Source organism: Pinus tabuliformis, chromosome 9 (genome assembly GCF_031772625.1).
Source record: "Pinus tabuliformis cultivar Carrire ecotype Pingquan chromosome 9, CPIR1, whole genome shotgun sequence".
Lineage (NCBI taxonomy): Eukaryota > Viridiplantae > Streptophyta > Pinopsida > Pinales > Pinaceae > Pinus > Pinus tabuliformis.
The window spans coordinates 434,407,492-434,479,580 of record NC_142307.1 but is presented as its reverse complement, the minus strand read 5'-3'; the positions used below and the strand labels follow the sequence as shown (position 1 = coordinate 434,479,580).

Sequence of the window (72,089 nt, the reverse complement as noted above, 5' to 3'; positions counted from 1 at the left end):
TGTATTTTATGATGCTCATAAATGCATCACCATATATTAGTTTATTCAAGGCTTCTTAGGGGGATTCAATAGTTATGCCCTTTATTTCCTTTTCTATTTTTCATTATGGTGGACTCCCTATGTAGGTTAATGCATGATGTCAAGTATCAAGTGAGGTTAAGTTGCATGAATGTATTAGAACAAGAGTCCATATCTCATCCTCTTTTTGTGGATGATGTGCTATATTTCATACAAGGGACCTCTAGAGGTTTACTTTTGAAAGGAATTGTTGAACCTTTATTCTGTAGGTAAGACATGGATATCAATTTTCAGAAATATTTTCTCATGCCATATCAATTGTTATAGCTTTCTCTTAGATGTATTAAGGGTTCCCTTCTTTTATCTCAATACGATTTGGATTTGGGATTTAAATATTTAGGATTCTTTCATAATCAAATAGGTATATGTCCATTGAGTGAGTGAAGAAATTGAATTACACATTTCTCTTTAGGTATATCATCTAAATTCTTAAGGGGGATGTGGCTCTCCTTAAATTGGTTTTAATGATCATTCCTATATGTTGAACATCTATTGCAGTGGTGCCAAAATGAATTCTTTCAAAAATAAAAATAAAATTAGCTTCCATCTCCTATGGTTGTGCTTGAAACTCTCTGGAGGCATCCCTCTTATCAAATGGCCTTTCCAAAATAGTTTGGGGGATGGGGAGTTTTAAAAATATACCTTTTTGTGGTCTCCTTGGAAGCCATATTCCTTTGGAGGCTCACTCATAATTTAGCCATCTGGGGTCAATTTTTGAAATCTAAGTACTTCTAAAATATCTCTATCAAATATTATTAAAGACTTCTTAATAAATACGTAGAAGGATCTATGGTATGGAATGTGTTGGTGGTTATTTCCTCAATGGTGGGTTTATGTATTGTTTGGAAAAATTAAAAACAAATGCAAGCATTAGAGAATTTTTGAGGTCTAAAACAGGCCTCAAAACAAAAATGTACAACCAAAATCAACTTTATAAGAACCAATAGTGTTCAAGGTGATGATGCCAACCATAGGGGATGATTTACCATTTTTGGAGTAAAAAGGTAGAAAGATTAAAAAATAAAAATAAAAAATACTTTTTCAACTTATCTCCATACAATTTTACTCAAATTTCAATCAGGAACACTCGTTGGATTCATAATTTAATTCCTCATCCAAGGAGGGCCCACGATGCATGCTTTCGATGGACCCTACTACATGAAAAAAGAAAAATACATGAAAAATGTGATTGCAATCACATTTTTTCATGTATTTCTCATTTTTTGCATGGCAGGGTCCATCAAAAGTATGCAACATGGGTACTTCTTAGACGGGGAATTAAATTATGCATCCAATGAATTTTCTCGGTCAGAATTTGAGTAAAACCATAGGGAGATAAGTTGAAAATATGAGTTGAGAAAGATATATTTTTTTCCCTCTAAAATTTGATGATGCAATCTAATATTGTTTTTTTATTTCCACTATTATTTTATAATATTCCTTAGGAGGCCCATTTTAGACCTCAAAATTTCTCTAATGCTAAAAATTCATACAAAGCATGGAATATCATCTTTTTCATTCCCTCTTGCAATCCCTTAACAAAGATAGTATTCTTCTTTTGGGATATGCAAAAGCTCATTATCCATAGGTAAGAGGGTGTCTAAGCTAGGATTATGGAGAAGATTTGGGGGTTACAAGTGATCCAGGTGGATATTGGTGGCCACCCATCTATTCCACTTACACCCTCACCATTGTTTCTTTCAGTTTTTCAATTTACTTAATTGTAGCACAACTTACTATTTTTGGTAGTTTTTTGGGTATTGAACGTCTTAAGCTATTTTGAGGCCCTACACGACATTTTTTTAGAAATATTCCTTTGCGATTTCTAAGGCAATCATGTTGATTGTTGTAGTCCTCAGATATATATTTCCAACGAGGTATCATACACGTCAAACAAAGTTAATATGACCAAGTTATGACCTAGGAAGTTGGTTGCCCAACTAACCCCAACACGGCCCATAAACTCTTGGTGTTACATGTCCTCAGGTTAGGGTTTTCTCATATTATTAAATAATAAAAAGGCCCTTGAGCCTCATTGTAACTCATTTCAAAGGCATATAGTTACCACATCTCTTCTTAGAGATAAGCTACCATCACCCAAGCTAGTCTTATTTCCATTATGTTTGTAAGCATATTTCAATATTTGATATTAATGAAATGAAGTGTTATTTTAGCCACATCTTTGTATTTATGGTTATATCTGTAATTTGCTGCGTTATTGTTCAAGTTTGGATCACCAAGGGACGAAGCATCTAATTCATGGTTTGTAGCCAACATAACTTTTAGTTACATTACTTTTAAGGGAGATGACAATGATAATATATGTTGGATTAAAAATGAAAATTCAGGTGAATATATTATTAAATTGAGACATAATGCTATTATTGAACCTGATTTTTTTGGATAAATGCAATGGCAGTGGAACATCATGAGGAAATTCCATGTTCCATTTGTTGAGAAATCTAGGGCAGCTATATTAAGTGATTTCTCTTACTTTGATAGCTACTTGTGATGTATTTTTACATAAATTTATTAGCTTCTTCTTTCACTTGATTTCTTATTGATGTTATTATCATTAAAAAACTACCAACAATAAAGAACAATGAGACAAGAGGACACAATATATAGGCTATCATCCAGTGCCAGAACCTCTCCTCTTAAGAAGAAAACCCACAAGAACTCTTCTTATACAACTTCAAATGACAAATTCCAAGACCTATGACCCTTAACCAAGACCCCTCCAAGACCAAGTCAAAATTATCCTTTGAAAAGCTTTTTTCTAGCAAAGTCAACCCAAGTCAACCTAGCTTCACAGCTATTGCAATTCTCTTCTTTGACTTCAACTTTGGACTTGCAACTATGACTACAATTTTGGCTATTGTAGAAACTCTAGTTTTTTCATGTGTGGGATAATATGGTGTTATTACCCTTTCTCTCTCCATCTCTTGAGATGGCTTCTCTTAACTAATTTGGCATGCAAGGGAGACTTCTTTTAGAGACAAATCTCATCTTCTTTGTGTGATTGTAATTCAATTATTGATGTAGCAAGATTGATGCCCTAACTTCACATGTGTGAGTAAAGAAAGCCAAAAATTAATCCTTGAAAGACTTTATTTTATCTTTCTTTTTTATCCTCCTTCTTTGCTTGACATGAGACTTATTCTCATCTGTTTATCAAACTTATGAGATGTGAATTGATGTCCTTCGAATGAGGTTGAGTACTCCTATTTATAGGCTTATTTAAATTCCCTAATAGGTAGATTTGTTCCTCTTAGCGGGCTAACCTATGATGGACCTTTGATGATTGATTTTTTGTAGTATTATGACAAGGTCTTGGAGGGTCTTTGACTCTAATTTTCACTTAAATAATTTTTTCTTTACAATATGCAACATGCCCAAAAGGGTCTTCCATATATGAAAATGACTCAATTGACTTGTAGAATCAATGAAAATACCTAGAAGCACTCAATTTGTGCTTGAACTATTAAAATAAATTTTCCTTGAACATGAAACCCATGCCTCAAGAATGAAAATAATAATAAAAAAATATCTTTAAATCAAACACATAAAATCATGATTACATTTTTCATTATGGAGACTAAACCTAGTTACATATTTCAACACTCCCTCTTAACTAGGGAGGTATTCATAATCCATACGTGGTACTTGGACATTCTCAAATTGAATATTTCTCATAAGAAGAGTCGGATTTGTAAGCCATATCATAAGCTACCCTATCATCTTATACGAATTCATCTCATTATACCAACCAACATTGTGACATAGAAAACCTTGAATAGCAACTCTATCTCTCCACAAGATGAGAGCACAATGTTGCCAAGACCAATGACTAATAGAAACAATCATCATTATCGCTCGAGATACATACCCCACCCAGGTGTTCAAAGGTTATGTCCTTTTAGGACAATTCCTATCTTCAAATAACACATCCTCAAGAAATTTCCTCTTCAACTACTCTTGCATATTGAATGCCCTACCACATCCTCAAAGAGTATTGAAATAAATTTCAAATTTTTACCCAATCCTCCATTCTTTCTTCGTAGCATGAAGGCAAGAATGATGTGTCTATCTCTTCCTCTCAACTAGGGAAGATATACTCATTCCTAAAAAAGGAATATAACCAAACTCCCTCTTACCTAGGGACTTGCCCAAGCTCCCTCTTAACTACCAAAATTTTATCAAAAACAACTCTTTGCTCTTTGGTGGAGATCATGGTACTATCATCTTCTTGTAGTGCTCCTCCTTTTGATGTCATGAACTTCATCTTCTTCATTATGGAGCCTTCATCTTCTAGATCTTCTTCATAGGGCATCGACCATCCATCAGTTTCCTTCAATGAACCATATGGTTGAACCAATAGTCATGTAATGCTTCTCTTCATTGGAAAGTGATATTCTAGTACACATTTGGATTTTCTTCATACAACTATCTCTTTCAAGTCATTTTTCTTTTGGGATCTTCCATCCAATCTGATGAGTACTAGTTGTAGGTGACATCTAAAACGCTTTTTTGGTAGCCTTGTTTTAAACCAACCAGATTATTTCAAAAATCAAAATGAGCATCAAATCAAAGTTACCTTTTTATGGTGGCCTTTTTTCATGACATCAGCTTCATGCAACATCAACATCCTGCATATGTATGACTCCATATCCAAGACATTCGATGTCAAGGGTCTCCTTCCTTTACAAACTTTATCATTGCCTTCATACTTTTTCTATTGAGATGTCATAGATAATTCTTCTAGACATCAGATGTTGATCACTTATCTTATCTTGCATGACTATAGTTGCATCCTTTCACAAATTCTTCGTCCTTTCTTCACATATTTCTTTCTCAGGAACTTATATACATAGTTCCTTCATCATAGGAACCATCATGATCAACCATCTCATCTATTATATGAAGTCATATTATGTTGATTTCATCTTATCAATATGTAGAAGAGTTCAAGGCACATTATTAGTATTACTTCATGATTTATTCTAATGTAATATATCATTCTTCTTCAATCATGCTTATGAGATTGAACATTCAACCATGTAATCTAAAAATACATGATGCCATGACTTTATCTATCAAATATATACATAAATTTTCCTTCCTTTGATCACATAGAATTCCTTATAGCCACTTCCTTTCCTTTCTAGAAGATGAAAGTACTTTAAACAACTCAACAGTTGCACATCTTCTTCATCGTACCTTACTAGTGGATCCCACACAAGGTGGACCATATATTATCAACGAGACACTTGCTTTTTCCAAGTAGAGGTGAACCTTCTAATGAAGATTCCAATGGAGCATCTTGATTAACCCCATCTTGAAAATGCTCCTTCCTAATAATGATAATGTATGATGATTTATTTATTTTCCATCACTCTATATGAATTTCTTCCAACCATATATATAAATATTATGGTTGTCTATATATGCTTCTAATGGAGATGCCATGAATTGATTTCTTTTTATGATAATGACTATTATAACCATGTAGACTTCTAATTCAACTATCCTTTCATGCTTCTATGACAATGCCATCTTTATTTCAATGCTTAATGCATCTAAATGTTAGAGATGCTTCCTATCATGATTTCTCTCTTCTACAAAATTTAAAATAACTAAGTGAAGGAGATTATCTCAGTGATAGTAAAGATCTTTCACTTCTTCCTTCTTTGATTTCTTCTTTTATGATTATTCCACCTCTTTGGTAACATAGGCTTCATTTATTTCCTTTCTCTTCTTTTTTTCCTTCTTAAGCTTAGGAAAATTCCTTTTAAAGTGCCCATATTCATTACACTCAGAGAATTGTGTCTTTGACATATTGGTATTCTTCCTTTTTAGGGGACCAAACTTTCCAAACTTTCATTTTCTCTTGCCCATGGCAGCGTATGCTTGAACTTGTTTGTTTGATCCAACATTGCTCTTTTCCTTCAACCTAGTTTCTTCAATCTTACATAATGACCAAATTTCGTTGAATGGAAATACTTGATAAAAGGTTACCCCACTCATCAAGTAGTGTATTGAGCACAATGGTGGTCATCTCTTTGTAAGAAATTATTCCCCTACCTCTTGTAGTTGGTCTCTTATTTGATACACCCTCATAAGATATGAGGCTATCCCTTATTCCTTTGACACCTTCATCTTGGATAGCTTGGTTCTAAAAGATATAACTTCTCCAATTGTTCTTATGGAGAACAATTCTATTAGCTTATCATAGATTTATTTTGAATTTTCCAACTTTTCTACATAAGGGATGAGGGGATCATTGATTGATTTTATAAAGGATTCTTTGAGCCCTTATTTTTCCTTTCATATACTTCTTTAGTGCTTTAGCTTGTTCTTGATATGGTTTGGAGACATTAACCTTGACATATTCAATGACTTCATTTTCTATGAGGATCAAAGCTATCCTCTTCTTCCACGCAAGGAAGATCGATGACCCAACCAATTTTTTACTTTCCTTGCAAAATGAAGTCATTTTGATAGTAGATTCAGACATAGATATAATGATACTTGTAGATTGAAGATGTTCCTTTGATGATGATATCTTCAACATGATTCCTTCTTGATGATGTTGATAATAGAAGATGCCTTCCTTCAAGTATTCTTTGAAAAGTAATCCTTTCTTTTTCAATGAAAGGGAGATAAATTTTATTTCCTTGATGATTATGGCAATGGTCCTTCTTGCTTTCTTTGTATGTAGAAATGTATAATATGGAAACTTCAAGATGCCTCAAAGGTGTAGTTCTTCTTTCTTTGAGAGGATGTAGGGTCCTTGAGGTCGTCTTCTCCTTGAGATGAATATTTCTTCATAGTGCTTCTTAGATCCCTTCTCAATGCTCCTTTTGGATGATCCTTATTCAATTTGCCTTTCCTTATCTTATAAACTTGGCTCTAATACCATGTTGAGAAATCTAGGGAAATTAGATTAAGTGATTTCTCTTACTTTTATAATTCCTTGTGATGTATTTTTACTTAACTTTATTAGCTTCTTCTTTCACTTGATTTATTATTAGTGTTCTTATCATCAAACAAATACCAAAAAGTAAAGAACAGTGAGATAATAGGACATAAGATATAGGTTATCAACTGGGGACAAAACCTCTCCTCTTGAGAGGAAAACCCACAAGAACTATTCTTATAGAAATTCAAATGACAAATTCTAAAACCCATGACCCTTAACCAAGACCCCTACAAGAGGATGTCAAACTTCTCCTTTGAAGAACTTTCTTCGAGCAAAGACAACCCAAGTCAACCCAACTTCACAATTGTTTCAATTCTCTTCTTCGACTTCAACTTTTGACCTACAACTATGACTCCAATTTTGGCTACTGCAGAAACCCTAGTTTCTAGACTTGTGGGAGAATATGGTGTCATTTCCCTTCCTATCTCCTTTGCTTGAGATGGCTTCTTCTCCTAGGTAATTTAACTTGTAAGGGAGACTTCTTTATAGATGCAAATCTTGGCTTCTTTGTGTGATTTTAGTTCAATTATTTATGTAGCAATATTGATGCACTAAATTTGCACGTGTGAGTAAAGAAATCCCAAAAATAAACCTTGAAACACTTTGTTTTCACTTTCTTCTTGTCTCCCCCTTCTTTGCTTGATATGAGACTTCTTGTCTTTTGATCGAAATTCTTAGATGCGAATTGATCTCTAGAACGAACATGACGTCCTTGAGCCTGGGGGGGAGCCTGACTCCCTCTAAAAGGTGATTATACCAATCTCGATCGCACTATATTTTCTGTTGTCTCCAAACTCAATATTCATTTGGAGATATTTCTCATCCTAGTCACTGAAAAACTCTCTACACCCATTCATGTGGAATGAAGCACCCAAATCCAAGTTCCACACAGTCCCCATCAATGTGTTGGCGATGGAGACAATAAGGTTAATATATAACTCAAACTATGAAGCCAAAGCTTCACCCGTTGCTGCTACTGCAAACTCCTTCTTGCTAGAGATTTTGTGTGGACACTTAGTAGCATAGTGCTCGGATTGATGACAAATGAAGAATTTAATTTTTGACAAGTCTTTCTTCTTTCGCTCTTGGTTGGATTCAAACTTACCTTGGGAATCCTTGTAGGTTTTAACACTATATAGAAATTCCCTGCAAATTAATTCTTCAAATAGAAAAATAAACAATGGTGAGAACAAAAAACAAATATAGACAGATATTTTCCCTTGGATCCCAACACCAAGACTACCAGAGTGATTTTTCATTATATCCCTTTCAATGTTATAATACATATATATACACGTCGAAGCATTCATAAACCCCAGCCCATTAACCCTGGATTAGAACATAACCATAGTTCCCTTGACTGGATATACAAAATACCATGGAAATAAAACCATCATGCCAAAAACCATGGGCAAAACCCGTGCACAAAACCATGCGTAGGTCCTCCCACCATATTGGGTCCGCCCCCCATCCTTGGGTCCACATAAAAAAAACTTGGGGCACTGCACTGGACCTCGTGCAGGGGGGTGGTAGCACCCACACAAACTCCATGAGTGGGGTGGCTATTGGCCCCCTATGGCCCCCCCGTTGTGCTCGACATAACTTACATTGCGTGGAGCCAGTCATGGAAATTATATAATACACACCCAACACTTCTTTCCCTTGGGCTTCATTCCTTTTATGACTAGAACAAAGTCCTCTTCCTCTTCTTTGGATGAGGTTCCATCTGCGGTATTCGACCTTATTTCCTCATGTAAAAAATTGTACCATAAGTGTTCTCAATTTGGTAGTTTCTCCCTCCCATTCACCAAATCGTGATAGGTATGCCAGCTCTTGGGAAGGCCCAGAAGGCTTAGGCTTGCCAGGTATTCTTCAGAAACATTTATACCAAACCCCACCAAGTTCATCACGACATTGTGTCAACTTTCTCAGATATTGTGGAATAGTGTCATTCTTCTACATCTTGATACTTCAGAGTTTATCATTGAGCACTAGCTTCCTGTGGTCACTATTATTCTCAAACAATTCTGTCATTGCTTTCCACATTACGAATGGAGTTTATTTTCCATGGAAATTTGAGATAATTTGATCTTGTACTCCCTCCAATATTATTCTCCTCACCTTAGCTACATATTTCTTCCACTAAACAAGGTTTTGGGCATCATAATATTGTGGTTTTGTAACATATGTCTTGATGTATTCTAGAAATACATTATCATCCAATACCACCTCCATGCGATCCTTCAATGCAACAAAATTAGAGGTGCCTTCCAAGGCATACTCTAGCCTTAGTTCATTAAATTCCATCTTCTTAGCTCTGAAGAGATCGTGTTTCACAGAACTCCAAATTCAAACTTGCTGAGAAACAACTTCAAAATTCCTACTCTAATGTGAATCCTGCTTTGATACCATGTAAACATTACGGTGTATGTTTGCAATTTATCATGAAATTTTAATCTAACTCACAAGACACACACCTAATTTACTTCTTTATGGAATTTAATTCATAATTTAGAACAAAAATATCATACTTGCAATTAGAAATCACATACATGAAAATAGTATTTTTTCCGGGGTAAAGAAATCTACTAAAAACCCTAATGCCTGCTTGCATTAATTTGATGAATATATATGTATTACAGCTATTTTTGTCAACTGAGTGCAACCTACAAGTGCATAACCTATCCTTTTGTTCACTAAGAAGATCTAACCAAGAATTAGTCAATTTATGCCTCTGTTTGAGCCCTTATTTTCTTGTACAATTTGTGAGGAAATATGCCCCTGTTAATTAGGAACTTCCTCCAAAATTCTTGCCCAATTCCTGAGAGTTGATCACCTCATCTCATGCAACACCTATACAATCAACTAGTTTACAACTACCTGATAATTTCCTTGGAAACTCCACCACAACTGGGAAAATTGTACTATTTTCATGCATGAGCTAATTATTAGTTGAGTTTAGCTGATTTCAACTAAAATTAACTCAACCTCGGCTCCTCAAATTTAGAAATCACTACATACAACTAAACTTCATGCCCCTAACTTGAATTAACTGAGCTAACTAAGTGACAAGAGCCATGTCACCTCAATTAACTCCTCCAAGTTCTCTGCTGACATGGAATTTCGAATTTTCTTAATTTAATCAAGGAAAAATCAAATTGAGAATTTATTGCTTCATTTTTCAATAGTTCATTTGATCCAACATTGTTATTTTCCTTCAAACTAGTTTCTTCAATCTTACATAATGACCAAATTTCATTGAATGGAATACCTTCCTTCTTTCCATAAATACCTGATACAAAGTTACCCCATTCATTAGGTAGTGCATTGAGATCAACGAGGTCATCTCTTTTTAAGACATATTTCCACCAACTCTTGTATTTGGTCTCTTATTTGATATGCCCTCATAAGATATGAGGCTATCCCTTATTCGTTTGATACCTTCATCTTGTATAGCTTGGTTCTCAAAGATATAACTTCTCCAATTATGCTTATGGAGAACAATTCTACTAGCTTATCATAGACTTCTTTCGATTTCTCCAACTTTGCTACATAAGGGATGAGGGGATCCTTGATCGATTATATAAGGATTCTTTGAGCCCTTATTTCCCCTTTCATATACTTCATTGGTGCTTGAGCTTGTTGTTGAGATGTGGTTTGGAGATATTACCCTTGACATATTCAATGACTTTATTTTCTATGAGGATAAAATCTATGCTCTTATTCCATGGAAGGAAGTTCAATGACCAAACCAATTTGTTGCTTTACTTGAAAAATAAATTCATTTTGATAGTAGATTCAAACATAGATATAAATATACTCATCAAGTGAAGATGCTCCTTTGCTGATGATGTCTTGAACTTGATTCCTTCCTGATGGCATTGATAATAGAAGATGTCTTTCTTTCAAGTATGCCTTGAAAAGTGATCCTTTCTTTTTCAATGAGAAGGAGATAAATTTGATTTCCTTGATGGTCATGGAAATGCTTCTTCTTTCTTTCATTGGATGTAGAAATTAAGAATATGGGAACTTCCAGATGCTTCAAATGTGTAGTTCTTCTTTCTTTGAGAGGAGGTGGGTCTTTGAGGTCTTCTTCACCTTGAGATGAATATTTCTCCTTAGTTCTTCTTATATCCTTTCTTAATGCTCCTTTTAATGATCCTTACTCAAGTTGCCTTTCCTTGTCTTGTCATCTTTGCTTTGATACCATGTTGAGAAATCTAGGGCAACTAGATTAAGTGATTTCTAGTACTTTGATAACTCCTTGTGATGTATTTTTACTTAACCTATTATCTTCTTCTTTCACTTGATTTATTATTAGTGTTCTTATCATAAAAAAACTACCAAACAATAAGGAACAATGAGACAATATGACACAAGATATAGGTGATCACCCAAGGCCAAAACCTCTCCTCTTGAGAGGAAAACCCACAAGAACTATTCTTATAGAACTTCAAATGACAAATTCAAAGACCTATGACCCTTGACCAAGACCCCTCCAAGGCCAAGTCAAAATTCTCCTTTGAAGAACTTTCTTATATCAAAGTCAACCCAGCTTCACAATAGTTGTAATTCTCTTCTTTGACCTCAACTTCGGACCTGCAACTATGACTGCAATTTTAGCTATTGTAGAAACCTTGGTTTCTACATCTGTGGGAGAATATGGTGTCATTACCCTTTCTCTCTCCTTCGCTTGATATGACTTCTTCTCTTAGGTAATTCTGATCGCAAGGGAGACTTCATGCAGAGACAAATATTTGCTTCTTTGTGTGAATGTAACTTAGTTCTTGATGTACCAATATTGATGCCCTAACTTTTCACATGTGAGCAAAGAAATCCCAAAAAAATCCTTGAAATACTTTGTTTTATCTTTATTCTTGTCTCCTCCTTTGCTTGATATCAGACTTCTTCTTGTATTTTGATCGAACTTCTTAGATGTGAATCGATGTCCTTTGAATGAGGTCGAGTACTCCTATTGATAGGCTTCTTCGAGTTACCTAATAGTCCAACTTGTTCCTCTTGGCAGACCAACTTGTGTTCCTTTGAAGGTCGACTTATTGTAGCATTATGACAAGGTCTCGAAGGGTCTTTAACTCTAATTTCCACTTAAATAATTTTTTCTTTACAATATCCAACATGCCCAAAAGGGTCTTCCATATATGACATTGACTCAATTGACTTTTAGATTCAATGACAAGCCCTAGAAGGACTCAATGGGTGCTTGACCTATAAAAATAAATTTTCCTTTTGTGCAAGTGCTTCACAAGGAAAGCAAATGGGGATTCTTTGATGGTGCTTGCCAAAGACATCCTCCCTCTTATAGGGTTGGGGTTGTGTTGTCCCTTAGGAAAAATTCACAACATCGATATTTGATATACCTTGAGTAGAGGAAAAAATTATAGATCTAAATTCATCACTCAAAAGTTTCTTTTTTAGCTATAGTGTAAGAAAAAGGGATAAGAAAAATGTAGGTATTGGGATATTCTAGGCTTGTTATTTGTTGCTCTCTCAAGAAGATTATTGTGAAAATTGTGTTTGTGGACATATTGTTATAGGAAGGTGTGTATTCTAGATGATTACTTGAGTAGTTATGTTTTAGTCACATATATGAGGATATGAATACATAAGAATATGAGCTTTGCAAAGAAGCTATCTACATTCTTGCTAGGGTATTTGGTTGTTATGAATATAAATATGGAGTTGATTATTATGAATATAAATATGGAGTGAGATCTTGAGGAAATAGAATTCCAATTTTAATTTTTTTTGTGAAAGCAAGGAATGTGGTTATGAACTTATGAGAAGTAGCATCTTCCATAGTAATGTATTTATAAAAAAGTTATTAGGCCATTTTATCAAAAAAAAAAAATTAATAAAAACACACTTTGATAATTAATTCATCTTTCTTAAATAAAATTAAAAAACAACCATTTATAAAACTTAGACAAATCTTAATATAAATATATATATATATATATATATATATATATATATATATATATATATATATATATATATATATATATAACAATAATAATAATAACTTTTTCATTAATAATTAAAAAAACATACTAATAATATTATTTTCATATATATATATATATAAATTCAAAATAAATATTATCATATAAAATTTAAATATTAATCTAAATTCTACATATAATATAATAATAATTAGAAATATGTTGGCAATGGATTCTAGCACTAACATAAATATCAATAACCTGTATTTTTTTTAATAAAGGTTATAAAAAATGGTATCTAAATGTGCATGTTGTGTATTTGTTGTTATTAAACAACAAAGTTATTTTTAATAATGGATTTGGAAGTATTGGAAATATTTATGTGTGATTTTAAAATTTTGCTATTAATTTATAAATTATAATAAAATTATAAATAATTTGTTTTGTGTATAAAATTCTGGATAGATGATGGTGATTAGTTGTTTTGTTAAAGCATTTTTTGATATAAAATTATTTGTCTAATTTTTTTTATTAAAATGATAGCATAAGGTATTTACCTAAACCAGTAGGTCCTTGGGCAGACCCCACACTAGCTCCAAGACGTTGGTCTCTAACTAAAAAAGTAAATGCTTGAGCTTGAGAGGCTTCTGGGCCGGTGGGCCCATAAAATTCACTGGGATAAACGGTATTTTTGAACCAAACAAAACAACAAACAATAAAACCAAAGAGGGATAGAGCTGCTAAACTATAGGACAAATAAGCTTCTCCGGACCATACGAATGCACGACGAGCCCATGCAAAAGGTTTGGTTAAGATATGCCAGATACCACCGAAGATACAAATGGAACCTAACCATACATTTCCTCCAATTACATCTTCTAGATTGTCCACGCTAACGATCCATCCTTCTCCTCCGAAAGGAGATTTCAGTAAATAACCAAATATATCACTTGGGTTAAGTGTCAGGTTCGTAATTTTTCTTACATCTCCACCGCCGGGAGCCCAAGTATCATATACACCTCCAAAATACAAAGCTTTTAGCACTGGAAGAAAAGCACCAACACCTAGCAAGATTAGGTGAATACCCAAAATTGTGGTCATTTTGTTTCTATCTTTCCATACATAGCCAAAGAATGGAAAAGATTCTTCTAAAGTTTCAGGTCCTATGAGTGCATGATAAATACCACCAAAACCTAAAACCGCAGAAGAAATTAAGTGAAGTACCCCAGATACAAAATATGGAAAAGTGTCCATGATTTCCCCACCAGGACCGACTCCCCATCCTAGAGTAGCTAGATGGGGAAGCAGAATCAATCCTTGTTCATACATAGGTTTTTTCGGTACGAAATGAGCCACTTCGAATAGGTTCATTGCTCCGGCCCAGAATACAATTAATCTGGCATGAGCCACGTGAGCCCCAAGCAATTTACCCGACAAATTGATAAGTCGGGCATTACCGGCCCACCAAGCGAAACCAGTTGTTTCTTAATCACGACCAGCTAAAGCTATAGTTCCATTAAAGAGCATTTCCATGGGGTAGGACCTCCTCGGGGAATATAAGGTTTTCATGAGGCTGATCTTGAGCCGCCATCCAAGCACGAATACCTTGGTTCAGGAGAATATTTTTTGTGTAGAAAGTCTCAGATTCAGGAACTTCTGTTGCACGGATCTCCTGGGAAACAAAATCATAGGCACGTAAGTTTAGAGCTAGACCAACTACTCCAATGGCACTCATCCATAAACCGGTCACTGGCACAAATAACATGAAGAAATGTAACCAACTTTTATTGGAAAAAGCAACCCCAAAAATCTGGGACCATAAGCGGTTAGCAGTGACCATGGAATAAGTCTCTTCAGCTTGAGTCGGGTTAAAAGCACGGAACGTATTTGCACCATCACCATCTTCAAATAAAGTATTTTCCACGGTAGCACCATGAATAGCGCATAGAAGAGCAGCACCCAATACTCCGGCAACTCCCATCATATGAAATGGATTCAAGGTCCAATTATGAAAACCGTGAAAGAAGAGGATAAAACGGAAAATAGCTGCTACACCGAAACTAGGTGCGAAAAACCAACCGGACTGTCCCAATGGATAGATCAAAAATACAGAAACAAAGACAACAATTGGAGCAGAGAATGCAATTGCATTATAAGGTCGCAATTGTACAGATCGAGCAAGTTCAAATTGACGTAACATGAAATCTATTAGACCGAAAGCACCGTGAAGAGCAACGAAGGTCCATAGACCACCTAATTGACACCAACGAGTCAAATCTCCTTGTGCTTCGGGACCCCATAATAGCAACAAAGAATGTGCTAAACTATTAGCAGGAGTAGAAACTGCAACAGTTAGGAAATTACAACCTTCCAGATAGGAACTGGCCAATCCGTGAGTATACCATGAAGTCACAAAGGTTGTACCCGTGAACCATCCACCTAAGGAAAAATAGGCATAAGGAAAGATCAATAGACCAGACCAACCCACAAAAACGAAACGGTCTTTGCGTAGCCAGTCATCCACAGTATCAAGTAAAGTTTTTTCTTCTTTAGAAGACTTTCCAAGGGCTATAGTCATAGCGATCCTCCTATTTCACTATTTCGACCATTTTCGAGCACCCTATATGATCAAAAGGTATACGATGAATTGGGGACAATTTTTCATCCATTATCCTTTCAAAAAAAATAGGGTTCTGAAGATTTGTTGTTGGAACAAATATTTGAAACTGGACCGAACCGATTCAATATAGGTAAATGCATGATCGCTCGATCCCGAGTTTTCAGAGTTCCTATCTGATCCTCAAATCACCTATTGAATAACATCGATGGAACAATTTAAGGGGAGGGAAGTGCGCTTTCTACCTTCCATTGACCAGATTCTATTCACAATATATATTCCATTCAATATTTTTTAATCATTCTTGTCTTGAACCTTCTTCAATGCAACAAAATGAAAAGGAGTATTTCTATTCTCTCTCATCCATCTCTATGTATACTACATCGTGGTCCGATACGAATGAGTCTACGGGCAGGAACGAGTCGATTTTTTCATAACTCATAGAGCTAAATGAAATGACTCCAAAGTTCTTCTCCTTCTATAGCAAGAAGTTATATATTGAACCATTGTGATCCAAAAGTGAAACCCTTTTTTTCTCTTTTGTTTTCTCTTTTCACATCTTAATTTCGATTCGTTTCTCACTGGTGTAATCACCATACCGTACATTCATATGAAATTATTTAGTACGTCGTAACAGAATCACATATTTTATTTGTGTATCAATTTCGTCTAAACAGAGAAAATACGTTGTCCATAATTCAACTCGGAATGGACTTACTTCAGGATCTATATCTCTTTCTGTCCAGGGAAGGGAGAAGAGATCATAAAAATCGATCTCACAAAACATTCAATCAACAACCAAATAGGGAGTTCGATCAACTAAATAAGATCGATTAATTTCGGATAGGAAAGGTCCACTTTCCAAATCTCCATCAAATTTCAATACCAGAGTAGCTTACATATTCATAAGCCAATGGGTCGGGTTCACTTACTTCTCCTCCGTTTTTTCCACTTCTTTTGAAGACTGGTAATTTGAAATTACCAGGTATCCATAATACCTCTGATATGTTCAAAATTGACAAAGATCGAGTAAACTATATACTGATCCTATAGTAGCAGGATGAAGAAGACTATTATTGATAAAAATATAGTGGTCCTCCCCCCATATTAGTTGTGAGACTCCGTCATAACAAATGTTTTGCCTGAAACCTATCATGACAGATAATTTTCGTCCCTGAAAAAGGGTTTTCATCTTGAAAACATGTGGATCATACGATGAGAAATGGACAACCAAGCCTTCTTTCTTCGTGGGAAACACGAGCCCTTTATTGGACTTGAACCGATGACTTACGCCTTACCATGGCATTACTCTACCGCTGAGTTAAAAGGGCCCCCTCGTCATATATGAATGAGTGAGTCTATTATGGTAGATGGACAACAAATTGGATATGGATGATCCATCTATCTTTATAGATATCAAGTTGAGAACATATATTATAGTAGCTCGTAGGGTAAGGATCGCTATAGTGGAAACTCCGGGCTGAGCTGATACGAAACGAATGGAGACAAGTTATGCCTGAGAGCATTTGCTGAAATATGTTCGTGAGTCATTCCATCTCTTGTATGGCTCTATCGTCATGTTAGGCCCGTGGGATTGACAGAGAGGGTAAGGATGGCTATACTGGAAACTCCAGGCTGAGCTTATATAAAGCGATGATATATTAAACATAATAAAAATATAGTCTCATTAAACTTATAAAAGGGAAAAAAATAATTTAGTTTTAATTAAGATATATCATATTTATGTTAACATAATATTTTTTTAAATAAATATTTTTTTATTAAATATTATATTATATTAATGTAAAAACATAAGATATAAAACAAATTAATTTAGATAAATTTTAAGAATTTACATATTATTTATATATTTTTAAGGAATTGTATTTGAAATTAAATATACATTTTTTGATTAATAAATCTAATGTTATGATAAATATTTATTTTTGAAATTTGATTTATTTAGATTCCAAATAATTGTGACAAATTGAACATGTCACCTCATTCTTTACACTTTAGGGGTTGTCAAATCAAGATAGAGTGAAACCAATCTTTTTGGTTAATAATATTGTTGCATGTTTTCTAAAAAGTATATATTTTAATTCATATATTAATAATATGTGTAATTAATAATAATAGTAAAAATTTAAAATAAATTTATAATATGCTTATGTTTTATGATTTCTTTTACTTTGTGGAATGTGAAATGTATAATAAGTTAACTATTTGGACGGTTTTCATAGAATGAGATTTATTTAAATTTTCCCACTATTTGATTTACATGGTTACACTATTTTTACATTAAATAAATTAGTCCATAATAAATTCAAAAATTGAATAATATATTTTATAGAATAATTAAATATTTGTAAATTAAAGTGATTAACTTTAATTAGAAATAAATTATTAAACTATAAATTTAACTAATTTATCTTTTTATTAGAGGAATAAAAAAAGTATGAAACAATGATGGATTCTCATTATTACTACTATAACCTAACTTGTACCCTTCCATATAAATGGGAAGAATTTAACACTTCATGGGATCATCAATTTTGTGTTTTTAGAAATTAATTTTAAAACTAAGTATTACATTTAAAATATTATTTATATTCAAAATGAAAATAAAAATTATTTTCATTTTTAAAATATATAATTTAAATAAGATCTTTATATATTCAATTTAAATAATAAAATATATAAGTGAAATTTCAACATATTAAAAGTGAAATTTCAAAATAAAATAACTATTTATTCAATGTGTGCATTATTTCTTTTTGAAATTTTCAATAAATATGTAAATATCATTTCCATATATAGATTTTGTAAAAATAAAAATTAAAAAAAAACCTGTGAGATTCACGTGCGTTGATGATAATATTGATTTTAATGTAGTCCATGGCTGGGCGTCTCACAGATTGCTAACCAATAAATATTGCCGATTAATATACGGGATTACTAAAATCAAAATTCTAGTTTATTAAAATTGGGATATTTTTATCTTCATGGCTGAATTGCTGAATATTTGACAATTACACTGTAGTGGTTTATTTAACCACATCTATATTCATCAAACGAAAATTATTTAACCATATCTATATTTGATTGTGAGAATAATTTGGGCGAAACCACATAGAGAATGGTTACAGTAGACACCTGGATCAGAAAGCCTTCCTTAAGGCCCGGAAGGAGCCTTCTGTCCATAAAGATCTTAAAGACCGGTTCCTGGGGGTACACCTCCTCTACATCCAAGAAACCACTCATAGGATTGCTAGGATTGTTAAGAGGCACATTATTCCCTCGACCTTTACACCTCTTAACACCATTTGTAGCTCCCTTCGATCTGTTAAAGATCCTGTCGACCCTAAAGACATGAAACGTGTCTATGTCATTCCCTATTCGTGTGGGGCCCCATACATTGTTGAAACTGGTCATTCTATTAATGAGAGGATTAATAGATTAGTGAGCACTCAGCAGACTTGAAGCATGGAAGGGCTAAGTCCTCAGCCCTTGCAGAGCATGCCGAGAAAACTAAACATCATTTTTGTATCCAGGACGCTCAAGTTATCGCGAGAGTTGCGCAGTTTCACCATCATAAATTTAGGGAAGCCCTTGAGATTGAGAAAAGACCTATTAATCTCAACAGGGATGATGGCGCAGTTTCACCATCATAAATTTAGGGAAGCCCTTGAGATTGAGAAAAGACCTATTAATCTCAACAGGGATGACGGCTGGAAGATTAGTAGTTGTTGGATCCCAACCCTTTTGTCTTAGCCTCTTCTTCGTTTTTCCTTGCATTTTCTCTCTGTTTGTTTAGCTGTCTGCTGTTTTCATATGGTAATAACAGTTTAGTAATAATAATATCATTCTTTTAATAACATTAGACCAATATTATTAGTGTTAAGTATAATATTACTATTATTTAATAATAGTGAAATTTTACCAGAGAATTAAAGTAATAATGATATCACTAGAGTCTCTTTAAATATAGAGAGTATCATCAAACGGCAATTAAAATAGTAACAATAGTAATATTATTCCTTTAATTAAATTACCCACATTATTAGTAAATTTACCCTAGGCTAATATTATTAATAATATTAATTTTAAGTTAATATAATAATATTACTATTGATAATATTAATTTGAAGTTAATATAATAATATTTCTATTAATAATATTAATTTAATATAAATTTGAAGTATATTAATTTAATATAAATTTGAAGTTAATATAATAACATTACTATTGATAATATTAATTTGAAGACTAAAAAAATAAAAAAATAAATATCACCCTAGTCTATTATTAGATTAATAATATTTATTTAAGAAGCTAATAATTGGAATAATATTATAAAATTAAACTATGGTATCTTTAAATAGGATTTACCATAAGATTAGAAAATATAATATTATTTGAATAATTTATTTAACAAACCTTGATCCTTTCCACCTAAGCCCTGGTCTAATCTAGTCATTCAGAGTCTTTTTAACTGTTGGCCGGTCACATATAGCCACTGAAGGACCTGCATTCCCTATTTAACTGATCGCTCACTGTTGGTATACGACCAAAGTCCCACATTGACTAGAAGTGGGGAGGATCATGGGTATATAAGGATGGACAAATATCTCCATTGGTATGAGGCCTTTTGGGGTAAAGCCCAAAAACAAATCCATGAGGGCTTAGGCCCAAAGTGGACAATATCATACCATTGTGGAGATATGTGGTGTCCAGAGTCCTAACAAGTGGTATCAGAGCCATGCTCCGAAGTTAGCCAAGTGGATGAATCCTCGGAATGCCGAACGAAGGTGGTGGGCCCCGATAATATCACGATGGGATCCGTGGATGAGCTCGGTTAGACAGGCGGTGTGCTCCAGATTCTTCATGGGCATGTCCTGGTCCCAACACAGTGAAGAGGAGTTGACCTGGGATAGAGCAAGCTCTCGAGGCAGGTGGTGGTTCCATGTAAGGCGTGTGCTTCCAACGCATTGGAGCAGAGAATCCTGGTTGGTAGAGGGATAATCGTTTGAGGGAAGGCTCGATGGTCCTTTGTTCGAGGGGAGGATTGTTGATATACAACCAAAGTCCCACATTGACTAGAAGTGGGGAGGATCATGGGTATATAAGGATGGACAAATATCTCCATTGGTATGAGGCCTTTTGGGGTAAAGCCCAAAAAGAAATCCATGAGGGCTTAGGCCCAAAGTGGACAATATCATACCATTGTGGAGATATGTGGTGTTCAGAGTCCTAACACTCACTTGTCTTGACGATGAACCAACTGCCATTGAAGGACATGCATTCCTTCCTCAACTTGTCACCATGAACCACACTAGTTAGTTCGAAACTTGTCCTGACCATGAACCACACTAGTTAGTTCGAAACAGGTAGACAAATAATTCACTATGTGATTTTGACAAAATTATTCTCACAATCAAGTAATGGATCACAGAAATCTAAACTCTTTAATCATATTTGTATCCATCAAATTACCAAATATTCAATAAACTAACAATCATAAACTGAATATTAAAATCTTAAGTCGCCAATATAAATGCCTCATCTATAATTCACCATTTCCTCATACAACTAAAAAGGAATAATGCATTATGTTGGGCCATTTCAAAGTGTATTAACTTATTTGAAATTTTCAATAAAAAAATAACGATAGTCAAGTCAATTACATATATAAATTAATGAGAGCTATATTAACATATCCATATATAAAGTTGGAATTACAATTTTAAGTGTTCTGTTAAATTTGGCCATTTAAGTGAGTGCAATAACCAATCTGAAATATTCAAATTACATTTTTATATATAGAATTTGCTAACAAAATTTCATGAGATTTGTTTATGTGGATAGTGATATTCATTTTAATAAAAATTTTAATTTTGTGATAAAAATAAAATTATTATATACTATTTTTTAAATTATAAATTAAATTTAAAATATAAACATGGTATAACAAATTAATTAATAAAATTTACTAGATTTAAAATAATTTTATAAATATCATATATATCAATATAAAGACACTTAAATTTAAAGTAATCTTAAATTTAATGAAGAGGGTTATTATTTTCTATTAGTTAGCTTTTATATAATAATTATTCATACAAATTTACATAAATGTAAAAATACGTAATAAATAAATTTAGAAATATGTATGGACATGAATTTATGTTTAATGGATTAGGTTTTTAATATGGATATCAATTACTGAAAAAAAGAAGGTGTTTTTAAGTTTTTTCATTAAATTATAAATTATTGTTCATACAAAGCATATTATGAACTTGTGAATAAAAGATTTAATTTATAAAAAGAATATGATTTTTTTTTAAATTATATATTATTTTTATATAAATTATAAAATTTATATATTAATTTTATTAGTAACGTTTTTTTATATCAAAAATTTTGAGAGATTTATTCTATAGTTCAGTATGATGTGTAACACTGTTAAGCTCTCATCAAAATTGAAATTTTGTTATATGAGAAAAAAAAAAAACTATACAAAATATTTAAATAATCTCAATTAATAAAAAAATTTACATGAAAAAATTAAACCTTTCTAATATTATGTTAAATCAGTATTTAAAATAAATCTATGCTGATTTAAAACACAAAAGTACAGACTAGCAAACTAATATATACCACTGTCATACAGTATGTCGTAATCTCTACGGTATGGTATAGGATAGGGATAAATATTGCTAAGCAGGTAGAAGGAAAGAGGAAGACATATGAGTATTGCTAAGCAGGTAGAAGGAAAGAGGAAGACATGATGAGTATGGCTCAGAATGATCTTTTCATTCCACTCTGCTTTCTTCATCTTAGACAGTCTCTGCTTCTGTTTCTGCTCATCCAAACTAAACTCATTCTTCATCATCCTTCTCATCAGATTTGGGACTTTCAAATCACCAAAAAAAACCAGAATCATCCGTTCAAATGACTAATCGAACTAATGCTCCAGGGCTAGAGGATAAGGGAATAGGGCAGATAACTCGTGATTCACCCAGAAACAGAGGATTAATATACTCTGGATTGTTGGACATAAATCCAAGTCCAAGTTTAAATCCTTTCTGTTTTTTCTTTTACTTTCATATCTCTTAGGCTTTTGCTGTCTTTGTTGGGTCGATCCCATATTCAAGCTGTGTAAGCCATCCTCGCCCTTGTTTTATGTCTAGATGTTTTCCATTCTTGGTGAAAGATTTGTTTGTGTCAGGTTTTGTAATATGTTGTCAATGAAATATGTCTATTTCTTGTTGCAGATGGCCGCAGCGAGGAGATGGTTTACAGAGATGTATCTTTGCAAACTCGAATTGCTCTCCCAAACCTGAAGCCATCGAAAATCCAGAAAGAGGTCTTCCAGTCAAGATCGAACCCTCAACACTGCTGTGTGAGATGTTCTTCTCTCATCGATGGTAAACACCCACCTAATCGCTGCAATAAATGAGTACACAGGCAAGTAAGTATGATGATGAAACTAATTTATTGTTTTCTGCTTTCTCAGGTGTAGGTGTAGAAAAAGTTAATACAACTATAAGGTATGGCAATGAAATTTTGTGCTGCGATCGTTCACACTTGAGGACAGACGTATGTTATTTGATCGGGGATGTGCGAACCCACACTCAATCTTCCTCTGTTTTCGTTTATTCCCATGAGATTAAAACTACTGAAGAGGAGAAAATCAGGCGATATACACAAAAATGGGAGAGCAGTGTTATGAACACGATTGATGATGTCACTCTCAAACTACTGAGCCGGAGAGATCATGAGAGTGAGCAACAAAATTCGTGCCGAGTGCAGCAGTCGGTGCCTGCAGTGGTGTTCTCAACTGGAGGGTACACAGGAAAGGTTTACCATGAGTTCAACGATGGTTTATTGCCTCTCTATATAACTTCTTTGTATTCGTTCTTGAATACCATGAGTGGTAGATGATGAAATACCAAGATATTGTGAAGCAGCTGAGCAAGTGCCCAGTTATTGATTTCAGGGGAGATAGAAGAGTTCATAGTTTTCCAGAGATGCTTGTGGGGATAAAAGATACATGACGAGTTAACTGTGGAGTCATTGCTCACGAAAACTGGTAAGACCATCAGGGACTTTCAGTCGCCCCTTGCCAAGGCATATGCTCCCCCTAAATTAAAAGCTATGGCTGGATTTACAAACCTGATTAACGAATCCTCTACTGTTCCTCCTTATGGATTAAACACTACTGCATCTATGAACATTAGCAACGTTTTAGTGCCCAGCTCTTTGAAGCCCAAACTCGTAATAATTTCTCGGCCGAAATCGAGAATATTGTTGAATGAGAAATGAATTGTGTTAGTGGCCCAGAAAATTGGAGTTGTTTTTAGTGTGATTCATCCCATTTTCAGGGAGGATAGCACAAGAATCGAACTCGGTGAGACTTCATTTCCACAGCCATTGCCACTTGAGCTACCCCATGATTTATTTTATTTAAGCTAGTTTTTTTATTTTATATATATAGATTCAGCACATGGAAAAATTTTAGGGCACTTTTATTGTGCAGAAATTACCCAAACTTGTAATTTCACCAACCTTGTAATTTCAATAAATTTTTACAAGATTTTAGAGAAATTAGACAAAAAAAAACTTAGTAAAAAATCACACTAAAAGCAATTGGAAAAAAATTAGATTCTAATGGGAAATTTTAAATCCCAAACCAACCACAGACATGGTAGAGATGTTCAGAATTTCGAATTCATGTTCAGAATGTTATGATTTTGAATTCTATGATGAGAATGACTCAGAATGATCTAAAATTCTATTTCCACTTTTCTCTATCTCACCTTAATAACATAGAACTAAAATGAAAAAAGAAACCTAACATGACATTTATGCTAATAAACGTCTTAATTTAGCGATGAGACATCACACGCTCTGCAACATGTTGTATGCAATAAATAGGTGTATTTACTCACAACTTCTTCAACTCCTACCGTCTTTGTCCAATGGAATTACCCTCAATACAATGACTGAATTGTTATTACTATCATTTTTATCTACTGGCAGTAGACATCCAAATCCCCATGAACCCGAAATGACTTAACGGCTTTGAAAAACTCTCTGCCTTAAAAGAAACACGACAGAGCCTATAAAAACACCAATCCCCATGAATCCGAAACTCTCTGCCTTAAAAAAAACACGACAGAGCCTATAAAAACACCAATCCCCATGAATCCGAAAATCTCTGCCTTGAAAAAAAACACGACAGAGCCTATACTGAAAGATAATCGAATTTACAAAAGGAAAGCCCCTGAAAAGACACTAGAATAATTGGTCACATCATTGTAAACAAACTTGTGGGACAAAACTTGACAATTGGCTATTTGGCAGTTCTTCACTCATTTTCCATGCTGCCTTGGAGGCTATTCAGAACCTTGATTTTTTATTTTATGATTTCAAGGGGCACCTCCATTTTCTAACAATGCAACATCCCATTTACCTTCCGATTCAGTGGGCTCAATCACATGAACACCTCCATCAGTCAACCCTACAGCAAACTGATTAGGTTTAAGTGGATTCCCAGCAATTACAAGAGGATAGATATTGCCACTGCACAAACAAGCCAAACATTTTTTTAGGATTAAATTACAATAGCAGCGTTTAGATATTGCCACTGCACAAACAAGCCAAACAACTTTTTAGGATTAGATTACAATAGCAGCGTTATTTCCTATCGTAGTGCACAGTACTATAACCCCTGTACTTTTATTAAAGAATGCTTTACCTGCTCATGCTTGGTATAAATGCAGAAGGGGAAATACGACAGCGTGGCCTCAGCACTTCAGCATCAAATACACCAATTGAACCGTCATAGAAACTAACATAGATTAGTAGGTTGTCGCATGAGTATGTGGCACTAGAAATACGTGCCAGGAAAGGATCTTCAGGTGCCCACTGCAATGCAACTATTCAGAGTCACTATCTAGTCTTCAAATCTGAGATAAAAAAACCTTTGATTTTTTTACTAAAATCTGACTACAGCATAACTTAGGTAGGAACTGCAATATGAAAACAGATAGGATCTTACATAGCGTACACATTCCAATTCGGGGACATTATAAATAGCAATTTGGTTCTCCTGCACAACTAGCAAGTGAACTCTGTCATTATGAAATTGTATTCTTGTATTTGCAAGTGGTGATAATGATTTTCTTGTCCTTGCATGCACAGATTTAGATTTCTGTCTCTCCCATCCATTTATTCCCCATACACAAAGCTGTCAACAGAACATTGATTTGAGTCAAAAGATATTAAACTGATATCTTATATGGAGAAGTAGATTATGCAGTTAAATTATAAATGAATATGAATATGTACCTGTGCATCAGCTCCGCAGGATATCAATACATTTAAATGTTCAGAAAATACCAAACCAGTGATTCTCTTCTGGTGCCCTTTAAGTTCTGATGTTACCTGTAGTCAAAACTCATTTAGTGGCATTCTATTATCCACATAAAGGGGCAATCAAAAGTACTAGACACTAAAAGGAAATCGTAAATCCACATAACCTTATTTTGAGAAACATTGAAAATTTGAATTGTTGAATCCTCCATTCCAATAGCAACAATGTTATTATCTAAAGGGTTGAAAACTATAAATGTTGCCGCTGGAGGAGGGGCCATGCATTTTTCTATGACCTGCATTAACATGGATTACGAATTTAGAAGACATAAAAATATATATGCTAAGATACAATCATTTCACCATAAACTTCAAGGCTCAAACTGAAGGTTGTTTTCATCCATGTCATGCATGCTTTACAACACTAGATGACAGAAGATCATGGATTTAAGAGACAAAATTTTCTGGACAAAATCATTAGAAAAATAACAAGATTTACTCAGCAACAATGATATACAAAAAGAACATGACAAGATTTACTACTAAAGAAAACACGAAATAAATGCAAGCAACTTGTTAAATATGAAAAGAATACCTCACCTCAAATGTCTTCATCTTGAACAAAGACACTTGACCACCAGAGGCAGACATTAGATATGCATTATTATCTGACAAAGCTATGCAGGGAAAAACTGCTTGTGGACCTCTGTTACTAGTGTCATTTTTCATAAGCAACCCATCAGGAGGTTGCCACAACTGTGGTTGACAATTTGTTGTAGCCTGTCAAATAAATTACAAACGTTTACTCTACTTAAATGCATGGTAACAACGACAAGTAATCATTACAAGTGAAATATAAGCAAATTGTCCATGTAAAAACTGACCTTGCCAGATGGATTCAAATCATTGTGTTGCCATTTCCATAGCTTAAACGTAGCATTGGTGCCCAAAGCTAAGAGTGAGGAACCTGAATATGTGTAATGTAATCTAACAATCTGTAATATGCAACAAAGAAAATCAATATGTAATCTGTTATTGCTATATGTAATATATATAATATGCAATATGTAATCTGTAACTGCAATATTTAATATGCAGTTCTGTGAGATAATGCCATGTTGAGCATTTAACATTCAATCTAGTACATAGAAGAGGAAAGCTTGCCTGTGCATTTGACACTGGATCCAGCAATATGATAGACCTACATTGCGCTGGATCTTTCACCTCAAAAAGTTTCCAGCTCTTCCTCTTGTCTACACCCTCATCTGGAAGCCTTTGTGCTACATCCACCGTCTGACTGCTATGGACACAATTCTGTTGGTGTGTTTTGAACATTACAGTTATTTATTTAGTTAAAATAAGTAATACTGCAAAGCCATTTCACTTAAAACTGATTAACAAAGATTTCAAATTTGAACTAAATAATGTAAAAATATTGTAGAAGACTTGAACATAATACGTCTTCCAGTGGAATAGCTCACCAGCAATATTTCTTGCAAATTTTCCTTTGATTTTTCTGAAGAGATAAGAACAGGGCTAATTCCCTTTTCTACAATACTGGCATTTCGATGTGGACACTGCAGTTCAAAGATCACTAAATTAAGTTGCATCCATGGCTTTGATACACATGAACAATGTATAATTTTGTTTCCATACTACCTTTGTCATCCCGGACCCTAGTGAGCCCCCTCTATTCTTCTGCTTACGAAGAAACCTTAGTCCGTCTTTATTAGCTAAGATTTTGACGCCATTATCGTTTGTTGTAACAGCCAACAAGGAACCCTCTTTATTGAAACAGAGATGAGGTCTAGACTGCAAAGAGTGAGAGGAATCGATGAGTAAAATATGCAATCATACTGAAAAAAGTTTCAAACATTTTCAATTTCAACTGAGATAAACTCGATCACATATCCAAATTTTAAAAGGTTTAATAGTAATTTCCATCGAAAGTATCCTTTTACCGGCAAGCAACCCTCGACAGAAGTTGCTAAGAACACAGTGACATTATCCATCTCCCAAAACTTAATTTGATAATCATCTCCAACTGCTAGAATCCTATTCTTTGTTGTATCAAACTTCAGCGGCTCTAAGGACTTGCTTTGAATGCCAGAATACATCCGTTTGATTGATCCATCACTTTCATTCCACTCCAGTAAATATGATTCTCCATCTTTGCTTGTACCACATGAGAAGAGCCTAATCCCAAACATGATAAATCAAATTAAAGAACATGCTTATAAATTCCCTTCACAAAACATTGGAAATTAATTTTAGTTAGCTTATATCTTTGCTCTCCATTCAAACATCGTCATCTATATAAATTTAAATAAAATATCACATAATTACCGTGATCCATCATCACTATAAGCCATTGTAATGTGCCCATCCCCATGTGCATCATAGTCAATTTGAGATCCCAATTGATGAAACAACCAAGCTTTAATCTTGCCATCCAAAGATGTGGACAAAATGTACTACGATCATTGAGAGAAGATCATTAGAAATATTAGAATAGTTCATAGTGCATTTGATGCTAGCAATATCAAAATAATTTATATATTTTTTTGAGTCTTCCTTACATGGGTTTCTAAACAAAAAAATAATTTCAAGCATTACATTTATATGCAAAAATTAGTTACTAGTAATTTTGTACTATATAAATGCCTATTTATGAAATTCATTTTCTAATTAGTGTAAGCATTATATTTTTATGGAAAAAATAGTTGCTAGTAATCTCTGTACCAGGTAAATGCCAATTTGTGAAATTCATTTTGTAAGACTTCCAAAAATCAATTACCTGAATATTTTTTTTATCATTAGCACAAATAGAATAAACAGGGGCTGTGTGACCTTCAAATTTGTATTTTTTATGACCTATTTCTGTATGCCATACCTACAGAATAGACAATAAGTTTTTTCAACAAATGTTCAAGCTTATAAACATCCATGATATTACTTAAGGTCAAATGGACAATTTTTAAAGCATTGAGTAATCATTAAAAACTATACATTAACTTAATGAAGTCAAGAATCATGTACCAAATTTACCTTAATGGTCATATCATCGCCACAAGTTACAACACATAGTTCTTTAAGGCGCAAAAAGGCAATGTCATTCACACCACCAATATGTGCATTAATCTGCAATGTTGTATTAATATCATCATTATATCCATGTATAGCATAAATAATTGCAACACAATGCAATCCATTATTGAGCTTTAATATGGACCTGTAGTTGTTGCCTCAGCTCGCATAGAAATATATGTGAACAATAGTCTTTGAAAATGCCACCCCTGCAAGTGAGATTATGTCAATGAACAATATATCCCATATCATTATTCCTAAACAAATAATGGCTTTGCCTACATACAATATGAAGAAATTATTTTTGAAAATTAATATTTTTTGCCTATATAGCAAATAAAAAAATTGTCATGAAGTATAATTGACACATAGAAGGGAAATTTACATACCAACCAATGTTCCACTTGGACTCCACATACATTTGTTCACTGAGACAGTTGATTCTTTCAAAAGGACCTCCTAATCAAATATAAGGAAAATGTGTCATCCAAATTTACGTGTCGGTAAGAATTATATTTTAGTGGAAAAATAAACCATAAGATATGTTCCTTCATGCAAATCACTTAAAAAAATAAATACAAGATTCGTACCTTTCCCTCCATTATGCAATATGATGCATCCCAATATTTAAATGACCTATGATTTAACTTTCTAGGTGATCCCACTTCCCAAATTTCGATGTCCCCACCCTCTGTTCCAACTGAAGATATCACCCAGTAGACCATTTTTAGAAATAATTTCTGCTTTAGATTAACAAACTACTTTATAGAATACACAATTCTCAATAGTGAAATTGGACATTACCTAGTAGAATTGTTTGTTGTCGAGGATGAAAATCCAAGCTTACTACATTTGAACCTTGGTTGAGGCTTCTCACCATTGTTTTAGGAGGATCAATTTCCAAGTAAATGTTAGAAAAGTGAGTTGGTCCTACACTTGCAACCTGCAAATAGGAAGAAAATTTGAATTGAATAAAAAGGTTATTAACCTAAGGAATAATATGAAGAAGCCTCCCAAAACAATCATGAACATAAAGGTTAATAGAAATTGTGTTTCACACCTCTCCATGGTGACTAGTTCTGAAACGCTTCACAACACGTTTAGAATCAACAAGTTGATTCTTGTTTCTACTACTACTTGGTTGAGAGAATGGCATAGCCCCTTCCAGAAAAGAAAAGAAATTCATTTAGAATAGAACATTTGTGGTCAAACAATGCTTATTATATATTTTCTTTTCAACCAACAAGAGCATAGCTAGAGTTCAAATATAAAATACAATAGACTTCTTTTTACTATATCAATGACCTTGACCTTATATAGATCATTATATAATATTTATGGATTAATAGATTATCAAATAGTCAACATGCATTTAGAGGTGGTACAAAGGCAAAACCAGTAGTAGTTACTACATCATGTAGTAAGTGACGATCAAGGTTCACACTCCATGTTGTAGGAGTAGTAGAAGTGTCGTCAAATCCAGGTTGAAATGGCTGCAACCAATCAGATAAAGAGTTTATTCAAACAATAATAGACATAAATTGAGATAAGTAAAGGTTTCATTCATATTCAACAGGCAAAAAGAAAAAAATAGACATTTAAGATACAAATAAAAGTTGACTTACAGAGTGTGTAGCAATCAAAAGAAAATCCACCCCATTTTGAATTATCCTCGTAGGAGGATTATTTGGTGGAAGCCTAGTTTGTAGTCCAATTAGTGGCTCACATATATGATCAGTATATAATGTTTTGATATCAAAATTAGGGAGAGGATTTTTGCAAGCATGATGTTGCGAATGAAGACTGAACAATAGAAAATATGACATCATTGTTAGAAGTTATAAAATATCCAGGTAATGCATTCCTCCCTGTGGTAAGAAATGACTATAGAATCCCATAGTAGTTTGATTGCACTAATTATTAACGGCATATATGAAAAATCCTTGGAAAAAATGCATCCATCAAGAGGCTAGGCTTTTTCTAAAATTGTAACAATAGATATTCATTCTGGATAAGTCCTAAACTCAATAACGACAATTTCTTATTGATGAATTAGGGAGAGAAGTAGAACCTTTGATTCATGAGAGTTTTAAGCCTGGAAGTTGGAATGACCGGAAACGTCAACTTGGGACTTATGACAGGGTTATCTTCTATAAGTTTTTAATGTTTAACCACTTCAAAGCCCGATGGTACGTTGTAACCTCACTACATGTAACCAAATAATAAATTAAATCTTACAAAAAGGATAGAATCGAGAATCTTCAAGGAGGCAGTAAAAATAGTATAGCAAAACAATCAGGAAAACAATCACTACCTGAGATCATCAACTGTAAGTAGTTGTGTTATATCTTTTGATGCAGGAGCATCTGGTCGACAGGGTGAAGACCGAGAGGGGGTGAACACAGTTTCGGAAGAAGATTGGGGAAGATGAACGGTTCATTAAACTGGACAGCAAGCCTGTCAGAGTTATTATGTTTTTTTTGTTTAATTTCTTTCAGGGTCAACTACAGCATTAAACTCTGTTGTCTTAATTTATGTTTGTTTTATTTTAATTATTGTAACAGGTTTTAGTTAGAAGTGTTAAAGATAGATTAGTGTCAATAAGTATGTAAACAGCAAACCCTTATGGTATAAAGGGGACAAGTGAACAAACAAATAGTAAAGGAAACGTATGCCTGTAGCAACTGCACAAACTGTAATAGCATAACTACCAAGCAGTTAACTAACTGCCCAAACTATTGTACAAAAAGACAAACGAAATAACTCAGAGGGGCTCAGCAGCAGAACATGTAAAGGAGAATAATAGAAATACATACATTTTCTTCCTTCATCAAATACAGTGCACAATTAAACACAAAGTTCCAAGATTTTTGTCTCTGTAACAGAATGTACATGTATACTACTGTGTTTTCAATTCATTTCAGGTAAATAAAATAACAGAGTTTTTACAATTCCAAAGAGTCTATCGACCAGCCAAGGCCGGCAGTGAGCACAAGGCGGGAAGGCGCAAACCAACACAACAGAGCGTACCAGACCACGGTCGAGACCGGGTAAGCAACAAAACCAATTACAATTAAGTTTATAAGCCACTGAATATTACATTGTACGCCTATATAATTCAACTTCCATAAAACTGTGCAACGAGGGTTCATTGAACCGAGCTATCAAGGGCTCACAAAAACCCTCCAAGTTGCGGCTACGGGTTGGAGTTAACCCAGCACACTCAGGTTCGACAAACATATAGTATACAGACAACAGGCGAAAGAAAATGCAACCAAGACCTAGAACCACTGTGAGAAAGTGAAACAAGGACAGAGCTACCCGGAAAGGAGTGACTGTAACCCTTGCGAATCCACGGGAACCGGCCACACCTGCCAACACAAAACAAGGTGAAGGGTTAGGGTTTGAAACCAGATAATAACCCTCTACAAGAAAGCTATGACACGAAGCTGTGAATAAACCAAAGAAAACACGTGTATGGTAGAGATGGAGAGGCCATACCTGCAGTGAGCCGAGACCCAGGCCAGCAGAATCGAAGTATTAACCCTGAACACGAAGGGGCTGCGGAACGTTAGTTCCGGTACAAACGGTGGATAAAGAAATATAACACGGAACGAAACCATACATGTTCTATAAAGCCGAGCGTCGGAGGAAAGCCAAGTTGGACAGCCATCGAACTGTGCATTTGATAGTTGAGCAGACCAGCAACCATTCATCACCAGCATTCACCACGAAATTACCAAAAGGACCATAACGAACAGTATTCACCAGAACAAACCCAGGAATGCTCACACAGTCGTAAAAACAAGTTGACTGTGCAGTGGAGGAACCAGAACTTACTAATAAAACCTGAAGTGAATACATCGACTCCCACAGCAACGGATAGATAGAGTTGAATAGCATTGTTTCATCATAAAAACCAGCGGGAGCTCAACAGGGTTCTCCCCACAGGCAGAGAAACCAGAGGCGGAGCCGAGACCAGAACGAGACCACAGAGCAAGTCACAAAGTGAAAATGACCGAACAGGCGCGAAACGGCGGAAGAAAAGCGAATTAAGGGGATTAGGGTTTGTCAACTCCAAGGAGGGCAGGTTTCATAAGGAGGGACCAAGTAAGGTACCGTGAATTGAATGTCAATCAACCACTAGAATCATTTACAATCGCTTTTTAATCAAACCAAAGTATTAGTGTAAGTCCACGTAGATTGAGCTAGCGTGGGACCACGTGGGCTGGACCCATCAATTGGTATCAGAGCAGTTTTTTTTTTGTTGAAGTAGAAGAGGATGGAAGCGCCAAGACGAGGACATGGAAGAGGTGCACGTAGAGGAGCAGATGAAGGATTGAGGGAACAAATTAGAGTTCTTACAGCTCGCTTGGAAGCAGTGGAAGCGGGTAGACGAAGAGACCGAGAACTTGGAGATACCAGTGAGGAGGAAGTGGTGGCTGCTGCAGACGGGTCTGATGAGGAAGCTCCGTAATTGAAGCTGCTGCGACAAGTTTTATTGGCCAGCAGCAAACCAAAAACAGAAATCTCTAATTATGATGGCAGTCTGTCCGCGGAAGTCTTATTGGACTGGATAAGCGAACTGGACAAATATTTTGAAAACGAAGAAGTCAGTGAGGATAAAAGGGTTAAGTTCGCTACCACTAAGCTAAAGGGACACACGCTACTGTGGTGGGACAGTGTCCAAGCGAACAGAAAAAGAATGAACAAGTTGCCGATACGACAATGGTCCAGGATGATAGCGAAATTGAAAGGCAGATTTCTGCCAAAAGACTACCAGGTGGAATTATATCGGCGAGTGCAGAGTTTAAAGCAGAGGGGAATGACAGTTAAGGAGTACACGGAGGAATTTTACTGAGTAAATTTACGTGCTGGTTATACTGATGATAACCCAGAAAAGACAGCAAGGTACGTAAATGGATTGAGGATGGAGATATTAGATGAAATCAGTATTCTTTCTCCCCGGAATATTGAAGAAGCCTTTCAGAGCACTGTAAAGGCTGAGGAAAAGATTAACAGAAAACAGAACAGCAGAAGAGGCAGAGGAAATAGCAGAGGACAGGGACAATCCTACGGTAGAGGAAAGAGTGCTGCGAACAGCGAAAAAGGCAGCAGTTCAAAAACTTCAGGGACAACAGAAAAAGGAGATAGCACCAGAGGAGGTTGGTCATACCAGAGAGGACGAGGGAATGGCCGTGGAAGAGGGACTAATTTCCAGTGCTACAGGTGCCACAAATGGGGGCACAGAGCCTTTGAATGTCTAGAAGTTGAACAGGCCGGACAGAGAGGGACACTTATGGCGTAGCCGGAAGAAGCTGAAGCCCAACCCCGGGAGGTGGAAGACATGGCGGAGACAGGAGAAGCCTTAATTTTGAACAAAGTATTATTAAAACCAACCAAGGAAGTGTCTGAACCAACACAGCAGAAAGCACTGTTCCGGACAGTCTGCAAATCGCAGGGAAAGTGCTGCAAGGTGATAATAGACAGCGGGAGTACGGATAACTTGGTTGCCACTGAGATGGTGGAAAAACTGGGGTTGAAGCGACGGAAGCACCCCACACCCTACAAGGTGTCGTGGCTGCAGAAAGGCCACCAGCTGTTGGTTGATGAACAATGTGAAGTAGATTTTCACATTGGCAAGTACCACGATACAGTGGTCTGCGATATTATGCCAATGGACGTGTGCCACATACTGCTCGGAAGACCATGGCAGTATGACAGGAAGGTGACACACGATGGGAAAACAAATTGTTATAAGTTTACGAAGGATGGGGTCAAACACACACTTGTACCCATCAAGGAGGAAGATTCAGCAGAATCAAGCGGAACAAAGGCGCTATTAATGGGAGGAAAACAGTTCATAAAGCAGGTTGAGGAAAATGAAATTAATTTTGCAGTTGTGAGGAGGATGAAGCCAGTATTACTGAACTTAGAGAAATCAGAATTGCCCAAAGAAGTACAAGAGCTGTTAGAAGAATTTCAAGATATTGCGGCTGATGAGCTACCTGATAAGTTGCCTCCCAAGAGGAGCATCAGCCACCATATTGATTTCATACCAGGAGCAAGCTTACCAAACAAGGCAGCGTACAGAATGAGTCCAAAGGACAATGAAGAAGTACGCAAACAAGTGCAGGAGTTGTTAGATAAGGGACTGATCAGAGAGAGTTTAAGCCCCTGTGCGGTACCTACAGTCCTTGCACCCAAGAAAGGTGGAGAATGGCGAATGTGCACAGATTCGCGAGCTATAAACAAAATTACGATTCGGTACAGGTTTCCCTTGCCTAGAATGGATGATATGATGGACTGTCTTAGTGGGGCAGCATATGTTACGAAAATAGATCTGAAAAGTGGGTACCATCAGATCAGAATTAGAGAGGGAGACGAATGGAAGACAGCCTTCAAGACCAACGAAGGATTGTACGAATGGCTGGTCATGCCATTTGGGTTGAGTAACGCTCCGAGTACTTTTATGAGACTGATGAATGAAATGTTAAAGGAATTTATTGGAAAATTCGTGATAGTCTATCTGGACGATATTTTAATTTTCAGCAGGACGAAAAAAGAGCACCTCCAGCATATTCGAAGGGTATTCGAGAAGTTGCAGCAGAACAAACTGCTGATAAATTTGAAGAAATGCACTTTCTTGCAGAAGGAGTTAATTTATCTGGGATTTGTAGTGGCAGGAAATGAGTTAAAGATGGACCCAGAGAAGATTGAAGCGATCATAAGTTGGCCGTCACCTAAGAATTTATTCGAGGTACGTAGCTTTCACGGTTTAGCCAGTTTTTATCGAAAGTTCATTAAGAATTTTAGTGAAATCTGCGCACCAATGCTAGAGACCATCAAAAAGGCCAGCCAACCTTTTTGTTGGACTAAGGCGGCAGAAGACAGTTTCCAACTTCTGAAGCGGAAAATAACGGAGAGGCCAATCTTGAGACTGCCCGATTTCAGCAAACCTTTTCAGGTTCGGTGTGACGCAAGCGGGACAGCTATTGGCGCTGTACTCAGTCAAGAGGACAGACCAGTGGCATTCTTTAGTGAGAAACTAAATGAAAGTCGGTAGAAATATTTGTCATATGACAAAGAATTCTATGCAGTGGTTCAAGCCTTGAAGCATTGGAGGCACTACTTACTAGGCAATGAGTTCGTCTTGTTCTCTGATAATTCTGTGTTACAGTATATAACACAGCAGCACAAACTAAACCATAAACATGCCAAGTGGGTGGAGTACCTGCAAAGTTTCACTTTTGTGTTGAAGCACATAAGTGGGCAAGCCAACAAAGTGGCGGACGCTTTAAGCAGAAGAGCCCTGCTCTTACAAGAAAGTGGCATACAGGTGATGGGATTTGAGTATTTGAAGGATTTGTACCAGATGGACGCGGATTTCAAAGAAGCTTTTGAAGCATGCCAGAATCCCGTATTGAGGAATACAAGCCCATGGCTAGATTTCAATTTACAAGAAGGATTATTGTTTCGAGGAGGACAGCTATGTGTTCCAGACTGTTCAATGAGGGAAAATTTAGTAAGAGAGAAGCATAGTGGTGGATTGGCGGGACATTTTGGCATCGATAAAACGTTGGAGCAGCTTGGGCATTTCTATTATTGGCCAAAGATGAGCCGGGACGTGCAGAGGTATGTAACCAGATGTAAAATCTGCCAACTGGCGAAAGGGCACAGCCAGAACACCGAACTGTACACACCCTTACCTGTCCCAAGCAGACCGTGGGATTCGGTCAGCATTGAATTTGTCCTAGGATTGCCTAGAACGCAGCAGAGATATGATTCAGTGATGGTGGTGGTGGATAGGTTCTCAAAGATGGCTCATTTTATTCCTTGCCGGAAGACTAGCGACGCCACAAACGTGGCACACCTCTTCTTTACAGAAGTGGTTCGATTACATGGCTTACCTACAACCATAGTTTCAGACAGGGATGTGAAATTTACAGGGCATTTTTGGCGCACCCTGTGGAAAAAGCTGGGCACACAGTTAAATTTCAGTTCTGCGTATCACCCGCAGACTGACGGACAGACAGAGGTGGTGAACAGGAGTTTGGGCAATTTGTTACGCAGCTTAATAGGAGAAAACTCGCGATTATGGGATCGAACTCTCGCCCAGGCAGAATTCGCTTATAACGATTCGCCCAATCAGAGCACCGGTCTTAGCCCATTTCAAATCTTGTATGGTATGCATCCGCGAGGAGTACATGAATTGCGAGATTTGGGACAGCTGGAAAGGAGAAGTGCAGACGGAGAAGATTTTGCCGAAGCAATGAGCGAACTGCATGAAAAAGTTAAATTAAGACTACAGGACAGCACGCAGAAGTATAAGCAGCATGCAGACACAAAGCGGCGTGAGGTGAATTTTGAAGTTGGAGACGAAGTCCTTGCACATTTACGCCGGGAACGGTTTCCTAAGGGTACGTATAACAAACTGAAATTCAAGAAAATCGGCCCATGCAAAATTCTGCGCAAATTTTCAGCGAACGCATATGAAATTCAGCTGCCACCTGATATAGGTATATCACCCATATTCAACGTGGCAGACCTGTTCCCATATCATGCCCAGGTGGAAGATGGTAGAATGGTACAGCCACAACGGGACACCCAGTTCGAGAGCAGTCTTTGGAAGAAACAGTTGCCTTCGGTCCGGACCCATGAAATCGAAGGAATCCTCAGCACATAGGTAGCCAAGAAGACGCGCAGGAAGGAGTATCTGCGTTATCTCGTCAAGTGGAAGGACCGTCCAATGGAGGACAACTCCTGGCTCGACGAGACACAGATTCGGAAAGCTGGCTACTCGGTGGAGGAACTCATGGAACGGAGCCATGAGATCTCTCTTTTACCCCGGCAGCCTGATGCAGGAGCATCTGGTCGACAGGGTGAAGACCGAGAGGGGGTGAACACAGTTTCGGAAGAAGATTGGGGAAGATGAACGGTTCATTAAACTGGACAACAAGCCTGTCAGAGTTATTATGTTTTTTTTGTTAAATTTCTTTCAGGGTCAACTACAACATTAAACTCTGTTGTCTTAATTTATGTTTGTTTTATTTTAATTATTGTAACAGGTTTTAGTTAGAAGTGTTAAAGATAGATTAGTGTCAATAAGTATGTAAATAGCAAACCCTTATGGTATAAAGGGGACAAGTGAACAAACAAATAGTAAAGGAAACGTATGCCTGTAGCAACTGCACAAACTGTAATAGCATAACTACCAAGCAGTTAACTAACTGCCCAAACTATTGTACAAAAAGACAAACGAAATAACCCAGAGGGGTTCAGCAGCAGAACATGTAAAGGAGAATAATAGAAATACATACATTTTCTTCCTTCATCAAATACAGTGCACAATTAAACACACAGTTCCAAGATTTTTGTCTCTGTAACATAATGTACATGTATACTACTTTGTTTTCAATTCATTTCAGGTAAATAAAATAACAGAGTTTTTACAATTCCAAAGAGTTTATCGACCAGCCAAGGCCGGGAGTGAGCACAAGGCGGGAAGGCGCAAACCAACACAACAGAGCGTACCAGACCACGGTCGAGACCGGGTAAGAAACAAAACCAATTACAATTAAGTTTATAAGCCACTGAATATTACATTGTACGCCTATATAATTCAACTTCCATAAAACTGTGCAACGAGGGTTCATTGAACCGAGCTATCAAGGGCTCACAGAAACCCTCCAAGTTGCGGCTACGGGTTGGAGTTAACCCAACACACTCAGGTTCGATAGACATATAGTATACAGACAACAGGCCAAAGAAAATGCAACCAAGACCTAGAACCACTGTGAGAAAGTGAAACAAGGACAGAGCTACCCGGAAAGGAGTGACTGTAACCCTTGCGAATCCACGGGAACCGGCCACACCTGCCAACACAAAACAAGGTGAAGGGTTAGGGTTTGAAACCAGATAATAACCCTGTACAAGAAAGCTATGACACGAAGCTGTGAATAAACCAAAGAAAACCCGTGTATGGTAGAGACGGAGAGGCCATACCTGCAGTGAGCCGAGACCCAGGCCAGCAGAATCGAAGTATTAACCCTGAACACGAAGGGGCTGCGGAACGTTAGTTCCGGTACAAACGGTGGATAAAGAAATATAACACGGAACGAAACCATACCTGTTCTATAAAGCCGAGCGCCGGAGGAAAGCCAAGTTGGACAGCCATCGAACTGTGCATTTGATAGCTGAGCAGACCAGCAACCATTCATCACCAGCATTCACCACGAAATTACCAAAAGGACCATAACGAACAGTATTCACCAGAACAAACCCAGGAATGCTCACACAGTCGTAAAAACAAGTTGACTGTGCAGTGGAGGAACCAGAACTTACCAATAAAACCTGAAGTGAATACATCGACTCCCACAACAACGGATAGACAGAGTTGAATAGCATTGTTTCATCATAAAAACCAGCGGGAGCTCAACAGGGTTCTCCCCACAGGCAGAGAAATCAGAGGCGGAGCCGAGACCAGAACGAGACCACAGAGCAAGTCACAAAGTGAAAATGACCGAACAGGCGCGAAACGGCGGAAGAAAAGCGAATTAAGGGGATTAGGATTTGTCAACTCCAAGGAGGGCAGGTGTCATAAGGAGGGACCAAGTAAGGTACCGTGAATTGAATGTCAATCAACCACCAGAATCATTTACAATCGCTTTTTAATCAAACCAAAGTATTAGTGTAAGTCCACGTAGATTGAGCTAGCGTGGGACCACGTGGGCTGGACCCATCATCTTTATAAATTTGTGGATTGTAATTTTGGAATTGTTTAAGATCATTGTAAAGTATGTCGATGGCTTTAAACCGATCATTCCTGCAAAATGAGAAATATTGATAATCAATTGATCCAGCATAATCAATGTCCTATAAATTTTGTCTTATTTTTACATGGAACCATAGAAAAGAACCTTGAACATACATTTTATAAATTTAGAGATTTTGAAAAAAGACAAATAAACCTAAACAACTTTACATTGAGAAACAAAAAGAGAAAATTAAAAAAATATTCTAACATCTAAAAAACCCTAATAAAGTGACCACTAACCCAATAAAATAATTGAAAATTACGATAAATTTTTAACTTTTTTATTCTTTAAAATTTTGAAAAGTGAAAAAACTTCGATGATTACAATACTGCTATATTATAAACTAAATTTCTAATACATTAATCAACACAGGACCCTAACCATATGAAAACCCAAGATTAACCAATATGAAAATAATATTAAATTGCACAAAGTAACAAAACGTTTTGGAGTTTTCGAAACGACTACGCTTAAAAATGGAAACATCAACTAAAATGTGGGCTGAAATGTTATATTTTTTTTTCAGAGAGAAAATCTATATATGGTAGAAGTCTTCATGATTACAATATGGCCGAAGCCAGTTAGAATAGGGCCGAAACTAGAATACAATAAGGCCGAAGCCAGACAGAATACGGCCGAAGCCGGCAGATACCAATGCCGTCACATAGAAAAACCAAATTTATATTAACTCTCACAAATAATTACATAATGGTCGAGTTTCGATCAAATTTCGGCCAACTTTCAGAGTGGGTACATCCCAAAACTTCATGTTCCTAAAAATTCTGTGCAACATAGAAATAATAAAAAGAAAGTAACTGAACCGGGCCAAATATTTGGCAAGCTGCTCATTTTTCCTACATGTAACCAAGGAATTCCAAATGCCATTCACAGTTATGAATTGATTAAGCACCATTACTAAACAGCTGCTTCCACAGATAGAAAGCATAACCTCCTAAAAATGTTGAAAACTGTATAACCTTTAATCTGTCGAAATCCTGCTGATAACCTCCCCATTCACAGGCATGCAAAAAGGTCGAAAAGCAACCACCCATCATAGACCAAGGCCAAATACTCAACGACCAACCATGAAAGGAATCCAAAATCTGTCAATTCGACACTTATGAGACTGTCAGAGGGAAAAAAAGGAATAAAATAACTTACCGTTTGAGTGCTTCAATATATTTCTGCATCCTGATCTCAAAGAACAGCTTTACAGATTGCATATTTTCATTGATCTTGGTAAAACCCAACAAGTAGTGTTCAACCTGGTCGAATTTTCCAGCCATCACTAGGTCTTCAACATACTTCTGGTTCAGGAAAATCCCCGAATCCCATGCATGCCGTGAAAGGGTCAGGTGACTGTGGACGTACCAGGTTAAGACAATGCAGAAAACAAAGTGATGTCAAAACGCAGAAAACAAACTTACTGGTGGACCGTCTCTGTGTACTTCTCCTCATCAAGGTACTTCATCACTATGAAGAGCAAATCCTCTTTCAAATCAGCCATTGTGTTTTCTATGTGCGGCGGTACCTCCAAGAATTCTGCAATGGCCCTGGTGGAACTGCTAATATCGGCTGGCCTGGTGGACTAGCCAGCTCTGGCGCACGGATATCCAGAAAGGTGACAAAAGCTTTCTTAGTAAAACCTGCCCCACGGGCCACAACTCATCTCCCTCGGAAGAAGTGCCGACCAGAAACGAGTTTTAGGTTAGGTCTCCGGCCCGTCCCTTTCTCTCCAATATGATGGGAACTCCAAATGTCAGTCCTGTCGATATCACATGTTCAGATAAGTCAGTTAAACTATCACATCATATACAACTGTCCGTATCACAGTACATGCACCTTTCACAACTGCTTATCGTCCGACAAATTCATTCATTAAACCGCCGGAGGCCCGGAAACCCAGTTCCCTGCAGAATCGTTGCCCTTCCGGGATCATCTGATGAATTGACGGCGGGTCGCGGCCGGTCCGAAGCTACCGTCGTCGGAACTGCGGAGAGGTCGCCTTCCAGTAAACTCCCATGTGTTTTTCAAAGGCCCACTACAACAAATAGATGAAGTGCAAAAGAAGTAGCCGTGGCGTAACGCGTTGAATATCAGATTTCTTGTGAGCCCCGTTTATTACGCCAACATCATTACGCTTACGTGATTCTGTTTAATTTTGCTTATTATGATTTTATTTTTGGAAAATTAATTATTTAAGATTATAGAGTTGAGGGTTTCTGTGATCCATAACAAGTTTGCGAGAGATTTTTTGGCAAAAATCACATGATAAATCATTTGTCGACGCGTTTCGAACCAACCAGTGTGGTTCATCATCAGGAGTTTCGAACCAACCAATGTGGTTCATCATCAGGGCAAGTTTATTTTAAAAAGTAGTAGTTGAATGATTATGTTTGGTTTCCCGGAAAGTTTTGGAAATTTCACTTATATTTTGAAAAAAATTAGTGGAGTTTTTTGTAAATCTAAATGAAAACTCTTAAATTTAGTAATTTTAGGTGGTTTAAAGGTTTTTGATGGTAGAAAATATATTTCTACCATCAAAAACATATTCAAACATTGCATTTAGAAGAGCTTTTGAAACAAATTTTGCCCAAATTCCAGCCACTTTTAACCATCCAATGTATTCCTCCATCTCCATAAACAATTCCTTTTAAAAATGTGAAAACCCACGACCCAAATTTTGTGGACAAAATTAAGTAAATTTAAATTTTTAATTTATAATTTTTTAAAATGAAATAATAAATTTTATATAAGTACACATTCATAATATTTTTGGTTTTAAATTTCCATTAGTAATCTGGTATCATATTGTTATTATGGTATTTTTAAAGCATATACATCCGTTGAGATCTGAACCGAGGACCTTATTATCTTTATCTACGATGCTTTGCCAAAATAATTTACATTTAAAAGGCTCCCTATAATAAAGTTAAATTTGTAATTAATAAAGTACATATAATTGTTTCATTGTTATTCGTTTTTGCTGTAGGTTAAAAATAATGTTTTTTTTTCCAAATGTTATGGAAATTTCGGTCATATTTTGAAAAAATCTTACAGGGATTTTTGTAAATTCAAGTAAAAGTTGTCAAAATTTATAATTTTAGATGCGGAGGAGGACGTTTTTCATGGTGTTGAATCCATTTCCACCATAGAAAACATGATTCAAACACTGCATCTACAAGATTTTTTGAAATTTTTTTCCATGGATTCCAACCACTTTTGGCCATCAGGGCAATTCCTCCACCTAGGTAGACGACTCCATTAGTTTTAATTAATTTTTTTTTGTTAGATATCATTTTTGGGATTCAACTGTGTTAAGCAAGTCATTCAACTATGACCATTTCCACTAGAGGTAGTCGTAATTGACTAATTTCTCATGATTTTTGAATAGTCTACTTAGCGCTCATTGCATCAGGTGATGTTCACAGGGGTGAAGAAGTGGGATTGAAATTAGTGAAATGAATCACATAACGTAATCATCACTTTCGGAGCTTGCACTCGGTAACCAGGACTTCCTTCAAATTATTTTTTAGCAATTATATCAAATATTTATATATTTAAATTGAATAATAATAAGAATGGTCCATGGGTTTTTCAATTTCACTTTTTGGGCGTGTGATTATAGTTGGATTTTTTTCCAGTTAGCTCTACATTTTATGGAGGGCAGGGATGGCGTAATATTTCTCAACCTCCTTCAAGTGTGACAAACAAACAAAAGGACAAGAAATATTGCGTTTTAGTAGATTTTCAACTTCCCACCATGCCAACTAGATAATCAAATGGAATGTGTTTGGCTGGGTTTTTGTCACATCTATAACTGACTGATGTTGGATTGGTCATATCTTCTCACTCCCACAAGTCGACTTGTGAGTTCCTTAAGTGTCCCAAGCCTAGCATAAGTGATGTGAATGTGATTTTGGATAATGAGAATGGAACTTACATCACTTCAGTTCGTCACGCTCCCACCATCCTCCATCTCACTATGGTCCTTTGCAGGTTAAGTGTCCTATGTCTCTTTCTCTCCCTTTTTGTCAAGTCCTTGATGATAAGTTGTATTCATGAGGAGTGCCAATTCCGTGAGTTGATACTTCTAGTGTTTCTAAGTAGTGTATTAGTATTTTAAAACTCTAGTAAATATGTGTCTTTGGAGGAACTCCTGAATATTTCAGGAAAAACTCTTATTAGATGTTTTTATTGCAAAGTGGTATGTCTTATTCTCTCTTTCTCTGGTTGGACTCAAATTGAAGCCTACTATGGAATACTCATTAGTCTTTCATGTTTTGTTCTTCGGATGGTTTTTCTTTAAATTCTTTGTTGAAGTAGAAATTGATCTTATTTTGGGTCAAGATTAGAATTGGGGGCCTATGGAGCTAGTTCTCCATAAACGGTTGGTTGATTTCAATGCAACATATGCTTCAATAATGGTTCAGAGGGATTGGAAAATTATTCTTTCCCTTCAACTTGTTTTCTTAAATGAACCTGCATTATTGACCAATAGAAATAAAAGTAGTAAGTTTTCGTAATTGGAGCCTCGCTGCTCAAGTCTAAGCCCAATCATAGATGGGCTAGGAAACAAGTCAATGTTGATTTATGTGATAAGATCATAGGTAAACTTGATTTGGTTCTAAGTGATAGATGGTGAAGGACAAATATTGATTACTAAAGACTATAACTTATGTGCTTCTTATGCCACAAAGTTGGCCTCCTTCATAACTAATGTGGGAAGATTTTCCAATTCAAAGAACTCTATAAAAGTATGGGTTAAAAATTATATAGAATCAATGAGTAAGGATGTTTCTATGAATTCTCTCAGGCCAAATATTAACATCTATCTTCCTTAAACTTTTGTTAATGCTTATAACTTCTCTTTGTGGGAGGAATTGGCTCATCCTGTTTCTTAGACCGGCTTGATACCTCCCTCTCCTTTGCTTCATTCCTTATCATTAATTTTAGTTAATATTTTGGCTTTTCCTCATCAACATAAGAATCTTGATAAGAAATATCCTTTATGCAATACTAACCCCTCTGCATTATTTCACTCGGTCTATATACTCAATTATTTCCCCCCAGCCCTAACTTATATCCCATAATTCCTTTCAAATTAGTAAAGGTTGGTAAGGTTGAAGCTCCTTCTCCCCTAGTTTTCACTTAAGATTCTATCAATCTTGTTATGACCTAAGATCTAGATCTATGATTTTAAAGAAGACTTGTTAACGTATAAGCGATTTATGATGGATGCCCCTTAGTCCAAACTGTTTAGGAGGAAATATCACTTGTTGAAGAAACAACAAAATCAAATGTTGGACACTAGTACATGCAAACAATTCAACTAATGTGAGGGACCTTGGACCATGGAAATCGCCCAAAAGGATTCCTGGAATACTATCCTTTCCTTCAACACAATAGGGTTTAGAAGTTACCAAAAACATTAGCCCTCAAAGGGCTCATAGAAAGCCATAAGCCTCACATTATCTTATTACTTGAAACTATGGTGGATGGTTCTAGGGCTAGATATATCTTAGAAGCATGGCTAAAAAATTAGTATTTTGCACATTTGATAGATATGGCTAGTTAGGAGGTCTCCTTTCAGGATAGAGTCAAGCCTTCAAAGCTTCATCTATCTAGACACTCAAATATTCCACATTGATCAATTAGAAGTAAAAATCCTAGGAATCTGTCTTTCTATGGTAAATATTTATGGGTTGTATGTCGATTGTACCCTCTTTTGGAATACATCCTATCAAACTGCAATTTTTTTATGCTCCATTTGCATTCATTGGTAGAGAAAAAAGCCTTTCCTTATCCCTAAGGGAATTCTGAGGGTGAATAGAAAGTTAGGCCTCCAAAGTGGTTTGCTCAAGCCATTTCTTGAAAAGCACAAGATGATTGTTGTGAAAATTTTGATGTTAGTGCAAATGTGGAGAAATCTTCATACTAGTGAAGCAAAGATTTCCAAAAGACTAGACCACTTCTTAATGTATAAAGGCTTGATGACTAGCTAATTTGTGATGAAATTTAGGGTTTCCCTGGGAGATTTATCTGATCATTTCCTAGAAACTTTTCAAATGGCCTTAAAAGGGGAATATCCTCCCTCATTTCTAAATTTCCAAAACATTTGGTTGATAAAAGAATATTATCTAAGAGGAAATTGGTGGTTATCCACATTCTCTATTGAATTAACATAGTTAATCTTTTACTTCTACTAGATTCCATAACTATGACATTCCATTATTTACATTAAACACTTGTAATATAATTTGAGTGGAATTTTGTGTTTATGCACCTTTTACACTGAATAAAGATGATTAATCTTGGATCTTTCTATAGAAATTATGGTGTAGATTTGTAATTGCTCATGAAATTTTAATAAGAATGACAAGACACAAACCTACTTTACTGATTTATGGAATTCAATTCACAATTTAGAACATCAATCATAAACATGCATTGAGAAATAACACACATGCACACAATATTTTTCTGGGGGAAAGAAATCTGCTAAAAACCCCTTTTCTTTCTTGCATTAATATGATGAATAGAGATGTATTACAATTTGTAGCTCAATCTGCAAGTGAATAACCTATCTCTCTGCTCACTGAGAAGCTATGACCTGGACTTAGTCAATTTATGCCTCTTCTTGAGGCCCTATTTCCTTGCACAATTCCTAGGGAAATTTGGCCCCTATTATTTAAGAATTTCCTCTGAAATTATTGTGCAATTACGAAGGTTGAGCATCTGACTGAATGCAACACCTATACACTCAAGGATAGCCTACAACTGATGTGACACTGCTTTGGAATATCCATGCACCAAATATTTTGAGTTGATTAATCAATTAAGTAGATATCTCGTAGTTAGATTGAAGTCTCACTACACAACCGACCTTTCACTAATTCCTCCAACAATTAGAACTAGTTTAAATGAAAACAAATTGAAATAGTTGACCTTAATTGCTACAAATTAGCAATCACACATGCTTAACTGAACTCCAATCCCTCTAACTTGAATTTACTAAGCTAAATGAGTGACACAAGCCATGTCATGCATGTTAATTGAACCCAAGTTATCTGTTGATGTGGAAATTCAAATTCTCTCAATTTGACCAAGGAAAAATCAAGTCGAGACTTTCTTGTTGAATTTTTCAACACTCCCTCTCAGCTGGAAAGGGATTATGAACCACCCCTATCCTGCACCTGTGGAACTCAAACTTCCCTCTTGAAAAGGCCTTTGTCAAAATGTTAGCATCTTGTTCCTATATCAGAATTTATTATAGAAACATTATCTTCCTCTACACACAGTCCCATAAATGGTGATACTAGATATCTATACCCTTGGATTAATCATGAAATACATGATTATCAGAGAGATTAATGCAACTCTGATTATCACAATACATCATATTTGGATCCATCATCTGACCAAATAGTCCCACAAGTATCTTTCTCATCTAGATCACCTCACATGTTACTTGACTTGTAACGATGTATTCTACTTCTGTGAAGCTGAGCACCACATATCTTTGCTTCTTATTATACCAAGAAACAACTGTGGACCCAAAAATGAAAATTGCATATGATGTAGTCTTTTGGTCAAATGGAATCCTTGCCCAATATTCATCTATGAATCCACACAGATTCACTCCCTTTTTCCATCTGTACCATATTCCAAACTAGGTAGTTCCTCTGAGGTACCGTAAAACATGCTTAGTTGCCTTCCAAAACAATTTGGTTTTTCTAACCATAGCTTGGCTCAGCTGGTTGACTACATATCACATATTTGGTCGTGTGTTCACAAGATACATCAGTGAACCCACAAGTTGTTGTTAAATGGTAGAATCCACTTCCTCACCTGAAGTGGCATCCTCCTTCCTCTAGTTAGTTATTAGAGGTGTCTCCATTGGTTTATGACTCTCCATCCGAAATCTCTTTACTATCTCATTTGCATACTTTCCTTGAGACATAAATAGTTCCCCATCGCCTAGCCATACTTCCAACACGAGAAAGTAGTGCATGTGACCCATGTCCTTCATTTCAAATTCCCTTGCAAGGTCCTCCTTCCAAGATCTGATCAGCGTCTCATCACCAGTTAAAATAAAATCATCAACATATAATATAATAATAAGAAAGTTACCTTCTACCAAAATATGATAGATGTTGCATTCGCTTCACTTTTGGAGAAGCCCAAATCAATGAGATAGTTGTCGGCCCTGGTGTACCAAGCATGGGGTTCTTATTTGAGATTGTACAATGCTCGCTTGAGTCTACACACATGAGAATCCTAATCAAATGTCTCAAAACCTTATGGTTGTTTGATGAACACCTCCTCCTCAATAACCCCATTGAGAAATGTTATCTTTACATCCATCTAGTGGATCTTCCATCCCATCTATGAAGCCAATGCAAGAATTGATCTAATGAATGAGTACCTTGCTATAGAAGAAAAGTTATCCTCATAGTCAATTCCCTCAACTTGAGAATACCCCTTGGCCACAAATTTGGCCTCATACTTCTTTATGCTTCCATCTATTGCATGCTTAACCTTGAAGATCCATCTTGAACCCATAACTAATTTATCTGTCAGACTTGGGACCACTTACCAAACACTGTTATTTACAATGGATTTGTATTCCTCCACCATTGCACCAACCCATACAAGTTTCTCTATTGATTCCTTGAAATAGGATGGCTCAGTCTCTACAAACTTGGTCACTCGAGCCATGTTTCCAGTGTACTGTTTAGGTGACCTCCTCTCCTACACAAATTTGAAGGAGCTCCCATAGTTTCCCTCACATGTTGCATAAGTTTATCAACTTCATTGGTTCTTTTCCTTCCTTCTCTGGATGTTTCTATATGAGTGGATGTCTCCACTCTCTACTCCTCAGGCTACTCCACGACTTCATGAGGCTCCTCCTTTGGAGCTAAAAGATCCTCCTCTAGTGGGACCTGAAGGTCCCTCTCAAGAGAGCACCACATCCCTCTCTCCTCATCAAACTTTACACCCCTTTACAAAATTGTCATTCTAAGGGAAGGTAAGTACACATGTTTGCTATGAGGAGTTTCTATGTAACCCAAAAATATCCCCAACTTTGTTGTCGGCCGAAGCTTCTTCCTTGATTCTTTGAAGACATGGCAGTAAAGAGAGGATCCAAAAATCATGAAGTGCAACACATCTGGCTTTCTCCCCAAGAAAGCCTTCTCCAGAGTAATCATACCAAGAATCTGATGAGAACTTTGGTTCTATAAATATACGGGTGTTACATGCCTCAACGAACAAATGGAGAGGTAGGACTTGGTCGTGCAACATAGCCCTCACAACTCCCACAATGTTATGGTTCTTTCTCTCATCCACCCCATTCTGCTCTAGGTTGTGGGGTGTTGTTAGTTCTCATTGAATGCCTTCTTTCACACATTTTTTTTTTAATTCATTCGAAACAGACTCACCCCCATTATCACTACTGAGAGCCTTCACCTTCTTCCTAGTTTCTTTCTCAACTAGTGCCTTGAATTCTATGAACTTGGAGAATGTCTCATCTTTTTTCCGCATGATGAATATCCAATAGTTCCTTGAGAAGTCATGCATAAAAATGACAAAATATTTGTGTCTGGTAGTGGAGGCTATCAAGAAAGGTCCATAAACATCATATTTGATCCTTTTCAATACTACATATGCTTTGTTGTCCCGATCATGGAATGTGGATTTTTCATACTTACCCAATGTACGTCCTTTGCATACATCCTACTACTCAAGTGCTCCTTTAGGGAGGCTAGTGGTTATTTACTACATAATATTCAAGGTTCCATGATGCAAATGGCTAAGTCTTTTGTGCCAAATTTCATTGACATTATGGCCCTACACTTTATCCACCTTACTTCATAATGCAACACAATCTTCCACATCTATCTTATACAGGTTCTTCACACGAACACTGATCAGCTTCACCTATGTCATGGCTATGTGTCTTAGGAGTTTTTTCCCTTTTCTGAATACCACATCATAACCACTGTCTTCCAAAACTGAAAAAGAGATGAGATTCTTCTTTAGGTCTAGAACAAATATGACATCCTTGAGTCTAAGAGGGTAGCTTGACTCCATCTGAAAGGTGATTATACCAATCTTGGTCATGTTGAATGTGCATCTGGAGATATTTCTCCTTCGAGTCTATGAAATGTCTCTACACCCTATCATGTGGAACGATGGACCTAAGTGCAAGTACCACACACTCCCCATCAATGTGTTGGCCATCCATGCGATAAAGGTGAATTCAAGCTTGAATTGTGAAGCCAAATATTCACTTGCTGCTCCTCCTGAGGTTTTCTTGCTCGACTTTTTGTGTGGATACTTCATGGAATAATGCTCGATTTCATGACAATTGAAGCATTTAATTTTCGACAAATTTTTCTTCTTGTCTACTTGGCTAGATTCTTGTTTGGTTTGAGATTTATTCCCTTTTCCCTTCTTTGCTTTCCAAACAATGAAAATTTTTCTTCACCCTTTCCATTGGATGAAATCTCATCTCTGGTATTCTTCCTTATTTCCTCATGTACCAAATCAGACTATAAGTGTTCCCAATCAGTAGTTTCTCCCTCCCATTCACTGAATCTTAGTAGCTATGCTAGCTCTTGGAAAGGCCTACAAGGGCTAGGCTTACCAAGTCACCTTATGAAACATTAACACCAACCCCAGCAAGCTGATCACAAACTTGGGTAAATATGCTCAAATACTGCGTAATAGTGTTATTGTTCTACATCTTGATATTTCAAAGTTTATCCTTAAGTGCTAGTTTCGTATGGTCACTACTATTCTTGAACAATTATGTCAGTGCTTTCCACATTACAAATGGAGTTTCTCTCCCATGGATATTTGAGACAATGTGATCTCATACTCCCTCCAATATTATTCTCCTCACCTTGACTACATGTTTCTTACATTGGGCCATGTTATGTGCATCATATGCACATAGTTTTGCAACATTTATCTTGATGTATTATAACATCCATTGTCATCCAACACTACCTCCAGGTGATCCTTCCATGCAAGGAAATTATGCACCTAAGTGAAAGTACCACACGCTCCCCATCACTATGTTTCCCATGCATGCGATAAGGGTGAATTCAAGCTCGAATTGTGAAGCCAAACCTTCACCTTCTACTCTTCTTGAGGTCTTGTTTCTTGACTTCTTTTGTGGACACTTCATGGAATAATGCTCGATCTCATGACAATTGAAGCATTTAATTTTGGACAAATCTTTATTATGGTCTCCTTGGCTAGATTCTGGTTTGGTTTGAGATTTGTTCCCTTTTCCATTCTTTCCCTTTCCAAAAAATGAAAGTTTTTCTTCACCCCTTTCCTTTGGATGAAGTCTCATCTCTGGTATTCATCCTTATTTCCTTATGTACCAAATCAGACTATAAGTGTTCCCAATCTAGTAGTTTCTCCCTCCCATTCACTGAATCTTGGTAGCTATGCCAGATCTTGGGAAGGCCTATGAGGACTAGGCTTACCAAGTCACCTTCTGCAACATTAACACCAAACCCACTAAGTTCATCATGAACTTGTGTAAATATGCTCAAATACTACATAATAATGTTATTGTTTTGCATCTTGATATTTCAAAGTTTATCCTTGAGTGCTAGGTTCCTGTCGTCACTACTATTCTTGAAAAATTCTATAAGTTATTTCCACATTAGAATGGAATTTCTTTCCCATGGATATTTGAGACAATGTGATCTCATACTCCGTCCAATATTATTATCCTCGCCTTGGCTACATGTTTCTTACAATGGGCTAGGTTTATTTCATTATATGCGCATGGTTTTTCAACATCTGTCTTGATCTATTATAGCAATGCATTATCATCCAACACTGCCTCAATGTGATATTTCCATGCAATGAAATTAGAGATGCCTTCCAAGGAATACTCTAGTATCACCCTCTTGAAGGTATTCTTCCCAACTCTAAAGAGATCTTGCTACACTAAACTGTAAAATTAAACCTCTTGAGAAACAACTTCGAAATTCCGATTCTAATGTGAATCCTGCTCTGATACTGTGTAGAAATTATGGTGTCTATTTGCAAAATCTAATTGAAATTTCAATCAAAATCACAAGACACAAACCTACTCTAATGCTCTACGGAATTCAATTCACAATTTAGAACATCAATCACAAACATGCAATGAGAAATAACACACATGCACACAACATTTTTCTAAGGGAAAGAAATCTGCTTAAGCCCCTTTGCCTACTTGCATTAATATGATGAATACAGATGTATTACGATTGCTAGCTCAATATTAGCTTAACCTGGAAGTGAATAACCTATCTCTCTGCTCACTGAGAAAATATAAACCATACTTAGTCAATGTTTGCCTCTACTTGAGCCCCAATTCCTTGCACAATTCTTGAGGAAATTAGGCCTCATTATTTATGAATTTCCTCCAAAATAATTATGCAATTCCCAAGGTTGATCATCTAACTACATGCAACACCTATACACTTAAGACTAGTATACAACTGATGTTTCACTACCTTGGAATCTCCACCATAACTTGCGAAGACAAATACTCTGCATGAACTAGATATTTTGGGTTGATTAATGATCCAGGTGGATATTGGTGGCCACCTGCCAAGTCCACCTGGACCCCCACCATTGTCTTTCTCAGCAATTTCAGTTTCCTTAATTGTAGCACAACTTACTATTTTTAGCAGTTTTTCGGGTCCTGAACTTCCGGAGCCGTTTTGAGGCCCTAAACGACGTTTTTTGGGAAATCTGGGGGCAACATGGGTCCATGGACTAATGTTGCCCTTCCCAAAGTGGTAGTGCTCGGATAGATCTTTCTAACGAGCTATTGTACGCGTCAAACGGAGATCGTATGCCAAAGTTACGACCCCGGGAAGTTGATGTACCAATTTACCCAAACGGGGCCCACAGTTTGGCGTTTCATCTCCTAGGGTTAGGTTTTGGAATGTTAAGGGTTGTCCATTGTTTCTCAACAATAAATAGGCCTTCGAGCCTCATTGTAACACAGTTCAGAGGCATGTAGCCATCACATCTCTTCTCAGAGATAAGCTACCATCGCCCTAGCTAGTTTATTGCCATTTCTGTTTGTAAGCATATTTCAGTATTTTCCATTAATGAAATGAAGTATTATTTCCGCTGCATCTTTGTGTATATGGTTATCTCTGTAATTTGTTGCGTTCCTGTTTAAATCCGGATCAGTGGTATCAGAGCGGTCTGCTTTTTCTCTGTTTTTCTTTGCATGTCCCCAACAAGGTCGGGATATAAGGAGTTAGGGCTTGAACTGGTTGAACCTTTGCAAGACCAGCCTCGCAAATCCCGACGGCCTCCCATGGCGGACGAGAAGAAAGACGAGGGGGCGGGAGATCCCATCAAAATCTTGCTCGAAGAAGCGCTCGAGCGACAACGGAACACGATGATGGACAACTTTGCGCAGATCCTTCAGCGGCTACCCAGAAGCGGCGCATCGACTTCCAGTAGCTCCTCTGGAAACGCCACACCCTTTAAGGTACAAGTTAATTTTGAAATCCCCATATTCGAGGGTCAGATAGACGCCGATGCCGTAGATAAATGGTTAAATCTGCTAGAGGGTTATTTTTCTGTTCATGAATTTTCGAGTCGGGAAAAGATTGTTTTTGCTCTTCTCAAAGCAGCCCCCCACGTCAAGGACTGGTGGGAAACCTACTGCGAGCAGAAGGATGAAAGTACTGGCTCACTATTTTCAGCCGCACCCACCTGGGATTCGTTCCAGGATGCCATCAAGGAGCAGTACTACCCTGTCGGAAGCTATGAGGATGAATACATAAAGTGGACCACGCTGCGGCAGGGAAGGGACCAAGACGTGCCGGAGTTCACCAATCTTTTCCATACCCTTCGCACAAAGTTGGGTATCAAGGATTCGGAGCAACATTTGATACTCAAATACCGTGGCTGCCTGCACAAGTACATCCAGGAAGAAATACAGTTCTTAAATATCCCCTCGCTCGGCGCAGCATACCGGTATGCCGTCAAGGTCGAGCAGAAGTTTAAACAAAAGAAGCGAGACTTTGGATCTGCGAATCCAAAGCAGGGGAAAGGTGCCCCTAAACCACAGAACAAAGGACAAAGCCAAGGCGGGACAGCCCAAGACAACCAGCCGAAGCTGCAAGCAAAGAGCAATGCCGCGAAGCCGAGAAAGGACACTGGAAAATGGTGCGAGTTCCATAAGAGCTCCACTCACAACACAAGTGAGTGTCGGGCCAAGCAGTCACTGGTGGCTGAGCTAAAGGTTTCAGAATCAGATGCATGTTCCGACTCTGAGTCAGAACCCGATAAGGGGTATGAAAAAGGGAAGCAGATCATTGATGCGGATCCCAGCGCCACTGTTGCTACCGCAAAGATCCAGAAAAATGAACCCGAAGATCCAGAGGAGGAGGAGCGTCTCTTCCACTCCCAGATGTGGGTAAAGGGCTCCCCGATACAGTTCATTGTTGATAGCGGGAGTCAAAAGAACCTCATTTCGGCAGAGGTCGTGAAGCGGTTGGGCTTACCGACCACAGCACATCCACAACCATACACCATTGGGTGGCTTCACCAAGGGCGAGATCTTCGCGTGAGCCAGCAGTGTCGCCTTCCATACAACATCAAGCCCTTCACGGATGAGGTATTGTGTGACATTGCTCCCCTTGAAGTTTGTGATGTATTACTAGGACAACCATACTTGTGGAAGCGACATGCTGTGTATGAATCAAGGCCCCGTGCTGTTATTATTACATTGGGAAATAAGTTGTTCAGGATACCAGAGGTAGCACCACCTGCCGCCATCTCTTTGATTACTGCAAAACAATGCAGTAAGATCATTTCCAAAACCAGGAAATTTGTTTTCCTGATGATACGCCCTCAAGGGAAGAAGAAGACAGTGGCCGCGGCCTCCAAACGGGGTTCCTCTGCACGACAGCTACAAATGGACAAGATTGTGGAGGAGTACGAAGACATCTTCACCTCCCCAGCAGGGGTTCCTCTGCACTGTCAAGTCAAGCACTCCATCGATCTGACCCCAGGTGCGCCGCTACCCAATGGACCAATTTATCAGCGCTCCGTTCTGGAGAACAATGAAATCAAGAGACAGATTCAGGAGCTCCTGCAGAAAGGTCACATCCGTCCGAGTTCTTCACCCTGTGGGAGCCCGATAGTGTTGGTACAGAAGAAGGATGGGATGTGGAGACTCTGTATTGACTATCGGGCGCTGAACAAGATCACTGTCCGTAATAGGTACCCGATCCCACGGATTGATGACCTCCTAGACCAACTAAAGGGGGCGAAATATTTCAGCAAGATCGATCTGAAGTCAGGATATCACCAGGTACCAATTGAACCCTCAGATGTGTGGAAGACTGCCTTCAAATCCAAGGAGGGCCTCTTCGAATGGTTGGTCATGCCTTTCGGATTGACGAATGCTCCTGCAACCTTTATGAGGCTAATGGATGACATCTTGCGGCCATTCACCAACTCCTTTGTAGTAGTATACTTGGATGACATTCTGATCTTCAGCCAGAGTTGGGAAGAGCACCTCCACCACATCCGACAGGTTCTCCAAACACTGCGGCAACACAAGCTATGTGCCAATTTGGAGAAATGCACTTTTGGCATGACCGAGGTTCAGTATCTGGGATACATCATTGATGAACAGGGGGTGCATGTCGATCCAGCCAAGGTCCAAGTCATTCGGGATTGGCCCTCTCCAACCACTCTAACAGAGCTCCGCAGCTTTCTAGGTCTTGCCAACTTCTACCGCAGGTTTGTGTTGGGATTTTCTCATATTTCTTGGCCCTTGAGTCAAGTCACCAAGGGTGGGGCGAAAGCAAAATTCTTTTGGTCTGAATCTCAACAGAAGTCATTCAGGGAGTTGAAGGATCGCCTCTGCACGGCACCAGTGCTCGCGTTACCAGATTTACAACAACCATTTGAGGTCGAGACAGATGCCTCTGACTATGCTATTGGGGCAGTCCTTACTCAACATGGACATCCAGTGGCATATCACAGTGAAACACTTTCAGACACAGTCCGGAAGTACCCCACTTATGATAAAGAGATGTATTCCATTGTACAGGCCTGCCGACAATGGAAGCATTACATTTTGGGGAAGGAAACGGTCATCCACACAGACCACCGACCTCTGCAGTTCATACAAACCCAAGGGAAATTGCAGAATGATCGCCATCAGAAGTGGTCTACATACCTGCAACAGTTTCACTTGAATATCAAGTATAAAAAGGGCAGCACCAATAATGTTGCAGATTGCCTCAGTCGACCACCGATCATGGCGCTAACCACCGTGCTCAACTCTTGCGGGCACGAGACTTTTGATTGGCCACTTCTCTACAAAAGCGACCCAGAATTCGGCCACACATACCAGACACTCTTGGAGGGTCGGCAGGTTGCAGATTTTCACCTCCAGGATGCCCTATTATGCCACCTCGGTCACCTCTGTGTTCCTTCAAGCGAGCGTGCCAAGATGATTTGGGAAGCACACTACAGTCGGGCTGCTGGGCATTTCGGGGTCGAGAAAACAGTGGCAGTACTGCAAAACTATTTCTATTGGCCGAATCTTCGACAAGATGTTGGGAAGTACATCCGATCATGTACTGCCTGTGCCATTGCCAAACCGACCATTAAGAAGCAAGGCCTCTATACCCCGTTGCCTACCCCTAGTCGACCTTGGGAATCCATCTCCATGGATTACATGTCAGGCCTTCCTTCCACTAAGCATGGAAATGACTGTGTTTTTGTGGTCGTCGACAGGTTCTCAAAGATGGCCATTATGATGGCCTGCAAGAAGAATATCACAGCAGAAGCCACTGCTAAACTCTTCTTTGAACGAGTGTGGGTGCACTTTGGGATCCCACAGTCTATCATCTCAGATCGGGACAGTCGGTTTCTCAGCACCTTTTGGTCCAGTCTCTGGTCAATGCTGGACACCAAACTCACGAAGTCCACAGCCTTCCATCCTCAAACTGATGGCCAAACGGAGGTTGTCAATAGGATGATTGTGCACATTCTGCGCATGTATAACTCAAAGCATCCACGCACATGGGACGAGAGCCTCCCCTACGTTCAGCACAGCTACAACCGAGCTCTTCACAGCTCCACTGGCCATAGCCCTTTTCAGGTGGGTTTGGGATTCCAGCCACTATGCCCCATTGATGTGGCCATGCCACTTGCAGCTACTCACATGAATTCAGCTCATGTCCAGTCCGAAACAGATAAGGCCACCAGCTTCATTGAGCGAATCCAACATATTCGCCAGCAGGTCCATGACATTCTTGAGAAATCAAATGCCAAGTACAAGCAGCGACATGATCAACATCGGGTGCCACACAAGTTTCAGGTGGGCGACAAAGTCTGGTTGCATTTGCAAAAGGAACGCCTTACTGGAGCCTATCGGAAATTGAGACCACTCCGATATGGTCCTTACACCATTACTAAGGCTATGGGAGACAATGCATTTGAGCTCAGCATTCCCCCATTCCTTGGCCTGCACCCAGTATTTAATGTGGACCGCCTTCGGCCATACTTTCCACCATTGCTAGACACATCCGACATTGCAGAACAGCTCAAACCCACAGAATTAAATCCAGATTGCATGGAACAAACTGCAACTGTCGGATCATGGACACACAGATCAAGAACACTCGCCAACAGAATATCCAACTGTATCGAGTTGTCAAAGCGGGCCAACTCCTTCAGCAGGGCAAGTGGCTCACCAGGGAACAAGTTCAGCAGAAGTTTCCTCATCTCATGGAGGAGCTCAACGCAATGGGGACCATTGCTTCCTAAGGGGGGAGGAATGATCCAGGTGGATATTGGTGGCCACCTGCCAAGTCCACCTGGACCCCCACCATTGTCTTTCTCAGCAATTTCAGTTTCCTTAATTGTAGCACAACTTACTATTTTTAGCAGTTTTTCGGGTCCTGAACTTCCGGAGCCGTTTTGAGGCCCTAAACGATGTTTTTTGGGAAATCTGGGGGCAACATGGGTCCATGGACCGATGTTGCCCTTCCCAAAGTGGTAGTGCTCGGATAGATCTTTCTAGCGAGCTATTGTACGCGTCAAACGGAGATCGTATGCCAAAGTTACGACCCCGGGAAGTTGATGTACCAATTTACCCAAACGGGGCCCACAGTTTGGCGTTTCATCTCCTAGGGTTAGGTTTTGGAATGTTAAGGGTTGTCCATTGTTTCTCAACAATAAATAGGCCTTCGAGCCTCACTGTAACACAGTTCAGAGGCATGTAGCCATCACATCTCTTCTCAGAGATAAGCTACCATCGCCCTAGCTAGTTTATTGCCATTTCTGTTTGTAAGCATATTTCAGTATTTTCCATTAATGAAATGAAGTATTATTTCCGCTGCATCTTTGTGTATATGGTTATCTCTGTAATTTGTTGCGTTCCTGTTTAAATCCGGATCAATTAATTAGTTAACTGGATGATCATTGAGTTAGACTGAAGTCTCACTACACAACTGACCTTCCACTAGTTCCTCCAACAGTTAAAACTAGTTTAACTGAAAACAACTTGAAATCATTGACCTTGATTGCTATAAATTGCTATGGTACATGCTTAAATGAACTCCAAGCCCTATAACTCAAATTTAGTAAGCTAACTGAGTGACACAAGCCAATGTCACACAAGTTAACTGCTCCCAAGTTGTTTGTTGACGTGGAAATTCAAATTTTCTCAATTTGACCTAGGAAAAATCAAATTGATACTTTCTTGCTACATTTTTCAACACTTTTTTTCCATTCATGGGTTACAAACCCATGGTTTTGACAAACTATGTTATTCACCATTGTAATTCACTACAATACTCACTAATGGCATTCACTATAGTATTTACCCATGGTATACACCCAAGGTATTTAATAATAAAACAAATAATGAAATTGCATGACTCTTGAGTAAAAATATATGCATAAATAATATAAATACGAGCCTCCACCTTTATAAAAGCCATGAAGTTTTCTAATTATGTAGTCTTATGAAATTTTTAACATTTAATAAAAATAATTACTCTCTTTTCATGTTATTATTTCCTCTACATTATATTGAATACATAAACTTGTGACATATTCAATTCTCAATAATTTGTCTAGATTCTTAGGTAGTCTAGATCAATGGTATTAGAGCAATCTACTTGCCACTTTCCATTGTAGGTTCCTGTCAAGGTTAGGGTATAGCGAGTTGAATCTCAAGCTACTTTAGCTTGAGGAAAATTACTTTCTGGACGACCTAAGAGACCTCCCATGGAAGAAGAAAATAGGAGTTACAGAGATGGAGATCCTATCAAGTTGTTGCTTGAGGAAGCACTCACATGAAAGAATGAGATGACAGACAATTTATCCCATATTGTTTGATGACTATGGAAAAAAGCTAAAATATATTAAACAAAAAGTACTTTTAATCGTGTGATACCATTCAAGGAGCAAGTTAACTTAGATATGCCCTTATTTGGAGACCAGATAGATACAAATGTCATAAAGAAATGGTTGAACATGTTTGAGGGTTATCATTTATCCAAAAAAATTATGATAGTGAAAGTAGCAGTTTTTCACTCCTTAAAACCATTCCCATGTAAAATTTTGGTGGGAAGGTTACTTGGAGAGATACGCAATGGATGAATCTATTCCATTCAAGAAAGAACCCACTAGGGTAGAATTTTTGGATGCCCTCAAGGAGGAATTCTATCTTGTGGGCTACTATTATAACCCATACATAATATGGAACAATCTCCAATAGGAGAGAGACTATAGAGTGCCACACTACATCATTATTCTCCATACCTTGTGCTCAAATTTGGGTATGAGAGACTTTGAGTGGAACCTAGTTCTAAAGTATTATAGTTTTCAACATAGGTACATACAAATAAATATGGATTTCTTGGACAAATCCTACCTGGAATTTTCTTATTTTTGTGCTATCAAAATTCAACAATGCAATAAGTGAAATTTTGGGTTTGTAAATCATCCACAATAGAAACTTTGAAAAGGTGGATCCATATCATGAAAAAGGGATAGAGAAAAGAGATTCAACCTTAATATAGCCATCCAAATTCACATGAAAAAAGAAGAACACTTGAGAGTGGTGTGACTTACAAAAAATCTACTTAACACAACACAAATGAATGTCACTCTAGATAATTACTCTTGGATGATCTTAGAGAGATATATTCTAGCGCATATTCTCATTCAAAATAGGATAAACAAAAGATGATCATCGATGTAGAACCCAAAGATAACTTTGCACCTATCAAACACCAATGAGAAGAGTTACATGATCTTGAGGAGGATGGCCACCACTTTAATTCATATATGTGGGTGAATAGGACCCCATTGCATTTCAGTGTTAACAACATAAGCCAAAGTAACCTAATATCCATTAAGGTCATCAAGATATTGAAGCTACCAATAGTGCCACAGCTCGAAGAATAAACCATTTATAGGTTGAGCCATGGGATAGACATCAATGTTATCCATGAATATTGCACGTCCTATTGCATGAATCCCTTCGAAGTTATGGTACTTTGTTATATTTTCCCACTCAAATTTTATGATGTTCTTCTAGGGAAACCTAATATGTGGAATTATTATGTTTTTTATGACTCTCAACCCCATCGTAGGAGTTTTACTCTGGGGCATCATCTCTACAGGATACTAGAGGTAGTCTCAACTATGGGAAATTCATTAATTCTTGAAAAACAATGCCAAAAAATAGCCTTTCATGCTTCCACTTTTTTCCTATTTATGCTTCAATAAAAAGGAGAAAAAAAAGTCATTGTTACCACCACAAATTTAGTGGCTCTCTCTACAAAAAATGAACATGTGGAGAAGATTGTAGAAGTGATCAAATATGTATTCTTCTCACCTACAAGGTTTCCTCTACACGTCAACCCTAAACATCTAGATACATGGAATGGAAACCTTCAATATGCTCAACATAGCTATAATAGAACTCTCCATAACTCTATTTCTATAGCTCCTTTTAGACATGTTCAAGGTTGTAACTAGTAGCACCCATGCATGTTAGTATTGCAACTACATCTTCACCAACAAATTCCTCCCATGATTAGGTCAAAGTATATCAAAAAATAAATATTGTTAAGTGGATACAACACCTAGAACAATAGGTTCACGATGTCTTACAAAAACACAATTCCAAGTAAAAACAACAATAATATCAACATTTGGTTCCACATAAGTTTCATGCAATAGTGGATTGAATCATGGAGAGTAAGATAATGAATACCATCTAGTAGAACATACAACTCTACTAAGTTGTCAAAGTAGGACATCTTCTTCATTAAGAAAGGTGGCTCAGCAGGAGACGAATTCAATAGAATTCGATATGATATGGAACTTAGTGTAATGGAACCATTTCTTCCTAAATGGGAAGGAATGATTTGAGTTGAAATTTTTGACTATCCACCTTTTCCATAGAATCAACATATCTAATCTTTAATTTATACTAGATTTCATAACTATAATATTATTTAACTAATCTGTAACCCATTCATATATGAGTTAAGTGGAAATTGGTGGCTATCCACCTTTTATCATTGAATCAATATGATTATAATCTTTTATATTTTCCATTCGTGGGCTACAATCCCATGCTTTCAACAAACCATGGTATTCACCATGGTAAGTGACCATAGAATGGCATTCCCTATGTTATCCACCCATGGTGTCTAATAATAAAACAAATATAACATCATGACTCCTAAGTAAAAGGAAACCCATAAATAATATAAATATTGGTCCTCACCTTTGTAAGAGCCATGAAGTGTTTTTATGATGTAGTTTGATGGCATTATTAGCATTTAATAAAAACAATTAACCTCTTTTCAATTTAATGTTTTCCTTTGCATTATTTTCTATGCACTCGTGATGTATTTTATTGTTTATAGTTCCTATACATAATTCTATATAATTTTGTGACATATTCTATTATCATATTTTATCTCATTCATTAGGAAACCCATATACGAAGATTATAATAATTTCTTCAAGGACACATGGGTTCTCATATCATCTTTCTACCCATATTCCTACAAAGATAGATGGATGAAAAATATCAGTCATATCAAATTTGAGAAGAAGCAATGAAGTATTTATTATAGGGAAAGGTTGCAAGCCTCATTGAAAGAAGTAGAATATAATATTTGATAGATTATATGTAGAAAAAAAATAAGGCTCTTTATCGAGTGACTACTTATCCCAACTTTATTCTCTATTACCCCTTCATCACTCTATTTTAGAAAATGAAGAAATTTCTTGGAAGATAAAGAGCCATGCCACTTGAGTCAAGGAAAGAAATAACAATAAAATGTGCAGAAGCAATTAATAAGGCTCAGGCTGAGACAGGTGAAATTAAGGGACATTATTTGAATGCTACTGCAGGTACATGTGAAGAAATGATGAAATGGGTAGTATTTGCAAGAGAATTGGGAGTTCCTATCGTTATGCATGACTAGCTGAAGGGAGGTTTTACCGCAAATACTTCTTTGGCTCATTATTGCCGAGACAACGGCCTACTTCTTCACATTCACTGCGCGATGCATGCAGTTATTGACAGACAAAGAAATCATGGTATGCATTTCCGGGTACTGACTAAAGCATTGCGTATGTCCGGTGGAGATCATATTCACGCCGGTACTATAGTAGGTAAACTTGAAGGGTTTGTTGATCTACTGCGTGATGATTTTATCGAAAAATATCGAAGTCGTGGTATTTACTTCACTCAAGATTGGGTATCTATGCCAGGTGTTATGCCTGTAGCTTCAGGAGGTATTCACGTTTGGCATATTCCTGCTCTGACCGAGATCTTTGGGGATGATTCTGTACTACAGTTTGGTGGGGGAACTTTGGGACATCCTTGGGGAAATACACCTGGTGTAGTAGCTAATTGGGTTACTCTAGAAATACCCACCCTGATAGAATCAATTGGATGAATCGCTAATTCTATCCACAGTAGATTCTTGGTTCTCTTCCAATATACTCACGTGTATGCTCTTTGCTGTTCGGAGAAACAAATCCATTTTTCTCCTGATGTGATGACATTTCGAGAGCTGAAGGTGAAGAGGCCTCTATTTTCTCGACCTGTTACTAGTCCCTCGACCCGTTACCAGCTGTTAGAACTATAAGTTCATTCCCTGGAAGTCAGAATTGGATCCCTGCAATATGAATGCAATATGAGATATTAAGGTATCGAATAAATCAATGGCTCACTCATTCAAGGATATTGTGGAAGAATAATTTTTTCATTTTTAGTCTCTCTTGAAGGAACTAATTCTTGATTCAAGAAATTATGGAAGTTATCACCAAGTTCTCACTAGTTTTCTTGGATGATATGTACAAGTATTTGGAGGAAGTGACTACAAAATCAGGATTCATATGGGCCTTAGACTTGTTGAAGAAAGGTGATAAACCAAGGCATGATGTAATCACAGTGGAATTTTTCTTAGAGTTCTATGAGATCTTGAAGGAAAGTATTTTAAAATTAGTTTGTGAGCCATAACTCTCTAAAAAGGGCCCAGGATATTTGAAATCCACCTTTTAACACCTTTTCTAAGAAACAAGATGAAGTGTCTTTTGATGATCATAGGCATATTATAGACTTTAATGTAACTACAATTCGGTTTCTAATATTATTTCTCTAAGAATTAAAACCATTTTGATCAACACAATCTTGAAAGAACAATTTGGGTTTCTAAGGAGAAGACAAATCCATGAGGTGGTGCCATTAGCTCATGAAGCCATGTAATCAATCAAGATGTTGAATCAATTATAAGTAATTCTCCGGATTGAATTCTCAACATACTTCGATCTAGTTAATTGGACATTTATTTTTCTTATTCTTATTAGGATGGGTTTGCACCTTCCTACAGTTAACTAGATAATGGGTTGTGTGAAAAATTATTTTCTAATGATCATAAAGCGGTCACCCTCTAGTTTCTTCAAGGCTTCTTAAGGTTTTCAATAAGGAATCCTTATATACCCTTTTATATTTTTCATTGTGGTGGAAACCCTTTGTAGGTTTATGTATGATTCCAAGTCCAAAGGGAGGTTAAGTTGTGCCAATGTATTAGAATAAGATTCCATCTCTCATATTCTCTTTTTGGATGATGTGTTATTCTCATGTAAGGGACCTCTCAAGTTTTATTTTTGTGAAATGTTGTTGCACCTTTATTGCTTAGGGACAAACATCGATATTAATTTTGAGAAACCTTATCTTACTCTCTATCAATTGTTAAAGGATTGTCTTAGATGGATTAAGGAATCCATTTTATTACCTTGAAAGGATATGGATTTAGGATTTAAACACTTATGATTATTTCTTAAACCAAATACGTATATGTCTACTTATTGAAAATGGGTAAGGAAAATAACTTGAATCACACATTTCTCTTTTGGTATATCATATGTCTTCTCAAGGGGGATGTGACACTCCTTAGAATGGTTTTGATGAGCACTCCTATGTATTGGACATCTATTGAAATAGTGTCAAAATGATATTCCTCCAAAAATAAAAATAAAAATCAAGTTTCTAATTCACGTGTTTGCACTCAAAAGTCTTTGGAGGCATCCCTCTTGTCAAATTGAGTCAAGTGGAGTTTCCAAAATATTTTTTGGGATGGGGATTTAAACAAATATATCTTCTCATTCTCTCCTTAGTAGCCATAATAATTTGGAGGCTCACCCATAGTTTATCCATTTGGGTGATTTTTTAAAATCCAATTACTTCCAAAACATCTCGATTAAGTACTATTATAGTCCTCCTAATAAATACGTAGAGGATCTATTGTTTGAAAAGCGTTGGTCATAACTTGTGCCTTAGTGTTTTTTTGGATTGTTTGGAAAATAAGCAATAAATGCAAGATAAAAATTGGTACAAATCCTTTCATGGTAGCTAGGCAAGAGTATCAAATTTTTGAGTCCCTCTTACATTTGCTTTACAAAGCTAGCATTGTCCTTTTAGAATATGAAAAAGATCATTATCCATATGTAATAGTGTGTCTTGGCTGGAAATATAGAGAGGATTTATGGCTTCCAAGGATTGAAGCATCTAATTCATGGTGGTATATATAAAATCTAGTTCCTAGTTACATTACATTAAATGGAGATGACAATGATAATATATGTTGGTCTAAAAATGCTAGTTTAGGTGAACACATTATGAAATTGCGATACAATTCTATTATTGAAGTTGAATATTTTGGAGAAATGCAATGGAAGTGGAACATATTTGGGAAAATTGATGCTCCATTAAAGTGCCAAACCACTCTATGGTTAGTACTCTCCAAAAAACTATTAAGTTGAGAACTTTACTTAGTTTTATGACGGGTTGGCCCTAGAAGATGCACCCTGTGCAAAGTTGATGAAGAAGTAAGCCAACATTGAATTCAAGTAGAAGGCTATTTGGGAACAACACAGTTTGTCTAGTTACATTTAGACTTGGATAGAAAACAAAGAGGTAAATCATGTCAAATGGATTCCTTGTACCATGATCAATATCATTTGTTATGTGTGCAACATTATTTTATTTAAAAACATTGAATTTCCTCCAATAATCTAAGCTAATTTAATCATTAATATATCAAAATAACTCATGACCATGAACAAAAGTTAAAAAGATACATATCCTAATGATGTTAGTGTTTGACAAGGAAATACCATGGGGATTCTTTGATGGTTCTTTCCAAGGAAATCTCCCTCTTGTAGTGTTGGAGTTGCATTGTTCCTTAGGAAAAATCACTACATTGACATCTAATATCCTTGAGTAGAGGAATAAATAATATAGCTAAATTCATCACTGAAAGGGTTCTTTTAGCTGTAGTATACAAAAAATGGGTCAGAAAAATGCATGTATTAGGACATTCTAGGATTTTTATTAGTTGAGTTTTCAAGAAGAGTATAGTGGAAAATTTGTTCATGGACCTACTCTTATAATATGTGTTTATCAATTATCTTTTTGTTCCCTGATGATGGGTGGAGTGTCCACCCGAAACATTGGACAAGAAAAACCACTATATCGTTTATATCTGAAAGATTAAGACAAATCTTTGAATAATTATCTTTTAACCACATCTATGAGGTAATCAATACACAAGCATATGGGTTTTCCATGAATGTCACTCCCTCCCCACTAGGTATTTGACTATTATGAATATAAATGTGGAGTGGAATTTGGGGAAATGGAATTCCAATTTTAATTCTTTTTTGAAACATGGAATGTTGTTACCAAAAGTAAAATCTTCTATGGTAATGTATCTATAAAAGAATTTGTTAAGCCATTTTATCAAAATGCTATTATAATGGAAACAATGCTTAGGTAATTAATTCACATTTTTTTAGGTGGAATGAAGAATGGACTATTTATAAAGCTTAGTCCAATAAGATCATATATATTCAATTTTTTTGAATATAAGATAAATTTCCTCCAAAAATAAAATAATAATATTTTAATTAATAATTAAAAAATTAACAAATATAGTATAATATTTTTATTTTGTTAATCTTGGTAGGACCATTTCATTTTCTATTCAAACATAGGAAAATTTACACCACATAGATTGGCTAGGTGGCCTCAACTTGCCCGGGAGGGAAACCAACTCTGTTGGCCACCTATTTGCTTTGTAATCCATCCAAAAACAATAGAGTTTTAATCTCTCTAACCAAGCTATATATGTCTTTGTTTTGTGTCCATACTTTAGATTTCTATCTATACATATACTTGCATGATGAAAATTAAAAGCTATCATCATATAAAACAAAAGTAAACATAGGAGAGTAACTAACCCTTCTACTCCTCGGGGGCCAATTCCACAAGTGTTGGCTCCTTGACTATTGATCCAAGCATCTCATAGAGTTCTAGGATGCATGGAATGTGTCTTTTAATTCTGTCCAACCTGATGTCTTGCTTATGGAGCTGGAACTGGATTTTCTGCAAGTCTTTCTTGTAACTCGGCATGCCTTGGAGTGAAACCGCCATGCCTACCAAGATTTGTTCCATAGATTTTCCCAACAGAATCTTCATCAACCAATAGATATATAAGGTCTGTTTGAACTACGTAATTCTTCCTCTAGTGTTGCCCGGGTTCGGAACTAAGGTCCTCTAATTTTCCATATCCTCCTCTGTCTAACTGCCCTGTGTTATTTCGTCTACCCACACTTCTAACAGCTTCTAAATTCCCTCATTAGTACCCTCACAGTAAGCCTTAGCAGCTTCAGTGATAAGGTTTTCTATCGACTTTCTTCCCCTGTAGGGCTCTGATGTACTCGGATCCTTATCCTTCCTAGGGTCTTGTCCCTGCCTTCCTCATCCACGACCTCTCGTAAGCTAAGCCATATCATAAATTCCTTAGCCTTTTTCATAGTGACAGTTTGTTAATCTAGAACAATTTAATATAATTTGTTTCCTTCCCTGAATTTCATTGGCATTGAGGTAAGCCATGCCATGCTCCTCCTCTATCCTTTCCCTATCGGAGCCAAATCCAAGATGGTCGGAAAACCCATCATTAGAGGGGGTCTACCTCCAGCAACCCTTTGTCATTCCCCTCCTCCATACCCAATATCTTCCAGTCACAGTCAGGTAAGCGCCCCTTGCCAAATCCAAACACGCGAGCCCACCCTCAATCCAGTAGAATTCCAAGGAGTAACGGGTAACCCATCCCCCTATGCCTAGAAAATTTTAGCATTTCCACCCTCTTTTTCATACTCTGCTTTCTGCTTTAAGTCCCTGGCATTTCCATATTCCTAGTGAGGATTCTCAGTATCCCAACAAGTGCTTTGGCTACAGCAGTATGGCCTACCTCCATTGCACCATGTTGACTGCTCCCCCCTTCCCGTAGCACCCATCGCATTTCCACCACCCTCATTCACTCTACAGCTAGCCTCACACCATCCTCAGTTTACATTACTCGAGTCCTCCAAACCGGACGGCACGAGGTCAACACAATAGAGGCCATAGGCAATACCTAGAAGGTGCAAGACATAGATTCAGAACTAGGTAATTGCAACCAGTTGCCTACCCCATTGCCAGCCCAAATTGCTCTTCCTACTTTCCGCCCTCTCCCACCATAAAAACCCCAAAAGGGACGTCATTGCAATGGAAGAGAAAGGTCAAAAAACATACCTGTATACAGTTGCAAGTTGTCTCCACACTTGAAGCCGTGGAATCTATCGCCTTTCCGTTCCTCTGCATCACTTCCTTCTTTTGCAAGCAAAAACTCCAACTTCACCCTCTTGTCTTCTGTGCTCTCCTTTACATCCTACCTCGCCACCTTCCCTGCCACCTTTCCCACTACCCTTGCATGCACTCATGCCAAGGGTCACAACACCCATCACCTTGAGTGTGTGGGGGGCGACACTAAATGTCTTAGAGGTACGTATCATTACTATACCCAGGTTGTCCCATTCACTGACTCACACCCAGATTGAGGTAAATATAGTATAATATTTTAAAAAAATAAAAATTATATAAATTAAAAATAAATATTTTATATAAAATTTAGATAATAATAAATTATCTATATATATATATAAAATTGAAATTGTTTTGATAGATATCATGTTTTCAATTATTACACCACTAATATGGTGAGTATAAATACCAATAACATGTATCATTTTTTAATAGGGTTGTAAAAATGGTATCTAAATGAGCATGGTGTGATTACATTTTTTTCTATTTTTTTTTTCTAAATAAACAATTCTTATTACCTCAGAAAGCGTTTACATTGTGGCATGTGCTTTTGAAAAAAATGAAGCTTAAGCTGAACGGAATTGTTGGCAAGTAGGTACAAACAAAAAGTATTATATAGCAACAAAACAAAACTTGATGACCACATATCAACAGTCCAAGTGACCTAAAACTATGTTGAGCACAAAAAATAACATGTACTTTTCATCCTTGTTGATTTCTCATGGGAACTAGAGATGCATTATCATCCTCACCCTGCTGGTGGATAATGTCATGTACATGAGCTTCTATATGCGCCATACGTCCCTCTAGGTAGTCCAGTCAGTTGTGGATCCTCTTCTATCTTCTTCAAAGGGAGTCCTAGCTCTCCATGATATGCCATTAATTATGTTGCAAGTCACTAAGGAAATCAATTATCTCATTTCTATCATCATGCCGATTTTGAGCTTTTTAGTTAAATGTTTCTTGAATTGCTCAAAGACGTGATTTTAAGGAGTCAAATGGAGGTAAGATATTCACCCGACCAAGGGATGCATCTAAATACTCCTCCATTGTGCTTGCATCAAATTCTTGATTAGCGAGAGAGAAAATTCTCTATGCTTATGGGCCTCTTGCCCATTGCAACCTTCCACACTGCCACAACATAGTGACCCTTAGTATCCCTTGATTCCCCAAGGAGCTATGATGATCCAACAACCTAACCAATTCTTTCAACCTAATGAAATCCTGCCAACCAGGTTGTGAAGAGACCTATAGGCCGACTACATGACATTGAAGACCTGCAGATAAGATAATTGTGAAAGAACATGTCTTCTAGACTCATGCAAAAATTTAAATTAGGGTGCCACTATAGAGAAGACATCCACTAGCCATGTGGAAAGGACACAGTGGTAGTAGTTGGATAGGTGTCCAAAGAAACCAACCAGTGACACCCAAACTCCTTTTCACACTCAGACTTCTGATCAGGTGATCAATATTTAGCTCAAAAATCAAAGTCCTAAGAATTGCTAAAAAATTGAATGACCACGTCTGTCTTAGCGATACGATCCCAACAGTGACTCATTTCACTCAAAATGGAGCTCATATGAGAAAGATAGAGACTTTTGTCCGCTCTACTGATGTGGCAAGTGACTATGTAGTTCAAAATTGGGTCAATAGTCAATGAGGACATGCCAAGTGGTGCTTTGTGATTGGTTGACAGTTTTATGTGTTGGCTTTTTTTATTGGCCGTGGGAGGACCAATGAGAAGGTGATGTGTGGCTAGATCGTAGGCCACCACGTGTCCTTCCCCAAGGGCCTTGCAGGTTGGCACACAGTGTAAAATGTTATTTGGCAGGCTGGTGGAGTCGAACACGTGACCTAGCCCACATAAGCACCAAGCTTTACCACTATGCCGCAACCACATGACTTAACATGTATGCGGTTGAAGGACTATTTAAATGTTAAGCGCCGAAGGTTTGGAGGTAAGGGGCTAGGGCTTAGCCCCGACCCCCAACAAAACAATGCCATACAAAATTACACCGTAGCCAAGAACCAGCGCTTAATGCTAACCACGCGATTAACACGCTAATTGGTGATTAACGCTAATCAAAACCAGCTTATCCCTTAATTAATCATGGATTAAGTTGGTGGCGGTTTTAGCAGGCCTGATAAATCTAGCGCTGCTCCAATTTTGGTGGGGCTAACTGGAGTTTCTTCAGATTTGGTGGAGTTTTCCTAGGGAAAACTAAAGAGACCATAACTTTTGCAAAATTTGACCAATTTTGGCTCAGAAAGAGTCATTCCTAGATGATTTTGATGTTCTAAGCACATTGAAAAAGATCTGAGAAGAAGTAGAGCATTGTAAACAACACTTTTTTCCATTTTGAGTTGATAAAGAGGCCTAAGCCATGGAAGCTAAACTAAGGAGATGTAGCCTAGGAGGGGTGAACTCCTTCATCAAAACTTTCTTTTTAGTGTTCATTTTGATGGTTTGTTGTATATTTGTTTGTTTTTATTCAACACTTTATTTACATGTTATTTTGCTCATGAATTTGACATAAAACTTGACAAATTTACCTGTTACATTCACAAACACCATAGGGAAACCTATGCACATGAAGCAAATGATTAGCAATTGTTTTCTAATTCAGAAGTTGAAATTATCACAACAAAACTAACATTCAACAACAAATCAAGTTGGTATCAGAGAAAAGGTTATTTTCTTGAGTTTTGTGCAAGTAGGGTTTTAATGGTTGCAAATTTGTGATTCTTACAAGGTTAAAATTGCAAAGAGGAGAAGGGAAACTATTGGTTGCAAGTCCCAAGGTTATGTCTAGAATAAGGAGGGCCACAAGGCCATATATCCACCCAAAGTTTCACTCCTAGCTACACTTGAAGCACCTCAAGTTTTACCTTCAGTTGAGATTGAGGAGGTACAAGCAGTACCAGAAGATGAGCTTGAATCCAAAGCCATCATGTTTGGAGCAAGAGAGGTAGAAGGTCTTTCAGAAGAGGAAACATTCAAGAAATATTTCTATGATTTAAATGGCATGGTTGGAGTCCTCTATGAAGAGAGGAATACTAGGATGGTTGGAGAGAGTTTTAAGTCTCCACATGGAGAGGGAAGCTCTGAAGATAACAAGAAAATATGAAAAGAAGGATTCAAAGGGTAATGGAGGAAATCCTCCTCTATCTCCACCATCTTCATCATCTTCCTCATCATCTTCATCATCCTCATCATCACCAACAACATCATCTTCCACTTCTGTCGTGGTGGAAAAAGTCGTTTGTGCGGACACAACTGACCTCCCTAGGAGTCTAAACTCTCTAGCGACAAACAAGACAAAATGGAGTGATCTTTCTCTAAATATACCTTTTCAAACATGAAAACTACAAGTGTTTAGGCTTACCTTATTCCAAAACGCTGTTGTTGTAGTCCGTCCTTGCCGATCCGGATGAGCTCCTCCTTCACATCAATTCCTGCAACCACAAACAATCAAACAATTACCAAGCACTTGCATTTCATATAATAAAACATATATTCAACATGCAGACCAAGGAACACATGAAATAACTCATTAACACAAGCTATTGAGAAAAATAAACCAGTTTGTATTAATAACGAAACAAAAAAACTCTTACAACCTGGCCTTGGTGTTGTGCAAGTTCCTCCCAGGGTCCATCAAGGGTTTTCCTCTACTTTGACAAAGCTCACCCACTTCCAAGTAGAATCAAGCAAATACAATCTCTCCTAACAAGGTTCTAAATGGGAGTCCTAATTCCTGCAGCATTTACCCAAAGAAAATGTATAGCTCCAACCTCCCCTCCCTCTGGCTCAATGTCTTTATTTATAGTGCTGTAAAGAGGTTATTCAGGTCCACCATCAATGGCATAATCCCCCTCTTTGGGTGGGATAGTTCCCTTATTG

At 37.1% G+C, this 72,089-nt stretch overlaps 1 protein-coding gene and 1 pseudogene across 1 annotated transcript; one reads left to right on the top strand and one right to left on the bottom strand.

Moving 5' to 3' along the window:
• Positions 1 to 22,594: 22,594 nt before the first annotated feature.
• LOC149149026 (xylan glycosyltransferase MUCI21-like) lies at positions 22,595 to 24,428 on the top strand (annotated as a pseudogene).
• Positions 24,429 to 25,074: 646 nt separating this feature from the next.
• On the bottom strand, positions 25,075 to 41,431 carry LOC149149025 (protein TOPLESS-RELATED PROTEIN 2-like). Its single transcript, XM_089442358.1, has 23 exons — positions 41,352 to 41,431; positions 41,086 to 41,283; positions 39,788 to 39,932; positions 30,504 to 30,600; positions 30,168 to 30,268; positions 29,912 to 30,050; positions 29,698 to 29,807; positions 29,497 to 29,566; positions 29,278 to 29,316; positions 29,069 to 29,196; positions 28,818 to 28,913; positions 28,367 to 28,494; positions 27,982 to 28,216; positions 27,680 to 27,832; positions 27,502 to 27,597; positions 27,185 to 27,334; positions 26,905 to 27,015; positions 26,621 to 26,800; positions 26,188 to 26,316; positions 25,997 to 26,092; positions 25,707 to 25,895; positions 25,404 to 25,573; positions 25,075 to 25,228 (listed from the first exon to the last, which is right to left on the bottom strand). Exons 1-23 carry the CDS (start codon positions 41,429 to 41,431, stop codon positions 25,075 to 25,077), a joined length of 2,994 nt encoding a protein of 997 aa, XP_089298484.1.
• Positions 41,432 to 72,089: the final 30,658 nt, after the last annotated feature.

Bases quoted from the DNA above. Each gene is read 5' to 3' on its own strand.
- LOC149149025 (XM_089442358.1), bottom strand. From the start codon at position 41,431: ATGGCTGATTTGAAAGAGGATTTGCTCTTCATAGTGATGAAGTACCTT. The intron at 28,914-29,068 runs GTAAATTTGGTA...TCTATTCTGTAG, and splicing joins GCGATGATATGACCATTAAG to GTATGGCATACAGAAATAGG. The intron at 28,217-28,366 runs GTAATTATGTGA...GTTTGGGATTAG, and splicing joins TATAGTGATGATGGATCACG to GCTCTTCTCATGTGGTACAA.